This window comes from Solanum pennellii, chromosome 5, assembly GCF_001406875.1.
Source record: "Solanum pennellii chromosome 5, SPENNV200".
In the NCBI taxonomy this organism is placed as follows: Eukaryota; Viridiplantae; Streptophyta; class Magnoliopsida; order Solanales; family Solanaceae; genus Solanum; species Solanum pennellii.
Genome location: NC_028641.1, coordinates 42,302,967 through 42,375,055, shown reverse-complemented (window position 1 = coordinate 42,375,055; position 72,089 = coordinate 42,302,967).

Here is a 72,089-nt window from a genome sequence, read left to right as displayed (position 1 = left end):
ATTTAAAAAGTATTCTGAGGTGATCTGATGCCTACTAGTGGCTGAGCAACTTAATAGTCTTTTATTAAAATACCATAAGGCCCATCTTACGAGAACTGCTCTGTTACCAGAAGCAAATGAAATTGAAGAACATAACTAGTCTGAAAGAAGACAAAATAAACATCAAGGTCAAAATAATGTGTGTGGACGTGGTAATGGCAGAGGACATATAATAATCGTCGTGGTAGTGGTCGCATAAAAGAGAGAGCAATATGGTTTCTCAAAGCAATACTTCATGAGGCAATTGTGATCGTTGTGCCATGAAAGGGCATTGGAAGAATAAATGTCGAGAAAATGAGCATTTTGTAAGGATTCATAAAGATCTTCGAAAAGAAAAGGAAATAAAAATGGTGTATCTTCTTCTAATGCTCGGATGGAGTCACACTTGACTTGTAAAAATGATGCCGAGGCAGGGCCTTCACAAAAATATGATGACAATATTGAAGCAAATTTGGTTTTAAAAGATGAGGATTTTGATGACCTTTAAGATATTACACGTTTGGAAATTTAAGACTTCTTTGGAGATAAAAACTAATGTTTGATGATTTGATTGTGGAAAATAAGTATGTTCTTTTATTTATGTGCTTTTAGTTGTTAAATTTTTCCTTAAGTTGTTTTTATATTAAGAAAAATAAGTAATTTTATTTTCTTGAAAATTTTTTGATTTTTCATATTTCTTATGATATACTTTTATTTTATGAAGATAAATAAAATTTCCCAATCTTCAATTGGTTGAACATGAGAAATGGAGAACTGTGTCTTCTTGATAATGCCACAACTCACACTATTGTAAGAGATATGAAATATTTCTCTAATTTGATGATGAAAAAGGCTCGTGTTAATAAAATATCTGGTAGTGCAAAATTAATTGAGAGCTCAGGAAGAGCGTCCTTACTACTACCTGGGGGAACGATATTAAATATTGAAAATGCATTGTATTGTAGTAAGTCGCAAAAAACTTATTAAGTTTCAAGGTTATTCGCCAAAATGGCTATTGTAAAGACCCAAAAAATTAGTTAGGGTGTCTAGAGACTAACATATTTTTCATAAGGGTCTAAGGTCCTAAAATACCTAATAATATTTTTTTAGAGGCAGTGTGCAAAGTTTGAGGTGATTTGGAAGTCAAACGTCAAGAGACGACCAAGACGTTCGACGACTAGTCACCTATGTGTCTCATGTATCTATACGTGTTTATATGTTGTATGTCATGAGATTATGCAGACTTAAAAGGATTTATAATGATTTTTATAGGCAGTATATGGAGTTCCATAAAGTTTGGAGGTCAACCGTCCAAGAACGTCTAAGACATTCGAATGTTAGCCCTTGAGACGTTCAAGTATGTCTTGATGGGGCCTAGCTTGTTTGGACGTTTTTTAAGTGTGCATTTTGGGTGAAAATTGCATGGAAGGTAATTTACTTCTAAATGTACATATTTACATCGGAAACTTCCTTGTACGACTTTCCAAGGACCCACAAAAGTGCCCAGAAGAAGGACCCAAGGGTTGTCGAGACACTGCCTTGGCAGTGTTAATCTACTGAACCAAATGAAGCCCAGTTGGTTGACCAACGGAATGTTGGTGAGGTCTCATCGATGGAAACTTAGCCTGGGCAAGTCTCAACCAATGAACAGGCCAAGGTCTAATCGATTGAAGCCACAAACGGCCCGTCGATGGAACTACTGGCCGTCGATAGTGACCGTCGATGGTAGCCTGCAACTGATGCCATTCGATTTCCTCATTAAAGGGGTGAATGGAAAATTCACACCACGTTCTAACCTTACCCGAATAGATTTATTTAGCAATTTTTTGTGCATATAAGAGATAAAAAAAACGTGATCAACCCATTCCCAATCCCATATACACAAAATAGACTTTCCCTCCTAAAACAATTATCCCTAGAAACCTCCATTATTTGTGACGCTCATGAACTTCTTAGAGATTGGTTTTACATGATTTCTTCATAATGTTTTTTAAATTTTTTCATGAATATAAAGGTATGGTGATCCTTCATCTCTAAGTAACCTTTCACTTGGAGTGTTAATCTGAATGTTTTTCGAAGAAGGTTAATGATCAAACTTCTCCTTCTTCAATCTTACCATTGATTCCTTCTAAAATTGTTTTTAATGGATAAATCATGATTAATTGATGTTAATGTATTGGTTTTAATATGATTTTTAGTCCAATTGTATTATGAACCCATGTCCCTTCCCAAAATCGATTTAGCCCTTGCATGGGCATTGTGATCATGGCTTGTTAATGGTTGGATTGCGATTATATAATGTTTAATTGTCTATATCAACATTTATTTAAATTAATTAATGATGAATTGATGATGAAGGATCCATTAGGATCAATGTATGAAGATTTGAGCATACTTAGTCTAGTTATCAATGAGATCACTGTAACATTGATCATTAATTGCATATAAGTGGAACTCGATTATGTTGAGAGTCTTGTAGATACTATTTTAGGTTAATATAACATTTTAGTTATGAATAGGAGTCTCTTATGATCAAATTAAAGAAGTATTGGCATGAATTGATCTAGTTTCTTCTTGTGCTTTAATTGATAATACTATGTATGTGAAGTGATCTCGAATTTAGGTTAGATGAAGCATGAGTCCTTTTGAATACTGATCTATCCAGTTACTGCCAAACATGTACATAATTTTTAAAAATATGATTGATGATCAAGGCCATAGGGAAATAGTAGTATTGCGTATTTCCTCCACTCTCTCTTGAATGGATAGTTTAATGTCTATGTTGGTATCTCAATCTTGTAGGGAGTTATGCATGATTTCGTTATGTTAAATGTATTATTATCTAATGCCCTAGATTGATATTATTTCTTAAATATGAACTATAATCCATTCAAGTGAAATTGGTTAATGGTGTATGTCCTTCTACATCCTAGCATGTTAATGATGTGTTGTACTAGTTTGTGGCATGGCCTTGTAGTAGCTTATTCATGAATTCATACATGATTATTATTATTTATATACTGCCCTAGGTTGGTTTATTTGGTATATTATGAATATTAATCATGGAAATTAAATTAAATAGATTAGCAAGTGATTTATGACTCTCTACTTTCTAATGTGCATGTAATGTCTTGTATTACGTTATAGTATGATCTTGTAGCCACTTGTACGTGGTTTTTTTTCTGACTATGTTACTTTAGATGCTGCCTTATATTCTAATTGTTTATGAAGGAATATAAATGGTCAATGATGACCAAAAGCTAAGGGATTGGTAAGAATTGTTATACTTTTCTACTTCTCTACTTCTTTATAGTAATGTTGTTAAAGCCTTATATGGCATTGTGTGGTATGGTCCACTTATGGTGATGGTGTTTAATTTATTGTCATTATATATGTGTGGACCATAGACTTGAAGACAAATTGATGAATATATGAATGAATGGTTATGATGATCTCCTTATGTGTAACCTGTGCCTAGTGTTCTAATTTAATTGTGAATCTAGGTTATGTTACTATTGTTATGAGCATGTAAATGGTTATGAAAGATCATGTGTAGGAGCTGCATTTAATGAAGTATTAAGGATAAACGACCCCTACCCATGTATCCCTATGTGAATGTGTGAATAGCGAAGATTTGGAGTCTTGAATGTATTGCGATGAATTATAACTATGGGTTTGTATAAGACCTCCAAGAGATCAAGTATGCCATGTTAATTATAGGGAATGATCCCCGGATGTGACAAACGTGGTATCAGAGCCAAGTATTTAAAACTGGTTTAGGGTCCATAAAGTCTCATATTTCCACGTCTAGTAGAGTCTCGTATAATTGGTGGTGAGTTGAGACACATCAAAATGTACGAGAGGCTTAAGTACAATAGAGTTTTTCTTCTTCATCATTCTCATGTCATGCCACAGAACTTAACTCTATAAGATCTCTCTCTTATGTTTTCTTATCCGGTGGGCATTTTAGATGTGATTGCTTGGATGAGATTGTTCTCTATGCTTTAGGTAGAAAATGTGAGTTTAAATGTTTATTTCTTTATGGTTGAATGAGTATGTGTGAAGGCAAATTTTTGCATGTTTTGATGATGTGATGCCAACTATGGCTAAGTATGAGATTTATGTGAAATAGCATGTTATATTGAGAAATGTCATGGTTAAAATGAGTTTTTTTTTTGGGATGATGTGTTCCTGTCAAGTTTTATACGATGGTAGACTAATAGTATGATTCTTTGCACTTGAAAAGCTTAAAGACATATGGAAGCATGCTACCCTAAGATTATGTGCTTAAAAGTACTCAATGCTTCCCTTTGTATACATGTGGCCCTTGATAGGTTGCCTATTTTGAATTAGAGTTCTTTGTATATACTTGATCCTAGGTGTGAAGGTAGTATGCATTCTTATGTAAGATGAGTTCTTAAAGTTTTGTATCTCATATTGTCATGATTTTCCCATCTATTGCCTAAATGTTGCATTTTTGGAATTTGACGCTTGTTCACTTTAATGCTAGGCAACTTACTGTAAGATTTTTGGGAAATCGACTAAATTTTTCCTTGTTTAGAACCTGTTTAAATGTGTATACAATTGATGCATATGAGCATGATAATGAATGTAAAGGGGATAATACCTATTTGGAATAAAGAATGAGAGTCTTATGGCATGATGAGTTGTAGATTTGTTTCTAACTTCTTATTTTGTTGTGAGTCCCTTGATGTTGTTGAATTGATGCTTCCCCTAGAATTAAGGGTAGTATTCTTATCTTTGTAGGGTGATGATATGGGTTTGATTGACCTACAAGTTATCTTTCTTTAATGATTAAAGAAAAGAAAGAGTCATTAAGGCTAAGTCTCCTCTATCGTTTCCACTAATGTTGCATGACCTTGGTGTCTATTGTAATGTAGAAGAACTTATATGGTTAAAGAGTATATAACTAGAATGTTTGGGGGAAAATTTGCATAAGTTACTAGGTTTAGAATACCTTGGTGTACCTATGTTAACTTACTGTAAATCCCTTCTAAAGTGATAATCACTTTTATGTGATGAAAATGAAGGGTGTTAAGTTAAGATACTCTTAAGATTGGGTTAAGTTGCTCTTAAAGATGAAGGCATATTATATGTGTGAATATGATTTGTGTTTTTTTTTCCCAAAATGATGCTTACTAAGAAGGTGACTACTATATTAAAAATTGACATTTTGTTAAATGGCTTCATATTTATTGTGATGTGCTTGGTGTGACCTACCATTTGGACTTCTCTAGGAAGGAAACATGAGCATGCCTTGGTTTAAAAATAGAGAATCTCTTATTTTAAGAGGGAATTTACCTTGTACTTTTCTTGAATGTAAACTCTTGATACATGTAAGTGTGTGAGGAGAAGGACATTCCTCCATGTACACCACTAAGCATTGTATGGTTGAGTATTACCTTCATGCAACTAGGTCTAACTAAAGATCTGTGTTGATTCAATTAATTCAAGTGTATGTGCATTGAAGTATGAGTGCCTAATTGTTTCTTGAGTATTGTTGAAATCTGCCTAAGTGTGATCTAAAGATGGTTGCAAGATGAGTTCTTAATGAATTGAAGTGTAATGAGCATGTGATGATCGGAGAAGGATGTTCATCCTGTTAACATGATAAAAGCCTTTGTGTTTGATGCATGAAAGAGTGAGTGAATAACAATTTTGCTTGCTTGTATGCATTGAGTGCTAAAATGATTTGAAGATGTATTCCTTGAAAATTTGGTGCATTGAAGTCTATGTGATAATCTTATAAATATGATGAACTGCTCTATGATGCATTGATGTCCTTGTTGTGATAAAGTGTTCTAAGTGTTATTCAAGGACGAATGTCCCCAAGTAAGGGATATTGTAAAACCCCCAAAATGAGTTAGGGTGTCTATATAGTAACATGTTCTTCATAAGGTTATAAGGTCCTAAAATGACTTATAATTTGTTCTAGAGGCAGTGTGTAAAGTTTTATGTGATTTGGAAGTCAAACATCAAGGGACGACCAAGACGTTCGACGACTAGTCACCTATGTGGGTCATGTGTCTATGTGTTTATATATTGTATTTCATGAGCTTATGAAGTATTGAAATGATTTATAATGATGTTTGTAGTCATTATATGGAGCTTCATGAAGTTTGGAGGTCAAACGTCTAAGATGTACGAAAGTAAGCCCTTGAGATGTTCAAATATGTCTTGATGGGGCGTAGCATGTTTTTACGTGTTTTGTGCGTGCATATTGGGAGAAACTTTCACGGAAGGTACTTGATTTGGAAATATAAAAATTTACATTGGAAACTTCCAGGTATGACTTAACAAGGGCCCACAAAATTCCCCACAAGAAGGACCCAACGGCTGTCGAGACACTACCTTGGTAGTGTCAATCGACTGATCCAAACGACACCCAGTTTTTTGACAAACGGACCGTTGGTAGGGTCTCTTCAATGGGAGCTTAGACTGGGCAAGGATCAACCCATGAACAGTCCAAGGTCCAATCGACTGAAGCCATAGACGACCAGTCAATAGATCTATAGGCCGTCGATGGTGGCCTACAAATGATGCCATGTGACTTCCTCATTAAAGGGTTGAATCAGAAAGTACCCCCACGTGCTAACCTGACCCTAATAGTTTTATTTATCTATATTTGGGTGTATATAAGGTATTAAAAACGTGATCAACCCATTCCCAATTCCATACACATAAAAAAGACTTTCCCTCCAAAACAATTTCTCCCTAGAAACCTCAATTTTTTGTGAAGCTCAAGAAATGCCTAGAGCTTATTTTTCCATGATTTATTCATTAATTTATAAATTTTTTCATGAATATAAAGGTATGGTGATACTTACGCTCGATGTAACCTTTCACATGGAGTGTTAATCTCAATGTTTTTCAAAGAAGATTAATGATCAAACTTCTCCTTCTTCAATCTAGCCATGGATTCCTTCTAAAAACATTATTTATAGATAAATCATTATCAAATAATGTTAATGTATTTTTTAACATTATTTGTAATCCAATTGCATTATGAACCCATGTCCCTTCCCAAAATTTATTTAGCCCTTGCATGGGCATTGTGATCATGGCTTTTTAATGGTCGAATTGCGATTCTCTTACGTGTGCTCAAGTAAACACGACCACCATACACTTGAAAGTTGTGCTCAAGTGTATCCGAAACTAGATAGTGCTAATGATATAAGATATGACCATGTGAAAGGGTTTCTCACATGATTTTGGTTGATGAACTCTCATCTATGACTATGATCTAAGTATATAGGGAGTAAATCTCCTAAAGCCAAATTTTATGAAGTATTGTTAATGAATGCTTTTAATAAAGGGAACTTAGCTTAGCATCGAATGAACTTGACAATGGAAGGTTATGGCTTCCCATAGAGGAAGACTCACCCTATTGTTCTATATGTGGTGTTGACTCCCCAAAGAGGGATACTCATCCAATAGATTCCCATGAGATGAGGCCCCAATTGCCAAGTGGTATGTATAGGGAGAATACCTATCTCTTTGTTCTATAAAATGTGCTTGCCACAGAGGATCTAGCAAGGCCATATCATCTAAAAATGCTAGCATGTGTTAATGTTCTACCATGGCTAGGTAAGATCACCTTCCATTGGTGTAAGACTCTACAACACCAAATTCCATGTTTAGCACCCATGGTCGTAGTGTTGATTAAGGCTATGCTTTCCCTAAATTAAAAATGACAGTGGAAGTAAATGATGAGGAACTTAACTAAAATGGCTGAAGGGAGGTTACTTAGGATATGTGGAAGTAATGAAAACCACCTACACATTGGACAAGTAGATCCTTATGAAGTCCTAAGGAGGTGACCTAATGTGTATGATTATGCTTATGTCTTTATGCATGACATTGTAGTAATTGTCTACTTATTATGAGGACGTGCATGGTATAAGTCTAATGGATGTGAACTTGTCCCTATATTCATAATGTTTGTCTTAACGACTATATGATGAAAGTCTTGCCTAACTTGGGATGAAGTTGGCTTTACTTGTTATGTTTATGTATGAAGTGTTAAGGTTGTGGTCTCATGAAAGGTTTACTAAGTATGTGTGAGGTTATGGGGCTTCACATGTACATTGCACTAGTAGACTAAGATAGGGGTCATGTATAGGATCTTAAAATCATTTATGTGAAGTGAAGTTAATATAGGTGCAAATAGATGTAACTTACTGTAAAGTCAATGGAGTCTTTACTATATTATGATTATATGTTGATATGTGATGACTTGTGTAGGTTGTATGCATGCTTTCTTGGTGGACTAAGGAGATGCGTTGCACCAAGTATCACTACAGGGTTACTTAGGAGGTTGATGAGTTAAAAGAAAAGGATTCACTGTAACATAAAAGAGCTTACTGTAAAGTGATTTCAAAAATGACTTAAATGCTATATGTGATTTTCTATGATGTTTGGCCTTTGAATATGTCTATATGAAGTATGTGAATGATATAAAGTCACTGTCTAAAAGGTATTATAAAGACTTACTCAAAAAGGCATGAAGTATGATTTCAAGAAAATGTCCCTTTTAAATGCATTTTTTTGCATGGTTGTCATACTTAGTGCATTCTTGTACTAATACCATTCTTCTCTACTTTTTACACAAAGTGTAGGTTATAGATTCTTAAAGGATGTCTTAAATGGTGAGGATCTAGATAGATGATTCCCAAGCTCATGAAAAGGAATCCTTATGTTCCAAGGATTTCCTAGAGTATGATTTATTGTAAAGTGTATAAGTTAGTATTATTTTAATCTCTTATGTTTTAAGGGTTGTGTCCCTAAAGTACTCTAATGTTGTTGAGTCTAAGATGACAAAGAGACTTAGAGTCTAAGTATGTAATATGATATTTTGAGTATATACATGAAGTGAAGTTTCTATCATATGAAGTTCTTTGAAATGTTTTAAATTTTCCGCTAAATTTACAATGCGATGAATGATAACTATGGGCTTGTATAAGACCTCTTAGAGTTCAAGTACGCCATATTACTTCTCGGGGGTGCTCCACGGATGTGATAGATATCATGTTGAGACTTCCAATGAAGGAAAAGATGAATACCTTTATATTACTACAATAAATTGGGGCAAAAATATGTGCATGAAAAATTACGTGCACTTTCTTCTGGATTGTACCGTAAAAGTATTTGTATGGTTGAATCACATGTCAAGGTAAAGAAAGCGCTTACTAATCCTAATGATTCTATTATTTTGCATAACCGGATTGGCCATCTCGGTTATAATATGATGCGTAAAATTATTGAGAATTCACATGGGCATACTTTGAAGAATCAGAAAATTCTTCAATCAAAGAAATTCTCTTGTGCTGCTTGTTCTCAAGGAAAGTTGGTTGTTAAACCATCAGCAGCTAAGGTTGGGATTGAATCCCCCGCATTTCTGGAACGTATTCAGGGTGATATATTTGGGCCAATTCACCCTCAATGTGGGCCATTTAAATATTATATGGTCTTGAAAGATGCATCAACAAGATTGTCACATGTTGCTTATTATCAACTCGCAATATGATCTTTGCAAGGTTGTTAACTCAAATAATAAGAGTAAGAGAACAATTTCCAGATTATGCAATAAAGACAATTTGTCTTGATAATGCTGGTGAGTTTACATCGCATGCCTTTAATAATTATTGTTTGTCCATGGGGATAACAATTGAACATCCAGTTGCTCATGTTCATACTCAAAATGGTCTAGAAGAATCTTTGATTAAGCGTCTCCAATTGATATCTAGACCATTGTTAATGAGGACAAAGTTATCTGTTTCAATATGAGGCATGCTATTTTTCATGGAGCAGCATTGGTGCAAATAAGACCAACTAGTAATCATGAATTCTATCCATTACAGATGGCTTTTGTTCATGAGCTAAATATTTCCCATCTTAGAATTTTTGGGTTTGTGGTATACCTTTCAATTTCCCCACCACTACGCACAAAGATGGGTCCCCAAAGAAGGTTGGGAGTGTATGTTGGGTATAAATCGCATCTATATATTAAAATATTTGGAACCTATGACAGGTGATATATTTACGGCAAGGCTTGTTGATTGTCATTTTAATGAATCAGTATGCTTACATTAGAGGGAGAACATAAACAATAAGAAAAATAATAGTTGGAAAAAGATATAGATTGGAATTCATTATATTTATCTCATTTGGATCCTCGAACAAATCAATGTAAGCAAGAGGTTAAAAATGTTGGGTCCTCGACTAAAGTGTTGCTAATCAACTGCCAGATGCATTTACAAACCTTCCAAGGATTACTAAATCTTATTTTCCAACTGCAAATGCTCCAATTAGAGTTGATGTCCCAATAGGACAAGTTGTTAATGTAAATGAGTCTATACAACATTTAAAATGTGGTAGGACAATTGGTTTAAAGGATGAAAATCCTTGAAAAAAGAAAAGAAACAAATGATCATGAAGATCATATCGTGGAGGAAATTACTCAAGAAAAGCTCCGGGACATAACAAATGACAAGACCCTTAGAATGTCCAAACAACTAAAAATAATGAGAACGAAGAAATCTCAATAAGGTATGTCTCAACAAGAAAAATGTGGAATCAAATAATATTGTGGTGGGCAATATTTTTGCCTATAATGTTGTTGTTGAAATAATGCAATAAGGTGAAGATTATGAACCAAAATTATCAATGTACCCAGAGAGAGAAATGATTGGCCAAAATGGAAGGAGTCAATTCAAGAATAATTGACTTCATCTGAAAAATGTGAATTTTTTGGACCAATAGTCCGAACACTGAAGGTGTAGAGTTAGTTGGGTACAAATGATTTTGTGTGCAAAAATGAAATGACATAGTGAAGTTGTAAGATGTAAAGCACGACTTGTGGCACAAGGTTTTTTTTGCAGTGGCATGGTATTGATTATGTGAGACATATTCTCTTGTAGTGGATGTCAATACCTTCAGGTATCTACTAGATCTGGAAGTTCATGAAAAGCTTAAAATGCGTCTAATGGATGTCACAACCTATTGATATGACTTGTTGGACCACAATATATTTATGAAAATTCTTAAAGCATTCAATGTGCCTGAAGCATATAAAAATTCGACAGAAAGTTGTTTGATAAGGCTTCAAAAATCCTTATATCGATTGAAACAATTAGGACAGATGTGGTACAATCGTCTTAGTCAGTTTTTGCTAAATGAAGGGTACATAAAAGACCCTATTCGTTCTTTTTGTTTTTGTAAAAAGGTCTGAATCTGATTTTGTTATAATAGATGTATATGTTGATGATTTAAATATCATTGGAACTCCTGATGAGCTTTCAAAAGTTGTTGACTGTTTAATGAAAGAATTCGAAATGAAAGATCTCGGTAAGACAAAATTTTGTCTTGGCCTACATATTGAGTATTTTGAAAATAGGATATTTGTCCATCAATCAACATACACAGAAAAGGTTTTAAAGCAAATCTACATGGATAAATCACATCCATTGAGTACCTCGATGATTGTGAGATTGCTTTACATACATAAAGATTCATTTCGACCTCAAGAAAATGATGAAGAGCTTCTTGGTGATGAAACTCCATATGTTAGTGCTATTGGGGCACTAATGTATCTTGATAATAATACTCGATCAAATATTTATTTTTCAGTATTAGCAAATTCAGCTCATCTCCTACAAAGAGACATTGGAATGGAGTCAAACATGTAATCAGATATCTTGATGGAACCATTGATATGAGATTATTTTATTCTAATGAATCCAAGTAAAAAATGATTGGTTATGCAGATGTTGGATATTTGTAAAACTCGATCTCAGACAGGTTATTTATTTACATATGGAAAACAACTATATCTTGACGTTCAATGAAGCAAACATTAGCTGCTACTTCTTCAAATCATGCAGAAATAATAGCCATCCATGAAGCAAGTCGGGAGTGTGTTTGGTTAAGATCAATAACTCAACATATTCAAGAAATGTGTAGTTTTCTTTTGAAAAATGATATTTTAACTACATTGTACGAAGACAATGTTGCATTTATAGCTCAACTAAAGGGAGGATAACATTAAAAGAGATAGAACAAAACACATTTCACCAAAATTCTTTTTCTCTCATGATCTTGAGAACAAAGGTGAAAGAAATGTTCAATAAATTCGCTTAGTTGATAATTTGGCGGATATGTTCACTAAAGAATTACAAACCTTAATATTTGAAAAGTTGGTATCCAAGATTGGAATGCGTCGTCTCCAAGAAATTAAACTATATTTGCAACAGGGGGAGTAAACTACGCGCTGCACTCTTTTTTCCTTGGCCTAGGTTTTAACCCAATGGGTTTTCCTTGCAAGGTTTGAAACGAGGCAGCAAATAAAGGGTATAACAAGATATGTTTACTCCTTTTTCCTTCACTAAGATTTTTTCCACATGGTTTGTTTTAGTAAGATTTTAACGAAGCATATATCTATCAATGGTCATCCAAGGGGGAGTGTTGTAAATCATTATTGTGGATTCATGGATGACCATAACTCCTTGGTTAATTCCCTTATTTATGAGTAGTAATGTTGTTAATAATGTGGTCAAATGGATAACCATAACTCCTACGTTAATTTCATCCTTTGTTGATAGTAATATTGTTGATAATGTGGTCAAATGAATGAGCATAACTCCTAACCTTATTTCCTCCATAAAGGATAATAATTCTCAAGGTTTAATATAATGTTTATGACGCCCTTTGGTATTCCTCAATGTAATCCTATAAAAGTGGTGTTGAGAATAATGTTTATACACTTGAAACAAAGAAAGAACATTTATATTACTCCTCTTATGTATTATATTCTTCTTATCTTCTTCTTTAGCTCTTAAGGTTTACAATAAAAATAAATAAATTTATTTTATAAATACTAAGATTTAATTACAAAATGGTAGAATATGAAGTCTAACAACTACTCTTTAATTTTTTAGTTATGACATTATAATTATAATTTAATTAATTTTAATTTAATTAGAGTAGAAAACAGTAATGTATGAAACTCTTCGAATTTTGTGATTATTTGAATTTTGAAACTAACATTAATTTAATTATCATAAAACAATATTGAATGAAACTCTTCAAATTTTGTGATTCTTTTTTTGAAACTAAAATAAATTTATCTATCATGATTCAATGTACTCCATTAAAAAATTTTGGTAGGTGAAAAGATAGTCATATATCACTATACATACCAATTAATTGCTTCATAGGTCATCACATTATTTTCTTTTCTATCATCTACTATTCTGTTTTCTTCTTCCTAGATTATGATATGAATACACGTCGTCAAGAATTTAAATGGAGAGAAGAACAAATAGCTTTATTCTGAATTTTAAAAGAGAAGTTTTCTTACAATATAGTTCAACTGTTAAACATAACAGTATAAGATATGACTTATATATTCCTTTAGGTCTTTTTTATGTTAGATTACTATTTTAACTTTTTCTTTTTTCTATTTTGGAGTTAAGGTATTTGAATTGATTTGGTACGCAAACCATATATTTATGTAATTATGTATTATTTTGCAATATTAGGAATGTGTTATCATACTTTTAAGTGCTATTTAATTGACAAAATTTTATTAATATATGATGAGTTTGATAATACTTGAATAGTTTATGTTAATTATGTTTTTATTTAAATAGAAGTAAAAAATAAATACATAATAGTGTGTGTATATATATACACGTGCAAACAAAATTTAATAAAGAAAAAAAAATTTAAAAAGTTTGATTTAAAGTAAACAATGATGAAATTTTCATGACAAATTAAAAAGAGAAATATGTCAAATTAATAAGGCATAAGGAACATTATCTTGTCTTTTGATTGTTTTCATCTATTTTTTAACACTAAAAGTTAAGTGCTTGGACAAGGTTAGAAATAGGAAACAATTAATTTCTTAGACAAATTAGACATTTTAGACAAATTATAAAGAAAAATATGTCACATTAATAAGGCATAAGGAACATTATTTTGTCTTTTGATTGTTTTCATTTTTTTTAACACTAAAAGTTAGGTGCTTGGACAAGGTAAGAAATAGGAAACAATTAATTTCTTAGACAAATTAGACATTTTCCACAAAACCTTATCATTGAGAGAATGAGAAGAATTTCTCAATTATCATTTCTTTCTTTCTATCGTTCAAGTTTTTTCAATTTCAAACGACATGTGATTACATGCACTTTTTTCATGTTGTCAGTTACATTCCTGATATAAGATTGCCAATTAGATAATGACTAAATTCAAGGGAAAATAATAGTTTGATTGATATCAAAGTTCATAGCCTAATTATTTGTTATGTTGTATAGCTTGGGAATGTGTATTTAGTTTTTTGGGATTTTAATTTATTTTAATTTAAATTTTTTTTGACGAATTTTTTGTTCCTTGATTCATTTAGCCTATTTTTTGTACGTACTGAAGGTTTTTTTTTAGCTAAAGTACTTTACCCGAGACAAACAAAAACAAAAGAAAAAAAAGTAAAATAAGGAAATTGTTGAGTAAAATTTGGTAAAAGTTATTAAAGTTAATCAAAAAGCCACTTTCCCTTGAAGTGATGTCAAAATTTAATATGCTCAAATTAAACTTCCCTAAACCCAACTATTATGTATCACACGATGAAATGGTTTCGACTTAACTTCAATATATGATTATTTCTATTTAGCAAGTCCTTTCTTAAAACTAGTAACTAAGAGGGGGGGGGGGTGTTGTTAAACAAAAGTATTGTAATATTTCTAAATCAAACAAGTAAAAAGATTGAACTATTGATGTTTATCATGTTGTTTGAGAAACTAGGGTGTAAGTGATCCCCATAGGTTCATAACGCCATAATCCTAGCAATTATAAATCTTCCCTAGTGTTTTACATGCAAAGTTATAAGTTAATGTATCTCTAAATCATTGGTCTGGCATTTAGAGAATTTCACCTTGTACCTTGGTTCGGCTACGTGTGTCTAAGTTACTAACCCTTGCCTTTACTTCATATTAATCATCATATTCGATGTATGGCTTAGTTATTACTTTGCAACAATAGAAACTAGCCTATTAGGTAGTATCCAACTAAATCCATGTCGATAATTTTTTTCCTATTTACTACCCCTTGGATTGGCAAGTAGCGATAAGGTAAGTTCTAGCGCATGCACTCATTAAATGGACTTCTAAACGAATGATTTATCGATACATGCAATAACCTATTTGAGAATTGTTGTTTACCTTGGTTTGTTTTGTTAATCACCCATGGTTCCCACAACCCTAGTTGTTTATTTAGTAACCCATGAATAGATGATCACAATTCATAGTTGATAAATAAAAAATCATGAACTTACTTTCACAAATTCGAAGAAAATCCAGAAATTCAACTAAAAATCACACAATCATCTTAAAAACTAAATCCAAAAATTTGTATTAGTGCCCAAGTTGAAAAGACAAATCTCCAAGAACAAATCTTAGAAACTAGTAATAGAATCCAACCGCAAAAACGAGGTTTTACACCCTTTTTATAAAAAAACAGAGTCCTAAATTAAAAGGAATTCAAATAAGGTAAGTTTGTCCAAAACGTGGCTTCAATCGACGACCCTCACAGATGGTCCATCAATCAAATGATGGACCGTCGACTGCCTCCGTAAGTCCATACTTAGTATCTTTTCTCAGCCTTCACTTTGCGGCTTCTCTAATCCAATCGACAGACCAACAGCAACGGTCCGTCGATTTTCCTACTGTCTGTCGATGATTCTCGTCATTCCATAATTAGTTTTTCCTCAACATCGGGTACTGGGACATTCTCTAATCAGAATGTCATTTTGAAAGGACGGTCCGTCGATCAGTCAATGGGCCGTCGATCCTTCCATAGCCCCACACTTCGTCTGAATTCCCTGAGTTGCTTGTAGATGCCTGAACCTCCAATCGACGGTCACCACCTATGGTCCGTTGATGGAATGACGTGCCTTCGATGGCCTTCGTGGGTCATTTCAGCACTAATTCTTAACAGCCTTCTGCATTTTGGTTTTGGACAACTTTCCTCCAAGACAAATATAAAAACATATTAAAATTACTTCAAAAAGGATCTAGACCAACACCAATCTTAAGGAAAAAACATTGGAAGTACCATGAAACCACGATACATCATTCATCTCAAATATGATATGTGCCATCATAGAAGGCACTAAGCTTCCATTTATTTCCTAATTTCATTACACCCTTTGTGGATGAAACTTTCAAGTGCACCCAATCATGTAAATCACTCAAGATCTTTTTTTCTAACATCGACATATGAGTTCTGTCGACTTTGAGTCATTTTCAACCTTTATCTAATGATATGATCATTATCCATAGCCATATGTACCAATTTGGGACCCATCAAGACAACATCACTCTCTTAGAACAAACCTATAGTAGATTTACACTTCCTAATATATGGAGACTCAAATGTAGCCATTAAAATATTTGAGTGATATCAATTATTCTATGAAAATTCAACCAAAGGCAAATGGTAATCCCAATTACCATTGAAGTTAACAACAGTTTTCTCAAAATATCTTTGAATGTTTGAATAGTACGATGTGATTTCCCAACCGTGTGCACATTAAAAGTTGTTCTAAGCTTAACCCGAGTATAATGACCCTTTTAAAAGTATTTCAAGAAATTGGAAGTGAATGGGGCACCACGATCGGATATAATCTATATGTGAACTCCATGAAACCTAACCATTTTCCTCAAATACATATTAGCATAGTCATCTGCCAAATATAAACCATTCAAGGAAATGAAATGAGTTGACTTATTCATTAGATCTACAATAACTCAAATTTAGGCATGTTGTCGCATGGTGCGTTGTAAACCACAATGAAGTCCATACTCAAATTCTCCCACTTCCAAGTAGGAATTCTAGTATCTTGATATAAAATTACACACTTTTGATTAACATATTTCACTTGATGATAATTACGATACTTAGCCACAAAATCTTTAATATCATTCTTCATCCCGTTCCACCAATCGACCTCCTACAAGTTACAATTAGATGTTTAGTTACACTATGAGATTCTAATTAGGTTTTCCCTATAAATTTATGAACATTAGGAACATATAAACGTCCGTGATACATAAGTGCACCATTTCCCCTTTGTGAGAAATCGTCTACATACTTTTTAAGCACCACTACGTTCCATTAAACCAAAGTCGAATCAGGACCTTTCTTGGCTTTCATATCTGCCACAAAATATTCTACAAACCATTATGAATCATAACCCCACATTTGGTAGAGTCAGCTAACTAAACATCTAATTGGGATAATCTATGAACATCTCGAACTAATTTCTTTTTATCATCCTTAATATGAGCAACACTACCTATGAATAGTCTACTAAGAGCATCCTCCACTACATTTGCCTTGTTGGGGGTGATAGAGAACCCTCATATCATATTTATTTAGTAACTATAACCATCTTTTTAGGTAAAATTTATATCTTTTTGTCAATATACATATTCAAAACTCTTGTGGGTGGTGAGGACAGTAGCATGTAGACCATATAAGTAATGGCTCCAGAGTTTTTGAGCAAAAAAATCCACCACTAGTTCAAGGTCATGGGTAGGATAATTCTTTTCATGAATCTTAAGTTCCCTTGTAGCATAGACAATAAATATCTTATTTTGCGTAAGAATACATCTTAACGAATTCATGAAGTATCATAATAAACACCAAATTGACCGGTTCCTTCATAAATCTATCTTTTAATTCTTGACAACTCTTATCACATAGTTCTTGACATATCATAAAATCATGCTAGAATGGGACATTCCATTATAGCATGCAATTTACTTTGAAAAGCCTTCTACACATTCAATAAGACCACAATCAATTAGACATAGTCATTAAGTCAAAATCATTTACATCACAAGACCAATAAGACTAACCCTAGTCAAGCAAACATGCATATCACCTGATCGAACACATAGTCAATACCACTTTATCATCAAGGTATAATAGCAAGAAGCATGAATAAGAGTTCATAACCAAAGCAAGACAATTACTCATGAATCATCATTAAGTCCACTAGTGCAAGACATAGCATATCATTAAAGTACATTTCATCATAGACTAACCATAGAGACCAAACACATATTCATAAGTAAAACCCATCATCGTATAGTATCATCAATGTACTAGATCATTTTTTTATATACATATCATATACAATTATAAGCATATACATATATAAGAACATTCTTCTAAGACATTTCTCAAGTCTAACTAGTACAATGTTTATGTAGAGTCCCATACCCCTACCTAGACTAAGCTAACCTCTTATGTCATCAAAGTTAGATATCATTATTTTAGTTCAGTTTATCTTTTGGGAACATGTTGACTTAACAAACATAGACCACATGAGCTAATGTAGAATAGGTGTCATGTAACCCTACACCGACAAGGTAGTACCAAAATTGGAACACAACATCTACGTGGATCCATTAGCTAGTATTCCTATGGGTGCAACATAGTTCAAGGACTAGGAGATATAATTGGGACCCTCTTTATCACACCCGGAGAGTATGCCCAGATACGACCGGTCGCGGAGTCATCTAGAAGGACAAAAACAAGCCTCTTAGCGTTCGTCATAACATGTCATCAGTTAAAATTTGCAGAAAATTAAAAATATTTAAAACTATGTGAAATATACTTAGAATTCATACTTAATATTCAAAATAGAATACGATATTCTAAAAACTTGTCTCACATGTGTCAAACCATCTAAAGAGCACGAATCTGGACTAAGCCAATAAATAGTCAATATGCCATACAAACCTTAATACAAAAGAATCCATATACGCCTTAATACAAAAGAATCTAAAGAACATAATGGAAATACGAGTATTCTTAAAATCTACTAAAGTCTTTGTAAGCTAGAATATGAAAAAGATAGCATCCCCGAACATGAGGACCTACCAACACTTGGAGAAAGAGTTCGAAGCTTCTTTAACCGACCTTTATAATCTTTAACGGCAGGACCCTACATTTATAGTTATATAAAGGAATGGGGTTAGTATGCCACATGTACTAAGTGGTTATATGCACATAACATTTAAGGACATGAATGAAAAGGGTAATTTCTTATAAAGCATGCTAAGTGATATGAAAGTCTTCATTGCACGTACCATGGAACATATCCAAGTTAAGGATTTCATCAATATAAAGCATGATCATAATCAAGGGCATATTATCATAAAGTCATGTTAAAATTTAATATTCTATATATCATATATACATAACATACAACATTTACAAATAAACCCATCCCGAACTTACAAATGCAATGGTCATGTGAATCCCCAAATCCCCCCATAACCATGTATATAAGATAGGCGACCATAACTAAAACAATGCTTCATATAACTTTTAACATAGTAGTCATCATCTCATATAGAAATATAACATGTTCATCAACATAGCCAACATCATATAAGGGTAACATCATACCATTCATGTTATAATATTACATAAGAACAATATCCTAGAACTTCCCTTAGAGTCAAGTTGTGCAATGTCTAGGTATAGTCCAATACCCCTACTTATACTATGTAGACTACTCAAGTCACCCTATTCAATGTACATTTACATGTATTTTATCTTACATGCATCAACATACGCCTTAACCGACATAGACCTTGTGGGCTAAACATGGAATCTAGTTTCATAAAATCCCACACCGATAGAAGGTGGTCTACAGGCCAAAGTAGAACCAAATATGACATATCTTTCTAGGTGGATCCACTAGCTAGTATCCTATGGTGGAAAAAAACACAAAACACAAAACAGAAAACCCTTGTATAAACATGATCATGATATCTTTAGGATTAGATGAAAATTTCCTTTCATCACAACCCTTCGTGTGTGATATTAAGATAGCATATTCATATTGTGTATAGCATACAAGAGAATGTCGTAACTTGGATTATCTTATTCTTATCATGATCTAACAATTAACATGTTCATATCCCAAAATATATACATAGCAAAATCATACATATTTCATTAGAAGAGATCATGTATCACACGAGATCAAAACATTATTAAACAAATACTCAACCATTTCTTGTGAAATCAACCATAAAAAACCATCATTTTTCATCGAAAGTCATAAATCTAGACTTAAGAAGAAAATCCGTTTTGCAGAGTAAAAATCCTAGTATTTGAATTTCTAGCAAACTTATCTTTGTAAGGACCTATTGGTTAAAGGAATCGCAATAGTGAAAAGTTCATACCTTATAGATGAATAATCCATAAAATTTGATTGTAAACCTCAAAGCCTTCGTCTTCTTCCTTAAGCTCTTCTTGTTCTTCAATGGATTTTTGAAAAGAGAGTGTTTCTTGGGAGAGATGGGTAATTGTGTTTGAATCTTATTTTGACGTGTAAACAGTGGTCTAAAACTGACCTAGTTTCCATATATAGTCGTCCTATAAAATTCCAAAAGACCCTTCACTTAAATAGGTCTTTTAATGAAAAATTACAAAAAATACGACTAACAAATTTTGGAAGTAGTTGCGTGTTGTGTAGCCAATGCCAATTAATTTTCTGAGTTTTTTTTGGTTGAGGCGGTGAGGTGCGTGTCAGCCTTGCGGCACCAGGCTGCCTCTCAATTCTCTAGGTAGTATCCTGCGTGTCAGCCTCACGTCGCACACCTCATGCCCCGATCCTGTTCGCGCAGGCTGCTTTGGCAGCCTGCCTACCCATATTGGGGTCCTCCTCGTGGAGCCGTTGGGTGGTCCTTGGGGTGTCGTTACCGGACGATTGGACCCTTTGTACTAAATACTACCTATCCAAGGTATCTTTAAAAGTTTTGGACTTTATTTGACACCTGAAAACCTTCACCAAACATAGGGACGTCAACTTGTTCAAATTAAATAGTTTCCGGACGTCAAGGTCTTTCTTTGTGGTTTTTGCTCTAACCTTTTCCAAATGAACTTATTACATTAATATAGTTTTGGAAATATCATTTCGAACATTATTTAATTGATTAATCTCTAGTGTATCTCATGGAATTTCCGTAGTGTTACATTATCCCCCGCTTAGGAACGTTCGTCACCGAATGACACTAAAATCTTTTGGAGGGTAGGAATCGACTCAATACTAGTAGACCAACCAACAAAAACATAAAATCATAACGAGTCACAGATCGTAGGAGTACTTCAAAACTCCTTTCAACACATACCATAACATTACACATAACACTCAATTCATGATGCACACATAAGAGATCTTTACATTTCATAACACAAAGTGAGAAATTTCCTTCACATCATCAACGTGATCTCAAAATACATCAAGAGTTACCATGATATCATTCTTTTCAAGAAAATAAAAAGACAACAAAACTTCAAGAAGACACATGCATACATATTTCATGTAAGTGCAAGAATAGAGTAAAAACGCTTTCTCTTAACCCAAATTGGTATCATTTTTACCATAACATGCACCTCAAGAATAAAAAGATGAGGGTAACGAGACTTCATCTAAGCTTTAGCCTCCTATGATATAACATCAACACGATGGTTTCTCCATAGATCTTTTATAGAGGCAATCTCCTTGTTTCTCAACTTCTTGACTTTGAGATCTAGGATCTCAACCGGAACCTCATCATAAGAGAAGTTATCATCTACCCCTAAACATTCAATAGGCAGAGAGGATACCGGGTTGCCTATGCATTTCTTTTGCACAAAAACATGAAACACCAGATGAACTAGATCTAGTTCACTAGGTTCTTTAAACTCATATGCAACCTTCCCAATTCATTTTGAAACATCACAGGGACCAACATACAGGGACTTAACTTCCCCTTTTTACAAAACCTTATCACCCCTTTCATAGGTGAAATCTTCAAGTAGACATGACCACCTATTTCAAACTCAAGCTCCCTTCTTCTATTGTTGGCATAAGACTTTTGCCTACTATGGATTTTCTTCAATCTATCTCTTATGATTCTAACATTCTCTATAGCCTCATAGGTAATCTCTAGACCAAGGAGTGAGGACTCACCAACCTTAAACCATCCACCTGGAGACCTACACCTTCTACCTTAAAGATCTTCAAAAGGTGACATAGAGATGCTCGGATGGACGCTTTTGTCATGAAGAGTCTATTAAGTTTTAAAGAATAGGTAGTTGGATTAAATAGGCATCCCAATGGCCAATATTTAGAAATATTGGGCATATTAGAAAATATTGGCTTAAAGGGTGTTAGCAAACTTTCTATGTATTAAAAAGCTTGTTTAATAAATGTACCTGCAATGAAAACCCTAACCTAAAATTAATATGTCAACCTTCATACAACTTAGGTACGAGGCATCCAAGTGTCAAGCCTAGGTACCATAGCACATGACCACTTAAAATGATCATGTAGATTAAACAGTGCCCAAGGACATATTGAGGATCCCTGGGACAATAAGTAAACATTCCAAATGAACAATAAAGAATAGTTAGGAATGTACAAGAAACACATGTGCAAGCATATGGTAAGAAACGGTCAAGGAGGGGACCACCCTAACAGAATTTGGTTAGGCTAGTTAGGGGGCAGGCGTGCACAAGGGTTCCTTATGTGGGGACTAGCTATATAACTAACAATAGGCTATAAATAACTTAACTAACTAGATAACTAACCTAGTACTAACCAAAACAAATTAACCAAGGGAACCAACAACCTAGGACACAACCGGGTAATACTAACCTAGTAACTAGTTCAAGAAACATCTTAGTACGTAACCTAGGATTGTCCAAAGGGTTAGTTATGGTCCTAACGACTTAAGGGTCATTTAGTAATTACCCTAGGTCACCTAATTAGTAAAATTAACAACTTAATTAATTAATTTAAATGGGAAAACCGAAATCCTTACATTAGACAAGTAACTAACTAAGAAACATCATAGTACCTAAGCTAGGATGGTCCAAAGGGTTGGTTATGTTCTTAACAACTTAGGGGTAATTTAATAATCACCCTAGTTTACATAATTAATTAAATTAAAAAATTAATTAATTAATTTGAATGGGTACATAATTAATTAAATTATCAACTTAATTAATTAATTTAAGTGGTCAAAACCGAAACCACTAAGCAATTTCCAGATTTCGGTTAAATCAAATGTTCTTCTAATTCTAGTCAATATAGGAGCGGCGTTTTAGTATATTAGATAATTGATTTATTAATGAAGTTAATTAGTGTAAGTTAAATTAGTAAATAACAGTTCCTATGACCTAGAAACTCACGACTAAAACGGAAAACAAGCGTGAGAAAAACTGCGAACAAAATGCAAGAAAAATAGAAACTTTCTTAGGCGAATTCAAGGTATTCTTCAAGGTTTTCGTGCAAGGTGATCTTCGTAGATTAATTTCTACATATGGTATGGGTTTTATCTCCTGGAATTCTTCCTCCAAGAAGCTTTTCAAATGCTTCAAGCTCATGATTTTCGAAACTAGTGTTGTTGCCAATGACATTGTTGAACATCCATCTCCCTAGTTATCCGTGTTTTCGATTCTAATAATTATGTAGATGTAAATCTCGAACATTTTTTTGGTATGTGGTGTTAACTAATTTTTGTATGACTAAATTTCTGGATTCATTAATGACTAATGAGGCCTATAGATGGGATTCGAATGATTTGAGGGTTAGTTACACGAATTAAGGAATGATATAATGTTTAATTTGTGTTTCAAGAAAATGAAGTTACTATGAATCAGCTAGATGATAACATAATGAAAATAGTTTAAGTGGAGTTTGGTTCATGCCAATAAATTTGCTAATAATGTTTTGCCCAAAAAGTTTAATGGAATTGTCTTATTATGTTATTTTTAAATAAAGAAAAGAATTGGCCAGTGACTAAGCCATACCAAATTAAGCATGACGAATGTAAATTATGATGTTTCTTCTAATGCAAAAAGTTGGCTGCTCAACATGCTAGATTATTATAATGTATTTATGAAGTAATTGACATGGCTAGTGATAATGTTATGACAAGTGACTCCTGAAATTTTGATTTATGCCAACAAATTGGCTAGAAAAAACTATGTCCAATCATATTACTTCAAACTTATGTCGAGTCATACTAGTCTCTACATCAATGAACTCATAACATAAGGTAACTCCAATCAATGGGACAAGTCCCAACATACCCTATCCACACGAACTTGTGAACGTAATAGCATTGAATTAGTAGTTATAACTTTCATAATGAATCAAAGCTAGTAAATCGATCTACAATACCAATTCAATTTCATAGCTTGGCCAAACCAAGCATTGAATTGATCTTAAAAGTTAGTCAAAGGTTAAATATTCAAGTGTTTAGTCAAAGTTTGACTTATGCCAATAAATTGGCCTACAGCATTATTTCCAAAATATGTAATAGAATTAGTCAATGACTAAGCCATACCGAATTAAGCATGAACAATGTAAATCATTGAATTCATAATCAAGGGTATGCCAATCATTTGGAGAAGTCCCAACATACCTTTTCCAAATGAAGTATGAACATAGTAATACATCGAAAGAAGTTCTTAACGTCTATAAAGATTGATCTAAAGCTACCAAAAGTCATGAAACGAGTTAAAATGAGTAACAACATAATTACAAGTCTTTGACTTATGAAATAGACTAGAATGGGGTGTTAAAGGAAATGAGACAAGTCTCACTTACACCTAGTACAACTATGTTAAAGATACTCACATATGATGGTGTTAATAATCGTGAGACAAGTCTCATTAACACCAAGGTCATAATGTCAAGTTAAATTCACATTAATCAAGTAAAGAAAAGGATGAATGGTTATCTAATGATTTATGTAAACCACATAAGTAGAAGCAAGCTTCCCTAATGTTTGAGTCAACTCTAAAAGATGTAATGAAAAAGAAGTTGAGCAAAACACCGATACACTAGCAATGAGCTTGTTCCAGCACATGTAAGCCTCATTATATGAGTCTACCATCAAGGTGAATAAGTAGTCTCCATATGTCTCCTAGTCTTCGAACTTTTTTCCCAGCATAGGAACTAGCCAGTGGATTCCACCTAAGCGAGCTAGGTATGATGTGGTTTAACTTTGGTCGGTGATTCCCCCTCTTTTAGGTGTGGGAAAGACACTGGATTTCATGATTAGCTCACATGATCTATGTTGGTTAAATTCTCAAAAGAAAGTATTCGATTCACTTTAGCCGTGAATCACCTCTTTTCGGTGTAGGAAGAATGCTGAACTTTGTTTCACTTTAGCCGGTGAACCACCCATATTGGGTATGGGGTATACACTGGATTTAATGTTAGATAACATAATATAGATTCACTTTGTTCGTTAAATAACCCCTTTTTGGTGTGGGGCATACATTGGAATTTCATTTAGCTCGCATGATCTTATTTCTAAAGATGTCCTTCAGAAAGAACGAAAGAAAGAAGAAGAGATGTATGGTCAAATTGAGATAAGAATGTGAGATCCTAAGAATATCAATCGTCAGTGTTCGATAAGGATGAAGTTTTCAGCAAATAATGGGCATAGCCAATAATGACTTCTTTTATCATGAAAATGGGCATAGCCAAATAAAATAGGCTTATAATTACTTCTTATATTATGTCAATATGGGTGAGTAAAATGTAATGGCAAATCAATGCCCCAAAATATCCGTATTATGAAAAAGATGAAATAAGTGGCTTATTCAATAAAGATTGGCTTATAAAGATTCTATGCACAACCTAACAAGAATGGAAAGAATAACTTGTTGTAAGGATAGCGAAATCATTTCCTTAGTATTTTGGATTACTTACTTGATCATTGCACTTGTATGTAAAACATAGGATCAAAGGAGATCATTGAAATACACAACAACAAGAAGTAAAATACTTACAAAAATACTAAGTATCGAAAAGGGAGCTCTCGGGTTAGGGAATATCATATTTCAAAATTTTCGCTCAAGTTGTTCTAAAATTATTTTAATGATTCTAAGGTCTTGTATTCATATGTAAAATGAGTTGTGTGCTATTAATGCATTAAAATACGTCATATTCATACCACAATTCACAAATAAATGAATTAGGAAAGTCTAGTGATGTCACTTTCCAGAAATGGCATGTTGTTACAGGAAGAGCTTTCCTTCATCATGCATAGTATGTGTATGTGTTCATGCACCCATACTTACTACAAGTGTGTACTAACCATAAACTATTATTATCTTTATAGGTGAACGTTAGAGAGAAGGTTAAAGACTCATCAAATCTGTTTGGATTGTGATCTACAGATTTTGGTAGGTCCTCGTGATGTTCGAGGATGCTACACTTACCTATATATCCTAGTACTTTAAACATAGCTAGTGGAAGTTGTCCCTAGCGTTTTTTTTCAGATGTTTATTTCGAAGCTTCGTACTAAGGGCGTTTCAGCAAACTATTACATTATATATTGATCTTTTCATTTGAACTGATTCATAAATTGTAGATGGTTGTTTTTGTTTGAGCTTATAGTATATTAATACATGTAGCTTTTATATGAAGTCTATGTATACTTCATTATGCTTTAAAAGTTTTAAATTTTCAGCAAAATGTACCTATATAAATGTTATCAAAGCTAAGAAGAGGCTTGTCTGCGACCTCTGAGAGGTTGACAAAGCCGATCGCGATTCGGAATCCAGAAACCGGGTCGTGACATGTTGTAAGAGAAATCAATCAAAGGTAGATGATCATCACAACTTCCTTTGAAGTTAATAACACATGCTCTTAACATGTCTTCTTGGGTCAGAATAATACGTTCCGCTTGAACATCCGTCTAATGATGAAATGCGGTTCTGAGTTTCACTTGAGTAACTAAACCCTTTTGAAAAGCTTTTCAAAAATGATCACCATCATTCCCTCAGAGATCAGTGAAGAAGAGTGAGGATGCTAAATAATGGCGTTTTATCACTATATTGAAACAATTTTCCATCAATTTCCCTTTAATAGAAACTCTAGAACAAATGCTCGGTTATTCTAAGATAATGAAGGATATGGTTACAAAGAAGAGATCAGTAAGGTTAGAGGATGATGACTGAATGCAGCATTGTAGTGTTATTGCTACAAGGTCTCTTGTGCAAAAGAAGGAAGATCATGGCGCTTTTCCTATTCCATGTACCATTGGTTTGTTACACTTTGCTACAACACTATGTGATCTTGGTGCAAGCATAAATCTCATGTATCTCTCCATTTATAAGAAATTGGGTTTGGGTGACCCAAAGCCAACTGCAATGTAGTTAGTGATGGACGATCAAATAGTGAAGAGGGATATTGGGATACTCCATGATGTGCTAGTAAAGGTGGAGTCTATATTTCCCGCCGACTTTGTTATTCTTGACCGTGAGGTTGATTTTGAGGTGCCTATTATTCTTGGGAGGCCATTTCTTGCTACTGGTCACGCCTTGGTTGAAATTGGAAAAAGGGAAGATGAAGTTTAGGTTGAAAAATGAAGAAGCAACTTTCAAAATATGTAGGTCCATGAAGTAGAATGGTGAGCTCCAAACGGTATATGCTATATTTTACAAGGCTAATCTACGTCTGAGGTACAAATCGAAGGGTGTTGAGACACTGGATGCATTGATCATGAATTTTAAGAGTAATGGTATTTAAGAGTATGGGTCGTTGGTTGCAGCACTTGAACGATGTGAATTTCGGTAAAAAAAAAAAAGAAATTAGAGTTAGATATGAAGCATCACGAGTCTCCACTCGCGAGACCATCTTTTGAGGAGACTCCAAAATTAGAGCTTAGGTCTCTACCACCTTATCTGAGGTATATATTCTTGGGAAGATATTACACTTTTTTTGTAATTATATCATCGATTTGAATGTGCAACAAGTAGATTGTTTGGTGGATGTTTTGAAGACGGTCAAATGGGACATGAGGTGGACTATTGCGGACAATATTGGGATACCACCCTGTATTTGTTCACACAAAATCCAACTCATGCCCGATAACAAGCCAAGTATTGAGCACTAGAGACGTTTTAATTCACCTACGCAAGAGGTGGAGAAGAAGGAGATAATGAATTGGTTAGATGTCGGAGTTATATATTCTATTGCCCATGGTAGTTGGGTATGCCCATTCAGTGTGTTCAAAAAAAGAGGGGAATGATAGTAGTACCCACTGAGAGGAACGAACTTGTTCCTATGAGGCCGGTGATTGGATTGAGAGTTTGTATGAATTACCAAAAATTTAATGCATGGAGCCATGGACTGAGGACCATTTCCCTATGACCTTCATGGAAGAGATGTTAGATAGACTTGTAGGAAAATCATGGTAGTAATTTCTTGATGGTTATTCGGAGTACAATCAAATCTCTATTGCACCCAAGGATCAAGAGAAAGCCACCTTTACCTGCCCCTATGGTACGTTTGCATTCAAGAGGATGCCTTTTGGGTTATGTAATGTACCAGATACTTTTAAGAGATGCATGATGTCTATATTCTCATATATGGTGGAGCACAATCTTGAGGTGCTTATGGATGACTTTTCAGTTGTTGGCGACTCTTTTGATCATTGTTTCAGTCACTTGGTGAAGGTTCTCAAAAGATGTAAAGATTGCAACCTTGTGTTAAATTGGGAAAAATGGCACTTCATGGTGAAAGAGGGTATTGTATTGTGACATCGCATTTCAGAGAAGGGGATAGAGGTTAATCGAGCAACAGTTGAGGTTATAGAGAGACTTCCCCCACCCATCTCTGTAAAAGCTGTGAGAAATTTTCTTGGGCATGTGGGCTTCTGCCGGAGGTTTATTAAGGGTTTCTCAAAAATTTCACATCCTCTGTGCAAGTTACTTGAGAAGAATGTATATTCTATTTTGATGAATCTTGTTTAAGGCATTTTGAGAGTTGAAAGAGAACTCGGTGTCTGCGCCCATATTTATTTCCACAGATTTGAGTGAGTCATTTTAGGTGATATGTGATGCTAGCGGGGTTGCTCTTGTTGTGGTATTGGGACAAAGAAGGGATAAAATCCTTCACCCCATCTATTATGATAGTAAGGCCCTAAATGAAGCACAATAGAACTACACTGTGATTTAACAAGTTCTTCTTGCAGTGGTATTTGCTTTTGAAAACATTTTCTCCTATTTGCTTAGAACTTGAGTTATAGTGCATACTGACCACTCCGCTTTGAGTTATTTGATGGCAAAGAAGGATGTGAAACCATGGTTGATTAGATGGTTGATACTATTGCAAGAGTTTGATTTTGAGGAGAAAGATAAAAAAGGAACTGAAAATCAAGTAGTCGATTAGTTGTCTAGATTAGAGTATAAAGCTATGCGAGAGTTGGGTTAAAAGGATGAAATTGATGATACCTTCTTTCATGAACGTGTATTGGCCGTTTCTCATGCCTTGATTCCATGTTTCGCCAATTTTGTTAATTATCTGGTTAGTGATATAGTCCCATCGGACTTGTCCTTCCATTAGAGGAAAAAGTTCATGCATGATTTGAAAAAGTTCTTTTGGGATGAGCATTACTTATACTGGAGTTGTGCTCATGGTCTTATTCGCCGTTTGCGTGCCGGTAGTTGAGATGCTAAGTAATTTGGAGTCATGCCATTCTTCGTCTGTGGGTGGATCCGGACTGCCCATAATATTTTGTCGTTTGAGTACTATTGGCCAACTATTAACCAAGATTTTCATGAGTTCACTAAGGCATGTGATAGGTGCCAAAGAGATGGAGGAATTTTGAAGAGGCAAGAGCTCCCTTTAAATCCCATTCTAGTGATTGTGTTGTTTGATGTATGGGGCATTGATTTTATGGGCCCTTTTATGAGTTCTCATTTGATGAAATATATTCTTGTGGCGGTGAATTATGTGTCAAAATGGGTGGAATCTAAAGAACTTGCCAACAATGAAGGGACGAGTGTTACCGCGTTCCTGAAAAACAACATCTTCTCCAGATTTTGCACACCTAGGGCCATTATTAGTGATGGGGGATCCCACTTTTGCAACAAGTTGTTCAAATGGATATTGGAGAAATATGGGGTTCACCACAATGTATGCACTCCATACCATCCACAAACTAGTTGGAAAGTTTAGGTGTCTTATAGAGAAATCAAGCAGATCCTATTGAAAATGGTGAATGCTAATCGAACGGATTGGTCAAGGAGGCCTGATGATGCTCTTTGGGCTTACCGGACTGCATAAATGACCCCCATAGGTATGTCTCCATACAAACTTGTATATGCGAAGGCTTGTCACTTGCCGGTTTATTAGAGCACTATCAAAACATCAATTTGATCAGAGAATCTTCCAGTACCCGATGTTGAAAAAAAACTAAGTATGGAATGACGAGAAGCATCGACAGACCGTAGATAATTCAACGGACCGTGCTGTTGGTCCATCGATTAGATCAGAGAAGATGCAAAGTGAAGGCAGAGAAAAGATGATATGTATGGACTTACGGAGGCAGTCGACGGTCCGTTGTTTGATCGACGGACCCTCTGTGGGTGTCGTCGATTGAAGTTGCATTTTGGAAAAACATTCCTTATTTTAATTTCTTTTAATTTAGGACTCTTTCTTTTATAAATAGGGTGTAAAACCTCATTTTTGGGTTGGATTCTATTACTAGTTTCTTGGTTTTGTTCTTAGAGATTTGTCTTTGCAACTTGAGCATAAATTCAAATTTCCAGATTTGTTTTTTAAGATAATTGTGTGATTTCAAGTTGAATTTCTGGATTTTCTTTCGGATTTGTCAAAGTAAGTTCATCATTTATTATTTATCAACTATGAACTGTGTTCTTCTATGCATGGGTATCTAAATCCACAATTAGGCTTGTGGGAAACATGGGTGATTAACAAAATAAACCTAGCTAAATAACAATTCTCAAATAGGTTATTTCATGCATCGATAATTCTTTCTTTTATAAATTTTATTAACGATTGCACGCATTAGAACTCGCCTAATTTTAACTTGCCGGACCAAGGGGGTTGTCAATAGGAAAATAATTATCGACATAGATTTAGTGGGATACTATCATATAGACTAGTTTTGATTGGTTCAAAGTAATAACTAAGCCATACATCATATATGATGCTTAATATGAAGTAAAGGTAAGGATTAGTTCCCTTGTTGAAGAAATTTGTTGGAAATCCGGCATCTATAGTCCCTTAAATGTTTTGTGAGTGAGGGAGAATATTTATTCTAAGGAAATTCAGGTAAAAATTTTAAAACGAGAAGTTATGAAGTTGAGAAACAATGATATTTCTTCTGTAGTGGTTCGATAGAAGAATCAATTATTTGAGGGTTCTACTAGGATGCCGAGGCCGATATCATGTCCTATTATCCTCATATATTTACTCCTTTACCTACTATAGCTTGAAGTATTTAGTTCCTCATGGTTACTCTTTTGGTGTTATGTGCCTAGATATTTCTATAATTTCCTCGCTATACATGATTCATAAAAAAACTTAAATTTTAGGAAATAAGTTAGCTTGATTGATTTATTCGTGTTTATTTATGTTTGAGTATGAGTTACATTTTCTCTGCCAGATATTTAACTCCTTTTGTGTAAACACATATTCAAAACTTTATGGTCAGTAACACATCAAAATGGATGTAATACAAATAATTTCACCAAATTTTTAAGGAAATAACTACAATAGCTAACTCAAGGTCATGAGTTGGATAAATCTTCTCATGAAGTTTGAGTTTCCTAGAAGTATAATCTATGACCTTACCATGCTGCATGAGGAAACATCCCAAACCCTCTCGAGAAGCATCACAATACACTACAAAAGCATTCATTGCCCTCCGATAAGGTCAACACCGGAGCGGAGGTAAACATATATTTTAATTCTTGAAAACTTTTTTCAAAAGCTTCCGACCACTCAAACTTCACCTTCTTTTGGGTCAAAGCTTCAAAGGAGAAACAATGGAAAAAAATTCTTCAACAAACCTTCTATATGTAACGCCCCAAAATAAACTAAGGTGAAGTAAAACCTCATGAGAAATTCTTGAGTTAATTCGTGGTTAAAATGAGTTAATTTTATGTTCTTAGGAATTGTGTGAAGTTTGGTTAATTTTGGAAGTCAAACGTCCAAGAACGTCCATCATGTCCGGAAGGTGTGCCTTAGATAGCTCTTATGTGTCTTGAGGTGTTTGAGTGTGTTTTATGTGTTTGTTTTGCTTGAAACTTGCATGACATTCTCCTAAGACATAGGTGACTTATTTTAGGGGCTTAACGTCTGGTAAAGACCCACATAAGACCCACAAGGGGCCCTAGATGAAGGGTCCAAGACTTGGACAAAACTGCCGAAGCAGTGACCGAAACAATGACCCTAAGGATGGTCCGTTGGTCCACCAACGGTTCATCGACCTAGGGTGTGGATTGGCCCTGCATGTCAAGATTTTCAGGCTCTATTTGGATCTAAGTGTAAACCCACGATACCCCACTAACGGTTCGTTGATGCATAGACAGTCTGTTGGTTAGGTCTCATCTGTGAGGTCTACAAAATTGTTAAGTGGACTTCTTTTGCTTGGGGTTTTTGGTAAATTCACCCCAAGTATTTTATGACCTTAGGACGTTATTGTAGTGTTTATTAGGTATATTAAAGTGTTCTAAACCCTAAGACCTCATTTTAGACCCCGCTTCCTTAAACCCAAAACCCCTCTCCCTTAGAATTCTCTCTCAAGTCTCCGTAGAAACTAGAAGTCAAGAAGTACTAGGAGGGATGTTGGTGGTTGATTATTCGTCAAAATTTTTGTTATTTCTTCAATGTGAGGTATGGTATCTATCCTTGAACTCTCTTCAATTCAAGGAGTCCCTTCAAATTAATTTTCAAAAGGGGTTTTCAACCCTAGTTTCTACTATCTTCAACTCCAAATATGGGTCTTCCATGAAAACATTTTAAATGAATTTATAATGAAGTTTCTAATGTAAACTGAGGATTTTAAAGTTAGAACTTTAATGAAATCATGTTAAAGGTTTTTATTTAATGTTGTCTTAAGAAATGGGTTAAATTAGGATGAATTCGTAGTCTTTGAGCTTCTGTTTCTTATTGTTGTTATTGTTGTTTAGATACTGCACAGAGGGCTTTATTATGGTGAAATATTGAGAAAAGGGTTATAGGTGATGAAAGCTTGGATTAAAGTGCAAGTTGCTTATGTTGTTCAGTTTCAATTTCGAAATGCTCGTGAGTTGTATGGCCACCTTCTTGGTGGAGGTATTTATTTGAAATGTATGAATGTGAAGTTACTTGTTTATTTTGAATGAGGACATGAAGGCTTGTTATGTGAAATAAGATGAAAATGACGCTATTCTTGCTAAATGTTCTTTATCTATCAATTATGTGAAATAGGCTAGAGAGTATGCTTAAATGAAGTTATTCTTCTTAAGTGTTTTATGAAGTTTGTTATGAGAAGTACGTCATTAACTTTGTCTAACGAACTTATATGATTGTATGAAGCGTGTAAAGTGTGTGATCTGATGAATGAAGGTCTAGGCATATATAGAAGTTAAGTGTAAATGAGAAGAAACTTATGTCAAAGGTGTCCTCACATGTACACATACATTCACACATGAATGAATGAATAAAGTAAAGATAAGTCCTAAATAGGAGTTTTGGAGTGAACACCGTTTGTGAGTTGGGATGAAATGTTTAGTAGCAACCCCACTATATCCAATGAGCTTTCTAAGATAGATTAGAGGATGAATGCCCTTCTTGAGTTGAGATGTGGTGTTCACTAGTTATCCTTAACCCATAGTTTTAAAGTGTTTAGATCTATTGGAATATTGTTTAGCACCGAGAGAGTATCAAGAAGAGGTGGTTACACTTCGTGAGTTTTGATGTTGTATTCCAATGTACCTCTTCAGATGAGTACTCCTCGTGAGTAGAGAATGATTTACTTAGTCGCAATCTCCTGATCCCTTAATTATGAGCCCAGATAAGTGTAGCTATTGTGAAAGCCATGTAAATGCTAAAAAGAATGACCTTACTCTAGGCAAGTGAGGATACCTCATCCGTTAGGGGCTAATTTTGAGATTCCATGTCTAGCTCTCATGGTCTATGTCGGTTAAGATAACCCTCCACAAAAGAATTGATTGCACTAGTTCTTCTAAAAGAACATACTACTTAGGGTAGGTGGTGGTATGGGATGGTATCTACTCATTGCATTCGGTAGGACTTTCCGAAAGGTAAGACTTGGTGCCAAACCTTCTAAAAGAAAGTACTACTTAGGGTAGGTGGTGGTATGGGACGCTATATACTCATTGCACTAAGTAGGAATTTCAAAAGGAAAGACTTTGGTAGTTTGTTGGGTATCATTTAATGTCTTGTCATTGATTGAGGGGCTTGTTTCTGCTGAGTTGAGTAAGCGGAAAGGAATAGTCTTGAGGATTGTTTTGGTGTGTATTGAAGGAGGCATATGCATACTTCCTTCATGTCTTACCTTAGTGAGTGTGAGGATATTTATGAGTTAGGGAAACTCTTACGGATGATGAGTGCACTTTCTCTTTCGCTTGGCCTTTGAAGTTCGTTCATTTATAATAGGATAGTTCATTGTGATTGCTATAAACGATTCATTGTTAAGGTCCAATTTTGTTCATTGTAATGTTAGTTGGAGTTCACTGTAGGTTTTGTGAAGTTACTGTAAATGCCTTTTTTAGGTTAAAATTATGTGAGTTCTTCTTTAAGTGCTAAATGATGGTTCTCATGTTGATTTGCTTCTAAATTCATGAATGTTTTATTTAATTTTGCATGACATGATATTTTACTAAAACGTCCCTGTTTGTATGGTTTTGCATATGCCATACTTAGTACATTATTTGTACTAACCCCATACTTTTCTATAATATGTAAGTACAGATTGGAAGCAAGATTGAAGTCTAGAAGGCAAAGCTTTGAAAAGTTCCTCTCAAAACTAAGTGTGTCGTCATATATTCGAGGGCATAATTTATATGTTCTTAGTTTTCTTAAGTTAAGAATTATTATTTATTTCTTTCGATGTAAAAGGTCGTGTCCCTAAGTTATTTATGTTGTGTCTTTAAGTTTGGCTTGTGACGATGAGATTTTTTTAGTATTTATAAAAGATTTCTTTTTATATCAAATATCTTGAAAAGTTTTAATTCCGCACTACATTTCATATCTTATGTAATGAACGATAGTTAAGGGCTTGTAGAAGACCCCAAAGGGGTCAAGTACGCCCAGTCACGAAAAAAAAGTTCTCCATAACTTCTAGGGGTTACTATCGGGTCGTGATACAATACCCGACTGGACTCAAGAAACAACTTATATCTGTGGGAGTCAAAGGTCTATGCTACTTTCTGACCGCACCGGTCTTCTTCAGATTAACCTCTACACCACCACTACATATAGTTTGGCCCAGAAAAGCAACCGACCTCAACAAAAATTCACACTTAAAAAATTTGGCATAAAGTTGGTGGTCTTTGAGGACATGCAAGGCCAACCCCAAGAGACTCTCATGATCATTTTCATTCTTGAGTACACCAAAAAATATCATCAATGAACACAATCACAACTGAGTCAAGATAATCTCAGAAAACTCTATTAATTAGGCTCATAAACGTTGTAGGGGCATTCGTTAACCCAAAAGACATAACTAGAAATTCATAGTGACCATATCTAGTTCGTAAAGGTGTTTTGTGAACATATTCACCTCTCACCCTAAGTTGTTAATATCCCGACCTTATGTCAATCTTGGAAAAGTTGCTAGCACCTTTGAGTTGACCAAAAAGATCATCAATCTGAGGGAGAGGATACTTTTTCTTTACGGTGACCTTATTAAGTTTGTGATAAGCAATGAAAATCCTAAGGGACCCATCCTTCTTCCTCACAAACAAGACTGGAGCACCCCATGGATAAATACTATGTTGAATGAAACCCTTGTCTAGTAAATCATTGAGTTTGAGCTTCAACTCCTTCAATTCATCCGGATCCATACTATATGGAGTAATTCAAATGGGATTTGTATCCTGTAATAAATCAATGCCAAAGTCAATTTTCCATTCGGGAGGAACTCCTAGAACGTATTTAGGAAAAACCTCAAGGAATTTCCTCACTACAGGGACTAACTCAATAGAAGGAGTTTCACATTCTAGGTCCTCAACCCTCAAAACATGGTATAGAAAACCCTTGGATATCATCTTATAACCCTTCAAGTAAGAAATGATTTGACCCCTTGGCATATAATTTCCCCTCTTCCACTCTAGAATGGGTTCATTTGGGAATTGGAACTTTACTACCCTTTGTTTTACAATGTCTGGAAGAAAAACATGCTTGAAGTCAATCCATAACTAAGATGATATCAAAATCAAACATGTAGAGTTCTACCAAATCCACAATAGTAACTATATTGGGAAGCATTATAGGACATTTCCTATAGACTGTTTTCACAACCACAAAGTCATCCATTGGGGTACAAACTGAAAAGGGTTCAATAAAAACTATGGGAAGTACATCAAACTTTTTAGCTACCAAAGGTGTAACAAAAGAAAGAGTAGCACTTGGATCAATCAACGCATAAACATTAATAGAGAAAACATGTAACATACTCCTCACAACGTTGGGAGAGTTCTCTTGTTCACCCGTAGCCTAGAGTGCATAAAAATGGTTCCATTTTGGAGCTTTAGTACTGGGACCGCTTGGTTTAGCTTATCTATTCCCTTTGCCTTGCATTCGAACATTAGGACAATATTTAACCATATGACCAAACTTTCCATAACCAAAGTAACTGTTAGTCCCCATAAGACATTCACCCACATGTTTCTAACATGACTTACCACAAGTTGGTCTCTCTATTGGTGGATCAACATTTCTCCCCTTTTGATGTTTAGGATTATAACCTCTATCATTTTGATCCTTGAAGAAATTAGAAGGAGCCTGATTTGAAAACTTCTTCTTAAACTTAGGCTTCTCTTGCACATCAAGCCTGCTATTAGGAGAACTACTTTTAAAAGGCTTGCCTTCTTAGCTTCCCTATTTTTCTTTCTTAGATGACTATCCTCAACCTGTTGAGAATGAACCATCAACCTGAAAAGTATTATCTTGTCATGAAGAATGACTCCACGACATTCTTCTTCAAGCTCTTTGGATACGCCCATTGCAAAATGGATCATCTCATCGCTATCATTCGAAACCAAAGAGGAAGCATATTTGGACAACTTAATAAATTTAAAGGAGTATTCGTCGATACTCATATCTCAATGACGAAGGTTCATAGACTCCACTACCTTACATTCCCTTTTCTCCCTTGGGAAAAATCTGTCAAGAAATGCCTTTTGAAGATCTCCCAAGTCACAGGACCACCTCCTAAAGCCCTACTAACCTTCCACTGATTGTACCTTGTCTGAGTCACGTCCTTGAGTTGATAGGCAACAAGCTCAGCCTCCTCAGTAGTACTCACCCCCATAGTAACCCAAATCTTGTAAACTCTTGGTGGTCTTTATCAACCTTTGATTCGAAAAACATAGGAGGATTCTTCCTCGTAAAACCCCTCAAAAGGCTAGACATAATGCTAGAATGTTGGTCGTCTTGAGGAATAACCTCCCTGTTAGCTTGTGTTGTAATGGACTAAGCTTAGGTGGTGATGGCTTGGGCCATTTGTAGGAATGACCTTATTTCACCATCCGTCATTGCCGGAGGATTGACCCGAACTTGTTCGTTTGTAGCAGCTTGCACTTGAGGAGAATTTTGATTGCCTTGGGGAGTAGCTCCCTCGTTCTCATTCTCATCCCCTACTCTCCTCGCGACTGTCCTTCTTGTGTTCATCGCCTAAAACCACAAGAAAGTGATTAGATGCTAAATGACACATAGTGAAAAAAATATAAACAAAAGTAGGATTATAAAGAAAAGAGAAGTTTCCTAGTCATCCTTAATTCTGGCGCGCTTCAAGGCCAAGAACAAGATACAATGTAACGTGGTTTAGTGAGACATTGATCCTAAGAATATCTAACCTCATGCTCTGATACCAAGTTTCTCACACCTAGAGACTACACCCAAGATGCGAGCGGCGTCTTCGTCCTCTCATAGGAATCAAACAACCCTCTTAGCATTAGTCATAACATGTCATCACTTAAAATTTGTGGAAAATTAAAAACATTTAATACTATGTGAAATATTCATAGACTTCATACTTAATACTTATAATAGCATACGATATTCTAAAAACTTGTTTCACATGTATATAACCATCTAAAGACTACGAATCTTGAGTTAGTAAATAAATATTTAATATGCCATATAGGACTTAATTCAAAAGAATCCAAAGATTATAATGGAAATATGAGTATTTTAAAATCTACTAATGTCTACGTAATCTAGAATATGAAAAAGATAGCATCCCCGAACATGAGGACCTACCAACAATTCATGAATGACTCCCAAGCTTCTTCGATTGACCTTCTTAATCTTCAATGGCCGGACCATACATTTGTAGTAATATAAAGTAATGGGGTTAGTACACCACATATACTAAGTATGGGTATATGCACATAACATTTAAAGACATGCATGAAAAGGGTAAGTTCTTAGAAACCATTCTAAGTCATATGAAAGTCTTCTATGCATTTATCATGGAACAGATCCAAGTCAAGGATTTCAACAACATAAAGCATGATCATAATCAAGGACATATTTTCATAAAGTCATGTTAATATTCATATTCCATATATCATATAATAGATCATAAAACACTTACCAATGATCTCATCCCGAACCTACAAGTCTAATGGTCATGTGAAGCCCCATAAAAAGGTATATCATATAAGAGACCATAAGTAAAGCTTTGCTACATATAAATTGTAACAGAGTAGTCATCATCTCATATAGCAATATAACATGTTCATCAACATAGCCGTCATATATAATAAGCATCATAGCTTTCATGTTATCATATTACATAAGAACAATCTCCTAGGACTTCCCTTAGAGTAAACTTATGCAATGTCTAGGCAGAGTCCAATACCCCTACCTATAATAAGTAGACTCCTCAAGTCACCCTAATCAATGTTCATTTAGTTTTCTTACATCAGGGAACATACACCTTAACCGACATAGACCATGTGAGTTAAACATGGATTCCGGTGTCATAAACCCCACACTAAAAAGAGGTGGTCTACTACCCAAATTAGAACCAAATATGACAGAGCTTTCTTGGTGGATCAATTAGCTAGTATCATATGGTGGCAACATGTTCAAGAACTAGGAGATGTATTAGATACCCATAGATCCACATTACATGGCAGCCTCTATCTCATGAAAGTCATTGTGAACCTACCTTCAAACTATGGAAGGGACACCTCTCATATCTAATCTATCGATGCTTAGCTTAAGTCCCTTTCTTGAGTAACCTTTAAGTTGTATTTTATCATAAATTTAATCATATCTCATAGGATATTAACTCCTCGTATAAACATGAGCATGAGCTCTCTAGTATTATATGAGAATTTTCTTTCATCATAACCCTTCGTGTGTTAGATTAACATAGCATAATCCTCTTGTGTAAAGCATACAAGAGAATATCTTAACTTGCATTACCTTATTCTTATCATGATCTCACAATTAGCATGTTCATAGCCCAACATATATACATAGTAACATCATACAAATATCATTAGCATATTAGAATCATTCATAGGCTAACATAGAAATCATAGAGAGATCACAACTTTAAAATACATAACTCTTGCTTCTAAGTAACTTATTCAAGAACTTACTTTCAATTTTCAATACTCATAACAGTAACATAGTGAAATACTCAATAGCATAGTCAATACAAACACTTCAATTCATATAAAAGATAAATTCATAATGAAGGATAAGGGAAAGGGTCATTAAAGATTTCATTCAAGTCTTAGTTCCAATCCAAATATTTAAATGAAATCAAGTAGTAGATACAACCCAATAAAGACTTTTATTTTAAGAGATATCATGTATCACACGAGATTCAAACATTATTAATAAAATACTCAAAAATTTGTGTGAAATCAACCATTGAAAACGAATATTTTTCATCGAAAGTCATAAATCTAGAGTTAGGAAGAAAAATCATTTTGTAGAGTAAAAACCCTAGTATTTGAATTTCTTGAAAACTTATCTTTGAAAGGACCCCTTGGGGAAATGAATCCCAAGGTGAAAAACCCGTACCTTATAGACGAATTATCCATGAAATTTTATCTGAAACCTCGAAGCCTTCGTCTTCTTCCATAAGCTATTCTTGTTCTTCAACGGAGTTTGAAAAAGAGCGTGTTTCTTTAGAGTGATGGGTAATTGCGTTTGAATCTGATTTGGATGTGTAAAAAGTGTCCAAAATCTGACCTAGTTTCCATATATAGTCGTCCTATAAAATACCCAAAATACCCTTCACTTAAATGGATCTTTTATGAAGTTAAATTACAAAAATACGACTTTAATGAATATGGGAAGTGGCTGTGTGTCGTGGGGCTAATTCCTATTATTTTTCAGATTTTTTTTGGGTTAAGGCAGTGAGGTGTGTGTTAGACTCGTGTCCCACACGTCATGTCCCAATCTAGTTCACACAGGCTGCTTTGGCAGCCTCCCTACCCATGTTGGGGTCCTCCCGAAGGACCCTTTGGGTGGTACTTGGGATGTTGTTAGAAGAGTTTTGGACCATTTGTATACATACTACCTATCCAAGGTCTCTTTACAAGTTTTTGACTTCATTTGACACCTCGAAACCTTTACAAAACATAGGGACGTCAACTAGTTTAAATTAACTAGTTTCCGGACGTCATGGTCCTTCTTTGTCTTTTTGGCTCTAAACTTTTCCAAATGAACTTATTACATTAATATAGATCTGGAAATATCATTTTAAACATTATTTAATAGATTAATCTCTTGTCTAAGTCATGGCATTTCCGGAGTGTTACACTCTTTATGCTACATGCATTGTACTATCCAATATCATGAGTACATTAGTGATCCTACATTCCAAATGTGGGAAGAGACACTCCTCACTCTAGTTGACTCGGTTCTAAGCTAGAGTTCCTTTTGAAATGTCTTTAATACCTTTATTAATCATCATAGCTTAATGTAGATCATAGGGTCTATCCCTTATATAATCATCATCATCATAGCTCAATAAGAATTGGATGAGTATTGTCTTTTAATTACAATTCATATAAGTGAGGTTAGCACATTCACGTAGTCAAATCTTGATAAGGCACATTGGTATGTTATCACAATCCTTATAACATTTGCATGTAGCCTACAACTGATAATCCATAGTTCAAGAAATTTCTATGCAACATTATACCAACCCTATCAATATTAATATAAGGTATACTTCAATCAATATCATCACTTAGTCACAAGCAACCATAAACGAAGTAAAGAATCGAGATCACAAGTCGTACTCAATCTCGTTCATAATTCCATCATCAAGGACTTACAATCAACCTCCAACTCAACCCAACAATGGGATAATAGAAAAAAATAATAGTAAACAACATAATAAAAAGCTCAATTGAATCACTATACATCAATCCATCACTAGTTCATAGCCTTATATTAGAGACTTATATAAAATTCATAGTCTACTTCACCACCTAGGTCATTTACTTATGAACTAGCATAATTGGATTACAATATATCACAATGTACTCATAATTAGCATGATAACAACGTAGGTTAGTAATTAACACATTAAACAAGCCAGTTGAGTCAATACAATATAATTCAATTGATGATCACAACCTAGGGTTAAAGGGAATAGGTCGTCTTCTACAATTGAGACCAAAATATTACAAAAGTAACATAATAGTGTTATAATACATTTTAATATAGTAATAACATCCAAAATAATCATAAACAAAGAAATTCACAAGATCAATTTCTTATTGGATGAAAACCCACATGAATTCATACTTTTGAAATAAATTAGATGGAACCTTTTGGGGAACGAAGACTCAAAGGTGAAAGGAATCCCATACCTTGTTGATTTCTGAGGTTTGATGGATAAACTTGACCCTTTTCAGCCCTACAACCCACCTCTTTCTTGGTCTTCAATGGGGTTTCTTTCAGAGAGAGAAAGAAGAGAGAAGGAGGAGTTATTTGGGTTTGGGAAATTATGAGGGTTAGGTTAGTTTAATTAGGTTAGGGTATTTATATAGGTCATTAACAAACTTAAGTAGTCCTCCCTTAAGCCCTAACTAATTAAATAACCACCTAATTAATTATCTTTACTTACCTTAAGAATGTGCAACAAAATCATCTTCACAGACAAGACCTCGACATATGGCCCGTCTGTCAAACGACGGCCAAGGCACCAACAATTCTGTTGGTCCGTCGTTTTGGTCAGAGACTGTCTAAAATAGGACTCCCATGTATTTTAATAAGTTACCATTTACGCCCCATCGATTGGCCCACAATCCGTTGATTGCGCTCGTATGTGCACACTGCCTTTTGGCAGCATTTTGCTAAATTGCAAAGGTCCTCCTCATGGGCCCTTTGTTGGTCCTTGGGGTGTGCTACCTAGAATTTTCGAATAAAAACTAACTCTTATATGTTTTATACAGATTTCCACAAAATTTCATCATTTTCCGGCTGTTAAAACTTAGTCAAATAGGCTAAGACACACTAGTACCTCATTGAACTAGTTTTCGGACGTCATGGACATTCCTTTGATGTTTTGATTCCTAATTTTTTTTAAAATGACTTATATTCATTATTTTTTACCTTATAAAAGCGACGAAACCTTTATACCCTCATATTAGGCTCTAGAACACGTCATAGACTTCCGGAGTGTTAAGTTATCCCCTCCTTAGGAATATTCGTCCACGAATGACACTAAAATTCTTAAAAAGGAAGGAATAGACTAAAGACTAGACACCCAACGAACAGAAATAGATTATAACATGATTTATAACATCAATTATGACAGTTATACATGGAAATACAAAACTTCTATTACTACACATAAAGCTCAATCATCACAATATGAGGAATTTCCTCCTCACAACAACATGAGCTAAACATATCATTAAGGAGTCAATTATCCAAAACTCAATCTATCAACATGCTCAATATCATTTCAAAATGACTCACTACATAAACATGCACAACATAACCCAAAACAAGTACAATTGACAATTTTTAAGTCTATATGTATAACTTCATTGTGATTCACTATAACATGAACATTTTTGCAAAACTTCACCAAATATTGAAGAAACTTCAAATTTAGTCATTATTTTCATTGTTAGTAGGAATAACTAACCTTAGTTATCAAATAGATGATGGTAACGAGACTTCATGTCAGCCTCGACTTCCTATGTTGCACCCTTAACTAGGTGATTCTTCCATAACACCTTTACGGAAGCCACCTCTTTGTTCCTTAACTTCCTTACTTGTCTATGAAGGATTTGAACCGGAACCTCCACATAGGAAAGGTTCTCTTGAATTCCTAGAGATTCAATAGAAAGAATTGACTCGGGATCACCGATGCCTACTTAAGCATAGAACATGGAAAACCGGATGAACTGAAGTTAATTCACTAGGCAACCTCAACTCATATGCAACCTTGCAAATCTTTGGGAAGATTACATACAGACCACATAACTAGTACTCAACTTCCCTTTCTTTCCAAATCTCACCACACCTTTCATAGGCGAAATTTTTTGATACACTTTATCACCTTCTTAAAACTCTAATTCCCTTCTTCTATGGTCGGCATAAGACCTTTGCCGGCTATAGGCTAGTTTTAAGTGATTTCTTATGATATGAACCTTCTCAAAATTCTCATAAATCAAAAAACGGGATCGATAAATGAAGACTCACCTACTTCAAAGCATCGAATTGGAGATCTACATCTCCTACCATACAAGGCTTCATAAAGAGCCATAGATATAGAGAAATGGTAGCTATTATTGAAAGAAAACTCCATTAATGGCAAGTGTTTATCCCAATTTCCCTTGAAATCAATTATACAAGATCTAAGCATATCCTCAAGGGTTTGAATAGTACGCTCCGCTTGGCCATTCGTTTGAGGATGAAAAATTGTGCCTAGCTTCACTTTGGTACCCAACCCTTTCTAGAATGACCTCCAAAACGTAGATGTGAATTGTGAACCACTATCCGATATGATGGATAACATAATACCATGGCGACGCACAATCTCATATATGAAGATCCTGGCAGAATCCTCCATTGAGTAAGTAGACATGATTGGGATAAAATGAGCTGATTTGGTCGACCTATCTAGAACCACCCATATGTATTCATATTGATTTTTCTTCTGAGGCAGACATACCACAAAATCCATATTAATGTCTTCCTACTTCAATGTAGGAACTTTGATTTCTTGGATTAAACCACCTAGCTTTTGGTGTTTCACCTTCACTAGTTTGCAATTTGGACACTTTGCAAAAAATTCCGTTATGTCCTTCATGCCTTCCAACCAAAACATTTCCCTATGATCATGGTACATCTTTGTAGAACCTGAATGAATGGAGTAACAAGACACATGAGCTTCCTCAAGAATCCGGTTCCTTAAACCATCTATATTGGGAACACAAAACCTTCCTTGATATCTCAAGACAGCATCCCAACTTAAGGAGAGTAACTCATTAAGCTTACTAAGACTGATTTCTTCAACTCCGTTAATGGTTGATCAAGGTGTTGTTTGGACTTTACCTCAAACACCAAAGATGACACGGAGGTATGATGGACCGTGAAACCACCATTTGGAGAATCTTCCAATCTAACACCCAATCGAGCCAACCTATGACATCTTTCACTAGGTCTTTCTTGGCTCTTCTACATGAGACACACTACCCATGGTCAGAGGACTTAGAGCATCCGCAACCATATTGGCTTGATGGGGTGGTAGAGAACACTCATGTCGTAATCTTTCAACAATTCCGACCACCTTCTTTTTCGGAGATTCAACTCCTTTCGATTAAACACAAATTGTAGACTCTAGTGGTCGGTATACATATCAACATGGACACCATACATGTACTGTCTCCACATTTTCAAGGCACATACAACGGCCTATAACTCAAGATCAAGAGATTGATAATTTCTCTCATTCATCTTATGTTTCCTAGAGGTATACACTATTACTTTCCCATATTGCATAAGGACACACCCTAAACCCCCTTGGGATGCATCACATTATAGAACGAAACCCTTGGTACCCTCCTGTAAAGTCAACACTGGAGCGGAATTAAGCCTATCTTTTATGATTTGGATGCTTTTCTCACATGCTTCCGACCACTCAAATTTCATACTCTTTTGAAGCAAAGTAGTAAAGGGATATGGAATGGACGCAAAATCATCTATAAACCTTCTATAATAACCAGATAGACCCAAGAAACTCCTAGTGTCGGTTGGGGTTAATGGCTTAGGCCAATTTTTTCATCACTTTAATTTTCATTGGATAAACCTCAACTCCCTCATTAGAGATGATATGACGAAGAAATGCCACCGATCTAAACCAAAACTCACATTTGTTATACTTGGCAAATAATTGGTTATCCTTAAAAATTTCTAACACTACCCTCAAATGATCCATGTGTTCACCCTCATTTTTTGAATATACCAAGATGTAGTCAACGAAAAGAATGACAAATGAATCTATGTAACTTTGGAACACCCTATTCATGAGGTCCATAAATGACGCCGCGACATTAGTGAGACCAAAGGACATTATTAAGAACTCATAGTGATCATATGTAGTACGAAAAGTTTCTTTGGTATATCATTTGGAATAGAGTTTATACGACCTCTAGGAATAGAGTTTTACCCCTTCCACTCTAAAACTGGTTCGTTTGGAAAATTGAACTTGACAATTCTAGTTCTACAATCAATGGAAGCAAAACAATCATGCAACTAATACATCCCCAAAATAACATAGAAATCCATCATATAAAGTTCTACTAATTCAAAATAATTAACTATATTATGCAATATTATAGGAAAATTTCTATACAACCTCTTTGCAACCACCGACATACCGGGGTAGTTACCATGAAAGGTTCATTTATAATATCGGGAAAATATCAAACTTCCATGCTACTAAGGGATTAACAAAGATAGTGTATCACCCTGATCAAGTAAAGAATATATATCAATAGAGAAGATTTGTAACATACTGGTCTCCACATCGAGAGGACCCTCTTGTTCACCCCTTGAGCGAAGTGCATAAAGTGATTCTTCTTTGGAATATCCACATTAGAACCACTAGATTTCCCGCTAGATTTGTCTTTCCCCTTCACATTTGGGCAATCCCTAACCTTTTGGCAACTCTTGCCACACCCAGAGCAATTGTCCATCCATACTTGGCAATCACCATAATGTTTCTTGCCATGTGAGCTAGTACCTCTTCCATTTTGGACATGGGGTTAGACACCTTATCATCATGAGCATTGGAAAATTTAGTAGGAACTTAATTAGAAGACCTCTTCTTTAACCTACACTTGTCTTGAATATCAAGCCTACCCTTTGAAGAACCAGCATCAAAAGACCTTGCCCTCTTGGCATCTCTACTCTTTCACTTAGACCTTGTCTATTTAATTTGTTAAGCATTCACCATGAAACGAAAAATGTTAATATTGTCATGTAGCATAGCTTAACATTATTCTTTCAATTAATCCGACACTCCTTTCATAAAGCAACTCATTTAATCTCTAGGATCGGAAACCAAATAACGAGCATACTTTGACAATTTTGTGAATTTCAAAGAGTATTAAAGTACACTTATACCTCCTTGATGAAGGTTGATAAATTCCTTCACTTTGGCTTCCCTCTTCTCCCTAGGAAATAACCCATCAACAAGGCCTTCTTGAAAATCTCCTAAGCAATGGTCCACCTCTTAAAGGCCTATTGTCTCTCCATTGGACGCACCAAGTTTGGGCCACATCTTTGAGTTTGTAAGTGGCTAACTCGACCTTCTTACTAGCAGTCAACCGCATAAAATAGAGGATCTTGTAGGTCTCGTCAATGAATCATGGGGGTCTTCCTCAACTTTGGACCCATAAAAAGTAGGGGTGTTTATCCTTGTGAAATCCCTCAAACGGGAGGCCATGGTGTCATATCCCGAAACCACACCCTAGAAGTTAGGGTACAATCTCGGATTGTAACCAGCGTACTTAACCTTTCTGAGGTCTTATACTATCATTCATCGCATAAACATAGTGAAAAATATTGTGGAATTAAAACTTCTCACAAACATAATAAAGTATTTAAAATCTCTTTCCAATAAAAGTAATAGAAAATAGTAAGTCTCAATCTCATCATCTTAAGACACAAGAATACTTGGGACATGACCCATACTTCAAAATATGAACATAGAAATACTTAGTCTATTAAAATACTTGAAATGGAAAACATAAACACATATATGACCTCGAGTCAAGTGAGGACATACCTAAACTTCTCTTGAACGATCTTCTAAGTCAAAGTCTTAACTTCTCAAAGCTCTTCACCTACGAAGAACTATATAAATATATAAAACCATAAAGTTAGTACAACCACACGTACTAAGTATGGCATTACGCATAAAAATCATGAAATAGGAATTTTATTGGAAATATGCATCTTTTCATTTAATAATAATATTATAATCATAAGAATAACATATAAAAACTTAGAGACACATACGAAAATGATTAAACAAAATACCAGATTATTAGAGAACACTTTCCAGTCAACTCAAACCATTGTATAGTGAATCACTTTAACTTCCATTAACAACCTTCTAGCACGTAACTCCTCACTAAAAGCTATCCTAAGATTCACTTAAGTCACACATAAAAAGACTGCCCATACACCCTCTCTAGATGTTCCTAAACGACCTTTAAGATTATGTATAAAGATTCACATAAACACTTACAAAGTATCATAAACATCAAGGTAACATTCTTATACTAAAGGTGACTCTAAGTCTCTCTTGAGTGAGTTGTAAAGCGACCGCCCATACAATCCCTTACACACACACTTAAGAGATCCTATAGACTCCCTAGAATAGAATCATACATACTTATCACACCAACACAAAGATGATATGACATTATCCTTCCAATGGATATCAAAAAACCAACTTAAGTAAATCAATAAGATAACATCCATAGTGACCTCTTCAGATTACCTAAATAGTCTTTAAGACTACCTGAGGCATAGATCATGTCCACAACACGAAACATATTCCCTAACTAGAGTCATCCTAAAGACTTCCATAGATAAGAAACGAAGAGATCATCTCTTATGCCTCTTCACACTTTAGCTAAGGAATCCTTAAGCAAGTTTAGATTAGGTACTTATACATTTACGCTCTTCACACTTTAGCTAAGGAATCCTTAAGCAAGTTTAGATTAGGTACTTATTCATTTACATACTTCTGCACATAATTCATTAGTTCATTATTTCATTAAGACTCATACATCACATAAAGGACTTCAAGTAATTGTCTTGGAAAAGACTTAGGAACTCCAAATAACATCTTCAAAGTCTACTGTGCAATGTCTACATAGCGTCCTATACCACCACCTAAACCTCATAAACTTCTCTAATGCTAATAGGTATTACATATGATGAGAATAGGCAATAACTAACATAGAACATGTCACCAAGACATGGAATCCGGAGTTCTATCCTACTTAGATGAGGTTGTTCTACTTGCCAAGGGTAGAATTAGGCACATCCCATTTAGGCACATGGTTAAGGAACATGAAGGGCATACTTTGTAATCTAGTCTCCCTTTTTAACTAGAACTACTTCCCTTACCATACTCACTCGGTTATAGCCTTCTTTCTCAAAGAGTAATTCACACATTAGGTTCACATAAAGGTTCCATAACACGTTCATAACCCATTAACATTTACCTACCAAAGAAGGTCAACTAGGGCTACTTTACAATGGCAGCAATAAGATCATGATTACTTTCCTATGTATTATATGATGCCATTACAGCCAATTAACCTTAAGTCCATCATTCTTTTCTTTGAAGGATACCATTACAACTTACAACTTAAATAATCTCAACATTGTCACTAAATCAAAGTTTTCACATAAAAGACTCTCTTATGTTCATTAAGGTGACATGTCATTCATATATTCAAGACTAAGTGTTCTAAAACCCTAAATAAAGATATCCCATTTTGAATATCATATATACATCACACAAGGGACACAAGTCAACCAAGACAAGGCGCCACATACTTCACCTTTACCCATAATGAAAGTCATTCTGGAAGCACCTAGAAAGAACCTTACATATTCAAGTCATCCTATATACTATCATAACATCATCAATGTAATCACATAGACTCATATAGCCAAGTAGGAATAACAAAGACTCAACTCCAACACTACACACATAATGTCAAAGGCATAGTCTAACATGGTCACCTAAGACAACATAAACTGAAGAACACATATATGACTCCACATGTAGATAGATATTGCCATGTTTCACATAATCAAACTTCAAAAATAGTCATATTACCTCAAGTAGTTTCAACAAGGCCAAGATCATCATATTGCATAATGTAACGCTGACAAAGGTCACATCGATTGCAAGTAAAACACATAACACTACCACCATAAGTGGACCATATCCATCAAAATACAATCAAAGTATAAAAAAATAAAAATAAAAGGAATAGGGCAACATACACCCACATAATCCTCAACACTTCAATCCAAAGTAAAATTACACAATTCGATAACACAAGACCCTTATGCAAGGCCATAACAATCAATTCAACATAAAAACAACAATAATCAATGAATTAGGTCAAATAAATTTAAATTGATCAACATAATACAACCTATATATCAATTTACTACAATTATTACATGAATGAATATCCCACATTAAACTATATAAGAATTCATTAACACTAGATCAATATCAAGTAACCCAAAACATAGTGAAAATCTAAGGTTCATCCAATTCATGAGTTCATCGGTAATTTATACTAAAATCATCAATAAAATGTCAATATAATCCATAATTGACGTTTATAAACAATTGATGCAAGAACTCATGGTAGAGTCATGAAATTGGACAATTTAACTTTACAAACATTGAAAACATCTTTAGAATTGGAGGTCCTTGATGAAGAGAGTTTCAAGGATCAATATCTATACCTTGATGAAGAATGTCCACTCAAAACGTCACCTCCAAGCTGTTACTTGATTTTGGACTTCAATGGAGATTTTGGGATTTCTTAAGGGATTTTGGGGTTTTGATTTGGAAGAATGAAATCATCTAAGTGTTTAACACTTATATACACATTTAAAATACCCAATATACCCCATAAGAACCTCCAAAGTCTATTTTTGGAAGTGGGGTGAATATACAAATTGACCCCTAGCTTGGCAGTGAAACTGCACGCAGGGACAGCCACTGACGACTTCCCCATTGACGGGGTGTAAGCCCACTTACGGGCCATGCTGACAACCGTCAATGGGTTCAGAGTCTTGGAACAGGTAGAATTTGAACACAGTCTAAGTATCTACCCGCGCCTATTACCCACGGACCGTCGATCAGGCTACTGGCCGTCGATTAACTTTCGTAGGTGAAGCTGTCTTTGGCAGTCTTGGCCACCAACATGGGTCCTTCCTCAAGGACCCTTGGATGGTCCTTGGGGATAATTTCCTGGATGTTTCAAACTAAAGTAAGATTGTATATGAATCTAACACCTCTCACATAAATTTCATCCTAAAAGAACACGTAAAACTCGATGAAACATGCCTAGACACACAAGGTTATTTCAAGGCACATCTATCGAACATCATGGACGTTCTTGGACGTTTGATCTCCAAACTTCACGAAACTCGACAATCTACCTATACATGCTATAATAACTCATTTAATGACCTTAAAACCTCTTAAATCACATATAAACATATAGAACCACATATGAGGCACATAGGTGACTTTGTCGTCAAACAACTTAGTAGTCCCTTGACATATGACTTCCAATACACCTAATACTTTATCTAATGCATCTATACCATATATTATAACTAATTAGGTCCTTATACCATCAATACCAACATGTTAGTCTCTAGTTTACCTAAGTCATTTTCGGGGTCTTACAATCTCCCCCACTTGGGCAACATTCGTCCTCGAATGACACTTGCCACTCTCTGAACACTTCCAAGAATATAGATCTAACTAGCAGCTAATAACCATACCATAAAACATAGAATCAATAAGAAAACATCAATTTCACATAGCAAAGAGATTCCCGCACAACAAGAAACTAGAAAATAATTTTATAACTTATTATGCTACAAAACTCACACACTTCATTCCAAATAGAAAAAACTCATTTAATATTCAATATAATAATTATATACATCAGTTCTAACCATATTAAAATAATTTTATATCAAAGAATCAAATAGTCATTTTTCATAAAATTTGACATTGAGCAGTTCAAGCATATATTGATTTTAGCAATTTTTTCAAAAAAATGCAATTTTTAAGCAATTCATGATAAAAACATGCTAATATGCAAAGTAACTTCATATAAACACACCTTACAATATAATCATAGCTTCATAAAATTCACTATGCAAGAAGTTAATGTAATTGACTTTCAACAAAACTCAAAAACACCATGCACATGCAACATACTTCTAGACCATTCTATCCCAATTAGTAGCCATAATCCCCCACATAGAAGGAACTCATATAACAACAAGAATAAAAGAGAACTTACCAACATCATCATCACTCTCATCCGTCGTCTCCCCTATAGACCGGAGTGCATAGAAACGCCTCTTTGTTGGAGCATCATCCTTTGGAACACTAGGAGCATGTTGCCTCCCCTCTTTTCCTCTAGAAGCAATCATAGAACAATCTTTCACCTTTTGTCCTTCCTTAACACAACAAAAGCAACTCCCGGTACCCAATAGACACTAACCAGAATGTTTGTTGCCTCATTTGGTACAAGTAGGTTTGATCTTTTTAGAACCACCTCCTTTCTCCAATCTCACATTAGCACTTTTAGGTTGTTCATGAGTTTGAGCTCTCTTCTTAAACCTAGTTAGCTGTTGATCATTAGCACCACTCCTTTTCAAACTTCTAGCCATAATCGTAAGTTAAGACTCTTCAATTTATTGTTCATACACCATGAGTCTAGCTAGAATCATATCATCATGCAACATAGCAGTACGACATTCATCCGTGACTATGTCGGCTACTCCCATCAAAAAATGACTCATTTGATCTCTTGGATTAGACTCAAGAGAAGGGGCATGCCCATACAAAGTTGATAATTTCAAAGAGTACTCCTCAACATTTATATTACCTTGTTTGAGATTGATATACTCCTCCACCTTAACTTCTCTTCTCTCTCGGGGAAAGTACTTACGAAGAAAAGCTTCCTTGAATTTTTTCCACTCAATAGGACCCAATTCTCCAACCTATTATCCTTCCATTGAGAGTACCATATTTGAGAAATATCTCTCAATTAATACAAAGCCAATTCCGCCTTCTCCCTAGATGTAACCCCTATAGCACTCAAAACCTTGTGCACCCCATCAAGAAACCCTTGTGGATCCTCCCCGACTTTAGAGCCAAGGAAGAGAGGAGGATTCATACTCACAAAGTTTCTCACCCTAGTTGTCATAAAGCTCTGCACAACCCTAGGCATCATACTCAAATTAGCTTGCATAGTCACGGCTCGGGCTATAGCAATCAAAGCCTCTCTAAGACTACACACTTAAAACATAACCATAAAATAACATTATTAACTAAATAATATCAATAGTGTAACACATATTTTCACATATAGGTAGATATGATCACACATCATCAAATCAACTATATAAATATCCGTATAAGTTCAATTAGTGCCGACAAGCCAATGATCATCAATATTCTAGAAGGTAACGCCGAAAAGGCCACATCAATTCACATAGAACCGCCACCAAAGGTGGACCAAACAAATTATAACATAATTGAAGTATAAATAACATCAAAATAAATAAAATGGGGCATCATACCTTTATCCCCTCATCCACACTTCAATTCAATGCCAAATCAACCAATTCAACATCACAAGGCCCTTATCTATATCCATGAACAATGATTCAAAGCAATAACCATAAAACTCAATGAAACTACATCAATTGAATGTAAGTTTAATAATCAAAGATCAATTCGATATCAGTTGAATACAATTCTTATATCATTAGAAAGCCCATAAGAAACTACATAACAATTCATTAATATTAGCTTATATCAAGTAACCCACATTATAGTAAAAAACTAGGGTTCATCCAAATTCATGGGTTAATAGCTAATTTAAGTTGAAATCATCAATAAAATATCAATTAGATCATAACACAATGTTTAGAAATCGTATATGCAAGAACCCATGGTAGAATCCTGAAATTGGACAATTCACTTTAGAAACATTGAAAAATATCTTGAGAGTTGGGCTCCTTGACGAAATAAGTTTCAAGGATCAAAATCCATACCTCAAGGATGATAATTCTTCACTTTGATGAAGAATTTCCACTCAAAACCCCCACACCAAGCTGCTTCTTCAATTTAGACTTTAATGGAGTCTTTGAGATTTTTCTAAGAGTTTTGGGTTTTCAACGAAATGAACACATAAAACTCGACGAAACACGCTTAGACGTACAAGGTCGACTCAAGGCATATCTTTCGAACGCCTTGGACATTCTTGGTCGTTTTACCTTCAAACTATATGAAACTCAAAACACTGCATATACATGCTATAATGACTCATTTAAGGACCTTACAACCTCATTAAACACACATAAGCACATAAAAACCACATAATACACATTTAGGTGACTTAGTCGTCGAACGTCTTAGTCATCCCCTAACATTTGACTTCCAACACACCTAATACTTTAGCTACTGCCTCTATACAATATATTGGACATATTTAGGACCTTAGACCATCAAGACCAACATGTTAGGCTCTAGTTAATCTAGATCATCTTTGGGGTCTTACAATACTAACCAACACAATAACAAGTTCAACTGAATCACTACACATCAATCTATCACATGTTCATATCCTAAAACTAGAGACTTAGATCAAGTTCATAGTCTACTTCACCACCTAGGTCAATTACTCAAGAACTAAAATAATTTGATTACAATATATCACGGTCTACTCCTAATTAGCGTGATAACAACATAGGGTAGTAATTCACACATTAACCAAGCAAATTGATTCAATACTATACAATTCAATTCAACATCACAATTTAGGGTTAATGGAATAGGTATCTTCTACAATTGAGACAATACATTAAGAACTAACATAATTGTTATATAGTTATTTTTAATCTAATCATAATGTCCAAAACAAATCATAAAAAATAAATCACAAGACTAATTTCGTATTGGATGAAAACCCACTTGAATTTCATACTTTTGAAATTAATTTGATGGAACACTTTGGGGAAAGAAGTCCCAAAGGTGAAAGGAATCCCATACTTGTTGATTGATGATGTTTTATGTAGATAATTGACCCTTTGCTCCGTAGAACCCACCTCTAGCTTGGTCTTCAATGGGGTTTCTTTGGGAGATATAAAGAAGAGAGAATGAGGAGCTATTTGAGTTTGAGAAATTCTGAGGGTTAGGTTAATTTAATTATGTTAGGGTATTTATATAGGTCATTAAAAACTTAATTTGATTTTCCTTAACCCCTAAATAAGTAACTAACCACCTTATTAATTAACTTAACTTACCTTAAAAACATGCAGCAAAACAGTGTTCACAAACGAGAGCTAGACAAACGGCCCGTCTGTCATACGACGGCCATGGGACAAATCGTCTTGTTGATCAGTCATTTTGGGCAAAGACTGTCCAAAAGAATCCTCCCATGGATTTGACTATGTGACCATCAACACCCCGTTGTTTGGCCCACGATCCGTCTATTGCACTCGTGTGTGCACACTGCCTTTTGGCTGCTTTTTACCAAATCACAAGGGTCCTCTTCAAGGGCTCTTAGTTGTTCCTTGTGGAGTCGTTCCTAGACGTTTCAACTACAAACTAAAGCTAATAATACGTGTTAGACACCATTCCACCAAATTTTATCCTTTTCCGACTCTTAAAACTAAGTCAAATAGGCTAAGGCAAACTTGTTTCTCGTTGAACTAGTTTTCGGATGTCATGGACGTTCCTTGACGTTTTGATTCCTAAATGAATTATATTCATTTTTTTACCTTAAAAAAGTGACACAACCTTTAGACAATCATGTTTGGTTGGCTATAGAACATGTCCTAGACTTTCGGAGTATTAGATTTAGACACTAGGTATAATCATACTTTATCATACCATATACTTTACATCATAGCATATGATACATGTTGTTAACACACTCATACCTTCACATTCGTGTGCATTAATCACAAAACCAAGGAACTATCCTATAAAGGAACACATGTGCAATGCATAGACAAGGTCCCATACCCTTTCCGATACTAATACACATATCTAGGCATCCTAGTTGAGGGATACGCAACATGCTTCATAGAAATATAACTTACATGCATAGTTGTAGACACAAGTGCATATGAGAATAACCTTTCATTTGACACTATGAACCTATACTACTTTGTAAGCATGCATAAGGTGTAAATGTGTGTGTTCATTTGTCAACATGATCACATAATGGCTATCAACATCATCTTGAGACATCCACCCTCTTAAAACCACAATTTACATTCAAGTATAGACTACACACCACATACTAGCATATGAGACAAGATAACCTCAACACTTGCATAAAAGACTCCTAACGATAGCTAATCACACATTCATGTAGGCGTACATAGGTAAGGGGGTCATTTACAATTTATACTTCACCATTGCAGCATATAGACCATACCTAACATAGACTCCTACATACTCACAACATTACTAACACCACCTAGATCATAGACTAGAATAGAAACTAGGCATAATCTTCACATAGTATAATCATAAGCACCCATTCCTAGATCATCAATATGACTTCAAGGCCATAATAAACACATATACATATTGACAAGAAGTAAACACCGCCACCATAAGTGGACATTACCACACAATGACAGACAAGGCCAATCATCTAACAATTCTATAGAGAAGTAGAGAAATAGAGCAATCCTACCAATCCATTAACCTTTGATCATCATTGATCAATACTCACAATCCATCAATATAAGAAATACAGGGAAGTATCTAAAGTATCTTACATTGACTAAATCATGCATAAACCTCAACAAAATCATGATACTAACATGTACGCTACATCACCAATTCAATACGGAGTACATAAACATAGATCACTTACCAATATCTCTTTCTTTGATCCGAAATGATCAATACACACAATTCTTAAATATTATAAGTATAAGGTAGTAGATAAAGAGATCATAACCTAACGAAATCCTACTTCAATTTTCCATAGAATTGAGATATCAATGAAACTACATTTGTAATCAATAGAAGATAGGGGAATTATAGGCTAATCTTATTCAAACCTTAATCCACATGGATCAGTCATCAAAAATTCACAATCAATATACATGATACAAATAAGATATAAACAATTCAACATAATAGAATTACAATTCGACCAACACATAATCAAGATCACAATGCCCATAACATAAGCTAAATTTGAGAATTTAAGGGGGAATGGGTTCATCATAAAATTGGATTTTTGAATTTTACTTCAAAATCAGTACATTATAATGAATTCAACATAAACATTCATTTGAAAATGTTTTGAGAAAGAACCCATGGCTAGATTGAAGAATACACAATTTGATTGTGAAACTTCTTTTGAAACATTGGAAATAGCTCATTAGATTGAAGATTATTTAAAGATGGAGTATCACCATAACTCATTGTGGAAGAAAACTATGAAAACATGATGAAGAAATCATCACCATCAAATCTACAGGTTGTTCTTGAGTTTTATCTCCAATGGAGCTATCTAGAGAGGTTTGGTTTGGGAGATGGAAATCTTATTTTTATTTATGAATTGGTGTGGGGTTTGACGGTGTAAAACCATTGAATAAACCCAAAAATAACCAAAAAACCTCCTAGGGTCAGTTTAGTATGTGGGGTGAATTTTACATTCACTGCTTTAGTAAAACAGTACGCCTGGCAGCTGACACATGTTGCATCGACGCCCAGTAGGTCCGACGACGGACTATACTTTTGGCCGTCATTCGGGTCTAAGACTTGTCAACTGGATTGAGCCTTAACTAGGCAAAGTATTTAATGATGCCTCCCCATTGACGAGGTGTAGGTGCACCTATTGGCCATTGTTTGCCAGTCGTAGGTAGACACTGCCAAGGCACTGTCTAGGTAGACTTTGGGTCCTCGTACAAGGATTTTTACGGGGCCCTTGGGGAGTCGTACCCGGTTGTTTCAAACTTAAATACATAAATTAACAAGTAAAGTACCTTTCAACCATTTTGAGCATCAAATAACACTCGTAGACATAAAAACATCATAGGCAAACTCAAGTTACACATGCACATTTCAACAGCTAACTTTCGAACGTCTTGGACATTCTTCAATGTTGACTTCAAAATGACTTCAAAGAAATCATACATGATTTAAGACACTTAACAAACATTTTAACAAGATTAAAGGCACATTTTAGGATCTAGACAACCTAACTCTTTTGGGGGGTCTTACATGGAAATTCCGGAGTGTTACAAATGCCATATGTGGCTATGATTATGATTTTCTTTGTTGATTATGATTTTTTATGATTTTGATGTTTATTTATTATGAGTAATTGATATTAGAAAGACATGTGTGACTTATTCCATATGGGGGATAAGGAGCCCTTTTCATAAGGCCTTTATATGATTCTGTGTAGTTATAATTTGCTTAATATTGAATTGTTTCCTCGAATTGGGTATGTTCATTTAGGTATAATTCATATATGGTGGGCTTCTAGTCTAGAGTTTTTCCTTTAAAGAAGAGTTTAGTAAGGTGTCATTCAAGGGTGAATGTGTATCCCATGTAGGGGATGTTGTTACGACCCCAAAATTAATTAGGGCAAGAAAGAGCCTAAAATTAGTGTTTCAGGATCTTATAAGGTCATAAATTTTCTATTTATAGTTTTAAGAGTCAGTATGTTGAGTTTGCAAGAGTTTGGAGGTGAAGTCCAACTACTGTGTCGCAGTGTTTTGTACTGGAATTTTGGAGTATGGTAAGAAGGTGGAATTGAATATCAAGGTTCCTATACCTAGAATGACATGTAAAAGGTCAAAACGCCCGAGCCCTGGGGACCAGACTAAGGGTCCCCTAGGAGGGCCCAAATTTGGGCCGTTAAAGCAGTCGGGCGACCTAGTAGTGGAGGTTGCTGCATGACATACTTTCCTGAAGGCTAACTAGCAATGTATAGGTAGAGTCCCATACCCCTACCTAGACTATAAAACCTCTTAGGTCATCCTAGTTAGAGTTCACTTTATTACTTCATTTTACCATTAGGGAACATCTTTCCTTAACCGACATAGACCACATGAGCTAATGTGGAATGCGGTGTCATGGAATCCTACACCGAAAGAAGTATTCATATAGGGGAAGCATAGTTCACGAACTAGGCGATGTAGGTGGGACCCTCTTTATGCTACATGCATTATAGTCTCCAATCTCATGAGTGCATTAGTCATCCTACCTTCCCTATGTGGGAATGGACACTCCTCACTCTAGTTCACTCGATTCTAAGATAGAGTCCATTTTTAAATGTCTTTAAATCCTTAATTAATCATCATAGCTTAATATAGGTCATAGGGTCTATCCCTAATATAGTAATCATCATCATAGCTCAATAAGAATTGCATGAGTATTGTCCTTCCATTAAACTTCATAAAGGTGAGGTTAGCACATTTATATATCACATCATAATAAGGAACATTGGTAAGTTATCATAGTTCTTTTAACATTTAAATCTTAGCCAACATCTCACAAACCATAATTCAAGACATTCCAATTAGACATCATTCCGACCCTATAATTCTTAACATAAGGTACATTTCAATACAACTTCGTCACTTAATCATAAGTAAGCATAATTGAAGTAAAAAATTTAGATCACAAGACTTACCCCACTCTCCTTCACAAGCTATCATCAAGGTCTTGCCATCAACCATCCAATTCAACCAAACAATGGGTGTAAAAACATCATTCAATAGCAATTATACAATAAGTAGGTCAATAGCATCATCACTATACCAATGAACTTCAATTCATAACCTAGAATTAGGGGAAAAGGGTTAAATATGAATTCTTCAAGAAAAACAAACCTTACAATCAATACATTCTCCAATTCCCAAAAACTTATGAGCAATATCCAAAATTTGGGGAAATTGGGTAAAGGGACATGACCTATATGAAATTGCATCAATTAACATAAATTAACCAACAATATACACTTAATTATTCATAGTAAATAACATTTTATCATCAATTTGAAGTTTAGAAGAAAACCCATTAGAATTTGAAAACCCTTGGAATTTGGGTGATTTAGAAATAAACTTTGAAAGGACCTCTTGGGGAAAAGGAATCACAATAGTAAAGATCTAATACCTTAATGAAGATTAATCAACTAAATTGAAGTTCAATCCTAGAGAAATTGGCCTTTTTTCAAGATTTCTTGCTTCTTTAATGGAGGATTTAGGGAGAGAGGAAATAGAGAGAGATGACAGCTATTTTTTTTTGGAATTTGATTTAGATGACTGAAAAATTACTTAAAACTTACCCTTAGTCAATATTTAGTCACCCCCTAAATTACCAAAAAGACCCCTCACTTAAATGGGTCTTTTTGTGAAGTCAAAATGCTTAAATTACAATTTCAATGAATCTGGGAAGTGGCTCTGCGTCGCGGGGATACTATCATACTTTTTTTTTTGAAATCTAGTTTGAGGAAGTAAGCCTCGTGGATTAAAAACTTAACGAGGAAAACTTTTGCCTACCACGTTTTGGCTGCACGTCGGGTAGCAGCCCCAACAATCTTTGCTGCGCGCAGGCCGCTTTGGAAGCCTTCTTACCAATGTTAGGGTCCTACTCAAGGACCCTTCAGGCGGTCCTTGGGGAGTCTTTACCGGATGTTTAGACCCTCTATACTATATTTTACCTATTTGATGTTTTTTACTAGTTTTATACTTCATTTGACCCTCCAAAACTTTCTCCAAACATAGGGACGTCAACTAGTTTTTATTTAGCGAGTTTCCGAACGTCATGGACATTTCTTGACGCGTTGCCTCTAAAAATTCCTAAATGGTTTATAAAAATTATTTGTCTTAAATTTTTTTTTATTAAGGTTTAGTTCATAATATGAGGCTCTATGTTATGTCATGAACTTTAGGTGTGTTACATTGTCCCCCATAGGAACATTCGTCCCCGAATGACACTATAATCTTTTGAAGGGAAATGATAGACTCAATACTAGCATTCCAACAAACAACGATATAAAATCAACATGAGTAACTGATCATAGAAGTGATTCCCCACTCCATTCAACACAAAATCATGGCATTTGCACATAGTAACTCAAAATATCATTTCTCTACATAAGAGCTCAACAATACCACATAAGGAATTTTTTTCCCAACCACAACATATAGAGTCATTTATACCAAAAATTGTTTCAAAATGTATCATCATGCTCAATTTCATTTCATACAGGAAAGATCATACTAAATATACAAACTAAGTGCAAAATTGAGCAAAAGAGCATTTTTCACATTAAACTTCATTTTAGCAATAACATTTATCATAAATACGCACATCTTTGCAGAACAAGCCATATTCAATTTATTCATTATTTTAATCACTAATTTGAACCACGAACCTTAATCAACAAAGAGATGAGGATAATGGGATTTCATGTCAGCCTCGCCCTACCATGTTGCTCCCTCAACTAGGTTGTTTCTCCGTAACACTTTAAAGGAGGCCGCCTCTATATTCCTCAATTTCATCACTTAACGATCAAGGATTTCCTTTGGAAACTTTTCATAGGAGAGGTTCGAATCCATACCTAGTCCCTCAAAAGGAAGAATGGACTCGGGATCACCGATGCACTTCTTAAGCATGGAGACATGGAACACCGGATGAACCGAAGCTAGTTCACTAGATAGTCTCAAATCGTATGAAACCTTGCCAACACTTTCTAAAATTTCATAATGACCTACATAACGAGGACTCAACTTCCCTCTCTTGCAAAATTTCACCAATCCTTTCATGGGAGAAATTTTTAGATACACCTTATCACTTTCTTCAAATTCTATGTCCTTTCTCCTATGGTCAACATAAGACTTTTGGCTGCTATAGTCTGTTTTCAATCGGTTACTTATCATAGAATATTTCTCCAATGTCTAATAAATAAAATCTGGACTAAAGAGCGAAGACTCGCACACTTAAAACCATCCATTTGGAGACCTACATATCCTACCGTAAATGCCTAAAAAAGATCAATAGATATAGATTAATGGTAACTATTGCTATAACAAAACTCAACGAAAGGCAAATGTTTATTACAATTTCCTTTGAAGTCGATCACACAATCTCTAAGCATATTCTCAAGGGTTTGAACAGTGCGCTCCGCTTGACCATCCGTTTGGTTATGAAAATATGTGCTTAACTTCACCTTTGTACTCAACCCTTTTTTGAATGACCTCATTAACCTAGATGTGAAGTGTGCACCCCTATACGATATGATGGATAAGGAAATACCATGGTGACAGACAATCTCATCTATGAAGATCCTTGCATAATCCTCCACCGAGTATGTGGACTTGACGGGAATAAAATAAGCAGATTTGGTCAACCTATCCACAACTACCCATACAGAGTCATGTTGTTTTTGAGTTCGAGGCAACCCTACCATGGAATCTATGTTAATATCTTCCAACTTCAAAGTGGTAACTTTGATTTCTTGAAGTAATCCACTTGGCTTTTGGTGCTCTGCTTTCACTTGTAGACAATTGGGACATTTTGCAACAAATTCCGGTATGTCCCCTTTCAAGCCTTCCCACGAAAACACTTCTATAATGTCATGATACATCTTTGTAGAACCTGGATGAATTGTATATTTGGACCCATGAACTTCCTTAAAAATTCAGTTTCTCAAACATCTATATTCGCAACACACAACCTTTCTTCATACCTCAAAAAAAACATCCCCCTAAGGAGAATGACTCATTAACCTTACCAAGAACCGCTTATTTCAACTCCATCAATGATTTATGAAGGTGTTGCATAGAATTCTTCTCAACTACCAAGGATTATTTGGAGTTATTATGGACCATAAAACCAACATTTGGAGAATCTTCCAATCTAACACTCAAACGAGCCAAGTATGAACATCTTTTACTAGGTCTTTCTTGGCTCTGTCTACATGAGACACACTACCTATGGTCATACGACTTAGAGAATCCGCAACTACAGTGACCTTTCTGGGATGGTGAGAACACTCATGTCGTAATCTTTCAACAATTACAACAACCTTGTTTGTCGTAGATTCAACTCCTTTTGAGTAAACACATATTGAATACTTTTGGTGTCGGTATATACATCAACATGCACACCATAAAAATGATATCTCCATATTTTCAAGTCAAATGACATGGCCTCTAAATAAAGATCACGAGTTAGATAATTCTTCTCATGCTTCTTAAGTTGTTTAGAAGCATATGCTACTACTTTCCCATGTTACATAAGAGCACACCCTAAGCCCACTCGGGATGCATCACAATATACCACAAAACCCTTAGTACCCTCTAGTAGATTCAATATCGGAACGGATGTAAGCCTATATTTCAAAATTTAGAAGCTTCTTTCACATGGTTCCTACCACTCAAATTTCACAGTCTTTCAGATTATGGTAGTCAAGGGAGATGCAATGGATGCAAATCAATCCACAAACCTCATATAGTATCCTTCTAGAGCCAAGAAACTTCTAATGTTGGTTTGAGTCAATGGCCTAGGCCAATTTTTCACCTGCTCAATTTTCCTTTGATAGACCTCAACTCCTTCACTAGAGATAATATGACCATGAAATGCCACCACTCTCAACAAAAACTCACATTTACTATACTTGGAAAATATTTGATTTTCTTAATCACATGTAACACCACTCTTAAGTGGTTCATGTGATCACATATGTACCGTGGTTTCACGATGCTTTTAATGCTTTTTCCTTAAGAGTTGTGTGTGTCTAGAGCCTTTTTAGTAGTTTTAACATGTTTGTATGTTTCTTTTACATGAAATATGTCAAGAACTAAAATTCAAAAGTTATCTAGAAAATAGTGCAAAGGCAACCAATGAATGTCATCAATGGACCGTTCTGCTGAATCGTCAATGTGATCAGAGATAGCCCAAGTACCTATTATTGGAGAAATTCTAAGGATAGAGTAACAGAGGGCATTGATGGAACGTGTTGTTGGTGTATCGATTGATTCATCATGATGCCATATGAAGGAAAAAAATATTCTGAGTATGGACAAACGTAAAAGTCCACGGTCCGTCTGTGGGGATCGTCGATTACAGTCGCATTTTGGATAAACATTCCTTATTTGAAATCTTTTTAATTTAGGACTATGTTTTCTATAAATAGAGATTAAAACCTCATTTTTGGGATAAGACATTGTTATTATTGATCTTTTTTTGTTTGGAGATATGGTTATTTCAAATTTTGGAAATAATTCAATTTACGGATTTAGTTTAAAGTATTATCATGAAATTTCAAGTTAATTTGCTCGATTTTTCTTCAAATTGTAAACATTTCTTTCTTAACAACAATGAATTGTGTTCTTGCTTGCATGCGTTACTTAATCAACAACTAGGGTTGTGGGAGCCATGGGTGATTAACAAAGTAGACCTAGCTAAAGAACAATTCTCAAATAGGTTCTTGCATGTATTGATAATTCTTTAGTTTAGAAGTTTTTTTAGTGGTGGCCAATGTTAGAACTTGCGTTGTTACTACTTGAAGGACTAAGTAGGTAATTCATAGCAAAAGACTTATCAACATAGAATTACTTGGATACTATCTAATAGACTAGTGTCGATTGGTGTGAAGTAATAACAAAGTAATACATTGATTATGATGCTTAATATGAAGTGAAGGTAAGGATTAGTAACATATACACACGTAGTTGAACAAAGGTACGGGGTGAAATTCTCTTAATGTAGGACAAAGGATTTAGAAATACTAAACTTATCACTTTGCATGCAAAACATTAGGGATGAATTGTTAATGCTAGGAATACGGAGTAATGAACCCATGAAGAACACATACACCCTACTTTATATCACAAATTGATAAAAACTAAATCTTTACTCTTGCTTACTGGTTTGCTTATAAGTATTATAGAAACTTATTTAAAAAAAAACCCTCCTTTTAATTACTTGTTTTCGGGAAGAGCTTAGCTAAATAGACATAATTGCGAATTGAAAAGAGTTTAGGTTAATAGACACAATTGCATATTGAACATAAGTCTAAATCATTTTCCTTGTGGGATCGACCCCAACCTACTAGTTGGGTTGTTTAATTGATATGACTGATTATACCTCTTTAGGAAGTGTAATTTTTGCGTATCAAATTTTGGCGCCACGCCGGGGAAAGTGGCTTTTAGATTAACTTTAAATACAGCACTAAAGATTAACTTAAATACAGTACTAATATTTACTGAAAAATTTCCTTATTTTATTTTTTCTTTATATTTGTCTCTTTCAGGTCTATCTTTACTGTATGGATACTACACAAAGCCGAGGAGAACCACTTACTCCATTCTATCCTAACTTAACCGTCGAAGAATGGAAAATCAACATAACACAGTCATTTTAGGTGATGGGGCAATTTGTCAACCTCCACTACCGGTTGAAGCACACAATAAGTTCAAGTTGATTTGGAGAGTGCTTTTAGTTTGCAGCCCCCAGCACCAAGACCTCAGGATTACAATAGTGGCAACGTTAACATTGTTAAGTCCGATGGACCTCTTTTCCTACCCTCTTTTCTACCAGGGCACACACTCTGGTGACGAGTAGTGTGATTTAGGTTTTCACCACGAGGCTTTTATTCTCGACAATGGCCATCAGAGGATCTTCATGTTCACATAGCCAAACTGAGGTTTATGTGTAACACCCCATATAAAAAACAGACCAAAAACTAGTCTTTCAGAAAATCTACATGAACAACAGATGGTGGCCATCAACGGACTGTATCCTAACCCACGATCCGTGCTGCACATTCGTCGATGGAAAAAGAAACCCCCGAAATATCAGCCGAACAAAATTTGACTAAGTGTCGAACGACGAATGAACATATGGCCCGTAGTCTGTGTCCATCGATCAACACCTCATTTACCACTCGCTGACAAGAACCATGATTGACCAGCACGGTCCGTAGATGGACCTTATGACCGTAGGTCTGACCTTAAGTGGAAATTAACAAACAGTTGGGGGGGAAATGTAGTTGGGTCAATTTTAATTGATCATAACTTTTAGCACACCCACGAATAGATAATTTAATTACATTTCCATAGCCACCGACCTTACTAATATCAGACCTCTGAGTAAAAAGATTATGCCCGCCTTAGTAAAGGTCAGTCAAAAAGGCCCAACCTACGGACTCAAACGACAGACTGTCGATTGAACAACGGACCGTCAGTCATGGTCATGGTTTGGTCTGACAGCACTTAACTCAGTGGTCTTTTGGTCTTTTCCCACTTCTTTTAAACCCTAAGATACGTCATTTTGACCCTAAATCATCGTATTTTAGTCAGTTTAGGTGTTGAACCATAACTTAAACTTTCCTAAGTTAAATATTTAAGCAGTAACTTAGAAAATAAGAAGCAAAAAAGGAAAAAAAGATCAAGAACCCTATATAAAAAATGCAGAAACGTTCGAGCAGTTTCATCCCAAAAATCAGAATATTTCTTTGTGAATTTCATCACCAGGTATGTGGGATTTCACTAGTGGGTTTCTTTCACAAATTAGGTCCCTAGTTTTCAGTCAGATTCTTAATTCTCATAACATTATTAGACCTATGAATTCTAGCACATCAACAGAGCTTCATGAATTAATTAGTTATATGTTCCAAATAAGATTACTATGTTCTTACTTAGATTATTGTATATATTTCAGACTCCAAGCTATGTATTTATTTTGTTCTTGAATTGTACATGCTAGGACAGATATTTCAGTTACTTCATATATACATGCCTCAGTTATTAATGAATCATTATCACATTAATTGTTGCATTTTCAGTTTGCATGTTTAGTTTTGAGCTATCCAGTATTTACAGAATTTCAGTCATAATGTCCCGATCACTTTATTCATTGGGAATAGTATAATATCATGTTTTTCTAGGGTTCAGAATACCCAAATAGTCTCAGAACTAAACCAAGTAGGTTTTAAGTCCCCTCTATGGGCAATCAGGTTGGTGATCACGATAGCATCCCTTTATACCTTTGGCAGGGTATATTGGGTCCTCTTGATTGGGGGTATACATCGGATTTCACATTTAGCTCATGTGGTTATATTATCGGTTATTAGTAGCTCCCAAAGATTAGTCAGATTTCACTGCATTGACCATTTATTAGTATATACATTATTTAGTTCAGCATGTTATAAATTTGTCAATGCATTCAGTACGCGGTATTCAGAAATTCAGTACATCATGTTAAGATTATTATATTTGCTTTTATGCTTGTTCAGTTATATTTTAATTTTGCTTTATTCTATACTACATTCTTAGTACCTTCCAAGTACTGATGCATACATCCAATACATCTTCTCGTGGTGTAGGTTAAGGTTCTAAGTATCCAGATCACGCTTAGATTGATTTCCGATCTCTAATTCAGCAGATTTACTGGTGAGTCCTCATTCTCTGAGGGCAATAGTCATGATTTATTTTCAGTATTTAGTTCTTTTGTTTTAATTTTAGCTAGACTTAGTTGGGGCTTGTCCCAGTATTTCTAGTCATTTAGAGGCTTATTTCAGACATAGATAGTTTCAGCTTAGTGTTGAGTTAATAATTTTTTTTTGTATTAAATTTATCAGTATTTCATTTATCTCACTTATTGTATACTGGTATTCCCTATCTTTTTAGTTTAAATTATGATTAAGCTTCCGCATTAAGTTTATTATCTTTAGTATGTTCATGATCAAGCCAGAAGGGTTATCTTGGGATCACTTGTGGTCCTAGGTTCCGTGTCCGCGTCTCAAGGGTATCTTGGGGCATGACAATACTTGGTATTAGAGTGTTAGGTTTAAGTGTCCTACGATGTCTGAAAAGTAATACTAAGTAGCATCCTTTTCATGGGTGTGAAGTGCACCACATCGAATGAAAGGGAGGCTATGAAGTTTATTAGGAAATACTTCACTTTCTTGTTACTCTCATCCTTTTCATGGGTGTGAAGTGCACCACATCGAATGAAAGGGAGGCTATGAAGTTTTTTAGGAAATACTTCACTTTCTTGTTACTCTCATCCTTCGTGAGGTATGATCTTATCCCATTCTAAATTGACGTTCTACGTTTCAGATCATGCCTCCTCGTAGAGCTAACACTAGGAATTCGAATTCCAGGAATGCAAACACAACTCCTCCAATCCCTGATCAAGAAGTCTCCAATGCTGTTTTCAGGAATGTCATAAAGATGTTGGCTCGAAGTAAGACTAATCATAATATTTTGGTTCATGGTCATGTGAATAAAAATGTTAGATCAATTGCAGCAAGGGTCCGTGACTTTGTTAGGATGAATCCGATTGAGTTATTAGGATCACAAAACTAATGAGGATCCTCATAATTTCTTTGATGAGACCAAGAAAATCTTTGAGGTAATGCAAGTCACTGGGAATAATCGAATTGAGTTGGAATCATGCCAATTGAAGGATACTGATCATATCTGGTACACTCAGTGGAATGAAAATAGGGGTACAGATGCAGCTCCTGTTACTTGGGATTGCTTTAGTGAGACATTTCTGGATAAGTTTTTCCCAATAGAGTTGATAGAAGAAAAATCCCAAGAATTCATGAATTTAATGCAAGGTAACATGACAGTTTAAGAGTATGGGCTGAAGTTTAACCAACTCTCCACGTATGCTTCTCACGTGGTTGCTGACTCCAGGGTTCATATGAATAAGTACTTGTATGGAGTGTAAGATTTGGTGAAATTTGAGTGCAAAAATGCTCTGTTACTGGGAGATATGAACATCTCTAGGCATATAACTCATGCTTAGCAGGTTGAGAGTGATAAGCTTAGGGAACATTTTAAGGAGAATAACAAGTCTAGGATTGGGAACTATCTCTATTCTCAGCAAAAATTTGGTGGTGGAAATTGCTTTGCAGAGTCAGCAAAAGATTTCAGCTCCAGCCCCTTTGTCAGCTACTGTTCCATCCTCCAAGAACAGGTATGAGTAGAATGGAAGAGCACCAGCCTCTAAGTCTTAGGGAAGTGTTTCAGGCACCAATACTTAACGCACTTTCCCTAAGTGTGGTAAGAACCATTCGGGCAAGTGTATCGCAGGAAAAGAAAGATGTTTTAGCTGCGGTTATTATGCTCACTGGTTGAGGGATCATCCTTCTAGATAGGGTCAAACAGGTGGAAATGGTAGATCTCAATCTACAACTTCAGCAGCACCCACGAGTCACCTGAAAAAGTAGGGTAACTCATCTTGTACAGGTGATGATCAGTGCCAGAGCAGGTTGTATGATCTTCAGGCTTGCCAAGATCGGGAAGGTTCTCTAGATGTAATCAATGGTAAGTTAGGGGTCTTTGACCTTAATGTTTATGCATTGTTAGATCCAGGGGCTACTCTTTTTTTGTAACTCCTTACATACCAGTCTAATTTAGTGTTAGTCTAGAAACTCTCTTAGAACCTTTCTCTGTCACTACTCCAGTTGGTGACCCAATTTTAGCTAGGCGGGTATATAGAAATTGCCTGTCATAATATCTCAGAAGATCACCTGAGCGGATCTTGAATAATTAGGAATGATAGACATTGATGTTATTCTACGCATGGATTTGTTATAATCATGTTATGCCTCACTTGATTGTAGAACTATGTTGTTCGTTTTAAGTTTCTAGACGAACCAATCTTAGAATGGAACGGTAGTAGATTAGCGCCAGAAAGATGATTTAAAAGGGTTATCTCTATCATCTAGTTAGGGTTAAGGATTCTATCTTTGAAACCCCAACTCTTGAGTCAGTTCCAATAGTATGTTAGTTTCCAAAAGTATTTCCTAAAGATCTTCCCAGAGTCCTCTCGAAAGGGAAATCGACTTTGGAATTGATCTTTTTCCAAAAACACAGCCTATTTCTATTCCTCTATACAAAATGGCTCGAGCAGAGCTTAAGGAATTAAAAGAGAAGTTGAAAGACATTCTAGATAAGGGCTTCATTAGACCTAGTATTTCACTATGGAGTGCACCAGTGTTGTTCGTAAAGAAGAAAGATGGTTTTCTCAGAATGTGCATTGGTTATAAACAGTTGAACAAGGTCACAATCAAGAATAAGTATCCCATCCCAATAATTGATAACTTGTTTGACTAACAACAGGGTGCTAGCCATATTTCAAAGATAGACCTTAGATCGGGTTATCATCAGCATAGTGTCAGAGATAGTTACATTCCAAAAACAACCTTAAGAATTTGGTATGGTCATTATGAATTTGTATTTATGTTGTTTGGACTAAATAATGCTCCTGTAGCTTTCATGGATTTGATGAACAAATTTTCAAACACACTTATTCGTTATCGTCTTTATTGATGATATCCTCATTTACTAGAGGAATGAGGAAGAACATGTGAGTCATTTGAGAATTGTTCTATAGACTCTCAAGAATCGCCAGTTATTCACTATGTTTGGCAAATATGAGTTCTGGTTGCAATCCGATCCTTTCCTTAGTAAAATTATATCTAGCAAAGGGATCCGAGTGGATTCACATAAAATAGAAGCAGTGAAACAATGGCCTAGACCTACCTCTGCTACAGATATCAGATGCTTCTGAATTCTAGAGGTTTATTTTAATAGTTTCGTGGAAGGATTCATCCATATTCTCACCATTGAGTAGGTTAACTTATAAGATGGTCAAGTTCGAATAGTCACATGATTGTGAGAAAACCTTCATCGAATTGAAAACTAGATTGAATACCGCTCGTGTATTGACTCTACCACAGGGTTCAGATGGCTATGTGATCTATTGTGATATATTCAGAGTTTGCCTAGGTTGTGTGTTGATGCAACGAGATAAGGTTATAGCATATGTATTTAGAGAACTTAAGATTCATAAGAAATACTATCCAACCCATGACCTCGAGCTTGCAGCAGCGGTGTTCTTACTTAAGATATGGAGACAATACTTGTATGGTGTTCATGTACATGTGTTCACTTATCTATGACTCAAGATATCGATAAACTTGGAAGTTGGATGTGATCAATATGGATTTCATCACAGGGTTACGTCGTACTCGCAGACAACATGACTCCATTTAGGTGATAGTTGATAGGATGACTAAGTCTTCCCGCTTTATAGCTGTCAAGACTACGGATTCGGTAGAGGACAATGCCAATCATTATATTAATGAAATTGTGAGGTTGCATGGGGTTCCTTTGTCTATCATCTCAGATAGAGGTCCCCAATTTATCTGTAATTTTTGGAAGTCATTTCATAAGGGTCTTGGTACTCAAGTTAACCTTAGTACTACATTTCATCCACAGACGGATGGACATGATGAGCGTACCATTCAGTCCCTCGAAGATATGTTGAGATCTTGAGTGATCGATTTCAAGTGTAGTTGTGATGATCACCTTCCTCTTATTGAGTTCGCCTACAACAATAGCAACCTTCTAACACTCAGATGGCCCCTTATGAGGCATTGTATGGGCATAGCTGTAGATCTTCTATTGGTTAGTTTGAAGTATGTGAATCATTTTTAATAGGGACAGATTCAATCCTTTATACTATGGAGAAAGTGCAACTCATTAGAGAGAGACTTATGACACCTCAGAGTCGTCAGAAATCTTACGCAGGTGTAAGGAGGAGGGAACTATATTTCTATGTTGATGAACGGGCTTTCCTGAAAGTGTCACCTATGAAAGGGGTGATGAGATTTGTCAAGAAAGGGAAACTCATTCTTAGATATATAGGCCATACAAATATCTTGAAAAGGGTTATAATGAAAAGGGTTGGCAAGGTGGCATATGATTTAGAGTTACCAACAAAATTAGCAGAATTCTTTATTATGTGGATGTACAAGTTGAGATTCTTGAGTGTCAGGTTAGGAGTTTGAGAAACAAAGAAGTTACGTCAGTTAAAGATTTTGTGCAGGAGTCAGTCCGTAGAGGAACTACTTGGGAAGCAGAAGCAGCCATGAAAGTCAAAGATCTCACAAATTTCCTTGCGATTCAAGTCCAACTTGATGTAATAGTTCCTTTTAAATTTTTAAGTCATTCGTGTGTGAATTCCACCTTAGAATCATGTTCCCTCAACTTGTACTTGCTTTTCCAGCGTATTTGCATGTTCTCGGAACTCAATTAAGTCAGTAACTCAGTTATCCGTGTTTTGCAGTAGGGTTTGCAACTCTCTCCCTCTATTCCAGCTGGCTTAGTTTTCATTCAAGGATGAATATTTCCAACGTGGAGATAACGTAACACCCCGTATCCAAAACAGACAAAAAACTAATTTTTCTGAAAATGTGTAGGTGCAACAGACAGTGGCCATCAACAGACCGTAGCCTGACCCACGGTCCATCATGCACATCCTCCGGTGGAGTAATAAACCCCCAAAATCTCAGCCTAGGGAAATTTCACTAAGTTTCGCACGACGGAGGGACCTACTGTCCGTAGTATGTGTCCGTCGATCAACACCCTATTAATGTAACATTTTGAAATTTCAAGACGTGTTGTAAAGACTAACGTGGGGTTTATGAAGTGTAAATACCTTTTTAAGTCCATTCTAATAAATTTAAGTCAATTAGGAAGTGTAAGAACCAAAACGTTCAAGAACGTCACGACGTTCGGATGTTTGTTCATAGAGGTACTAGCCTGCCTTAGCTTATTTAACAAGCTTTTAGAAGTCGGAAATGTATGAAAATTGTTAAAAAGGTAG